General features: G+C 57.7%; 1 protein-coding gene across 11 annotated transcripts; it reads left to right on the forward strand.

Annotated features, from left to right (window-relative positions):
- The first annotated feature begins 12,521 nt into the window (after positions 1–12,521).
- TLE3 (TLE family member 3, transcriptional corepressor) lies at positions 12,522–58,188 on the forward strand. Of its 11 annotated transcripts, none has more exons than XM_066328166.1 (21): positions 12,524–12,778; positions 13,308–13,450; positions 13,566–13,666; positions 13,755–13,818; positions 14,689–14,733; positions 25,572–25,634; positions 26,377–26,481; positions 36,234–36,438; positions 42,360–42,376; positions 44,860–44,979; positions 45,321–45,371; positions 45,519–45,674; positions 45,765–45,897; positions 46,670–46,866; positions 47,770–47,846; positions 49,416–49,665; positions 51,637–51,884; positions 52,865–53,012; positions 54,591–54,741; positions 56,578–56,654; positions 57,943–58,188. In XM_066328166.1, the coding sequence occupies exons 2-21, from the start codon at positions 13,427–13,429 to the stop codon at positions 58,048–58,050; spliced, it is 2,340 nt and encodes a 779-aa protein (XP_066184263.1). In that variant the 5' UTR covers positions 12,524–12,778; positions 13,308–13,426; the 3' UTR covers positions 58,051–58,188. The 11 variants fall into 11 exon arrangements, with proteins under 11 accessions (XP_066184259.1, XP_066184261.1, XP_066184262.1 ...); XM_066328168.1 differs by having other exon boundaries at positions 46,670–46,851; XM_066328167.1 differs by having other exon boundaries at positions 36,237–36,438.
- The last annotated feature ends 10,656 nt before the right edge of the window (positions 58,189–68,844 follow it).

Raw genomic sequence — 68,844 nt, forward strand, 5'->3', positions numbered from 1 at the left:
CGGGATCAGCCCCGGGGCCTCGGGAGGAGCTGCCGGAGCCTCCCCGGGGCCGTTCCCGGTGGGATCAGCCTTTTCCAGGAGCGGCCTGAGCGTCTGCAGCCTCCTCATCTCCGTCAGGGCCTCTCACCCTTCCACGGGACCCCCGTGGGGTTGGAGTCACGGCCACCAGAGCTGTCCCCGCGTGGGATTTGTGCCACCCCAGAGCTGTCCCCGTGTGGGCTTTGAGCCACCCCAGAGCTGTCCCCGCGTGGGATTTGTGCCATCCCAAAGCTGTCCCCGCGTGGGGTTTGTGCCATCCCAGAGCTGTCCCCGAGGACCCTTCCCCACTTTTCCAGTCTCCCTTTTTTCCCCGCCCCGCATTCCCACATCCCTCCCCGCTCCTTTGCATCCTCCCCAGCCACAAACGCCACCCATCCTCATCCTCCTCCTCCTCCTCTCCTCCCGCTCCCGCCCAGCTCCGGCCGTGTTCCGGGGGACGCTCACCCCGAATTGCTGCGCTCCCACAATTAACTGCTCCTTCCAGCCTCATTTGCCTTTCATCTCCGTGTCGGGACAGGCTCCGGGGCCGCCCCGGGCTCTGCTGCTATCGCTCCTGTCCCGGCTTTGGGCTGTAAATCGCCCCCCGGGGCCGGTGGCGGTGCCGAGTCCCGGCTCCTCTGTCCCAATGATCCCGGAGCAGCGGAGGATTGAACCCGGCTCTGAACCCGCGGGACGATTTGTGCCGGGCCCAGGGCGGGAGCAGCCCCAGCCACATGAAAAATAAAATAAAATAAAATAAAATAAAATAAAATAAAATAAAATAAAATTGCATTTCTGGAGCTGTTAAAGAAGCGCCTTTTAATGATTTGATGAGGGCACGAGGCCGCTCTGATGTCCTGAGTGGATTCCTGCCCGGGCAGGATTTTCCAGGCCAGCCTGCGATGTCCGGGATGGAAAGGAGCCGGGGATGCTCCTCACGGCTCGGGAGGTCCCTCGGAGCCCCGGAGGTGAGGGAACACCCCGAGGTGGAGCAGCAGGGCCGTCACCCCGGTTATTGGGGGTTTTTTGGGGGCTGTCTGGTGTCCCCTTTGCTGACAGCACTGAAAAACGCGCGGGGAGTTTCACTGCTCTCTCTTACGGCAAGAAATAGGAGCATCCATGACCCCAGCAGGAATTTCCCGGGGGATCAGGGGGTGCCTTGTCCTTTCCCTTGGCTTTGGGGGCTGAAATCGGGGACACGGAGCTCTTGGAGGTGCCACACGGTGATGTGACCCACGCGTGACCTCGGCACCGGGGAGAAGCAGGAACCCAGAGCCCCAGGACGGTTTGGGTTGGAAGGGACCTCCAAAGCTCCTCCAGGCCCCCCAGGGACCCCTCCCACCGGCCAGGCTGTGACTGCCCACCCCTGGAAACCTCCCAGGCCGGGTTGGAGCACCCTGGGGTGCTGCTGGGAGGAGTCCCTGTTTCCTGACAGGAGTGGAACGGGATCAGCTTTAAGGTTTGTGGTGTTCCAAACCGCGCTGGGAGCCCACGGGACCGAGCTGGGTGCAGCCAGGGATCGGGATCCCGTGGGTGCATTCCCAGGGCCGGGATCGGGGAGCCCGTGGGTGCATTCCCGGGGCCGGGATCAGGAGCCCGTGGGTGCATTCCCGGGGCCGGGATCAGAGAGCCCGTGGGTGCATTCCCGGGGCAGGGATCGGGGATCCCGTGGGTGCATTCCCAGGGCAGGGATCGGGAGCCCGTGGGTGCATTCCCAGGGCCGGGATCGGGGAGCCCGTGGGTGCATTCCCAGGGCCGGGATCAAAGAGCCCGTGGGTGCATTCCCGGGGCCGGGATCGGGGAGCCCGTGGGTGCATTCCCGGGGCCGGGATCGGGATCCCGTGGGTGCATTCCCGGGGCCGGGATCGGGAGCCCGTGGGTGCATTCCCGGGGCCGGGATCGGGAGCCCGTGGGTGCATTCCCGGGGCCGGGATCAGGAGCCCGTGGGTGCATTCCCAGGGCCGGGATCAAAGAGCCCGTGGGTGCATTCCCGGGGCCGGGATCGGGAGCCCGTGGGTGCATCCAGGGATCGGGGAGCCCGTGGGTGCATTCCCGGGGCAGGGATCGGGGAGCCCGTGGGTGCATTCCCGGGGCAGGGATCGGGGAGCCCGTGGGTGCATTCCCGGGGCCGGGATCAAAGAGCCCGTGGGTGCATTCCCAGGGCAGGGATCGGGATCCCGTGGGTGCATTCCCGGGGCCGGGATCGGGGAGCCCGTGGGTGCATTCCCGGGGCCGGGATCGGGGAGCCCGTGGGTGCATTCCCGGGGCCGGGATCGGGAGCCCGTGGGTGCATTCCCGGGGCAGGGATCGGGGAGCCCGTGGGTGCATTCCCGGGGCCGGGATCGGGAGCCCGTGGGTGCATTCCCGGGGCCGGGATCGGGGGTGTCCCACGCCCAGGGCTCCCGTGGGCGCATTCCCGGCTCCCGGCGCAGCTCCCGGAGCTTGTCCCAGCCTGTGCCCGCCGTGGGCGAGCTGTGGCCGGGTCAGGAGGCTGCGCTCGGCTCCGGGCTCAGCCCCGGGCTCGTTACACAACCCGGCCACGGCCGGGGCCGTCCCCGCGGGGCAGCGCCGGGGAGGAGCCCGAAAACAGCCCCACGAGCGCCCGGAGCTGCTCGGCGCCTCGCTGAGCTCCCCCAGACCCGAGCCTCGGTGTGCCCACCGAGCCCAGCTCAGCAGCAGACCACCCCTGGGTGCCGGGCGGTGCCTCCCGAAGCCACATTCCAGAGCCGGAGCCCCGCGCTGAGGGGCGGGAGCTGTGGGGAGCACGGCCCGGGCACAGGAGGTGGGATATGGGATCTGGGATTTGGGATTTGGGATTTGGGATTTGGGATTTGGGATCTGGGATTTGGGATTTGGGATTTGGGATCTGGGATTTGGGGCAGGAATGGTTCCCGGGCAGGGTGGGCAGGCCCTGGCACGGCTGGATCCATGGCAGTGCCAAAGCCGGGCTGGACACTGGGCTTGGAGCAGCCTGGGACATGGGATGGGATGAGCTTTCCACCCGAACCATCCGGAATTCCATGATCCTGGGATTGTCCAGGCTGCAGAGCTGCTCCAGCCCCGGACACGCCGGGGACAGGCCGGGCTGTCACCGGGAGCCGCCTCGGTCCTGCAGCAGCGTCACCCGGAGCCCGGGGCAGCCCCACGGGCCGTGAGCAGGGCTCTCACTCCCTCCGCTTTCCCTGGGAACTCCCGCTCCCGGCCCCGCGCCGAGCACCCGAGCAGGGAATTGTCTGCGCCAGAGTCCCCGGGGAGAATTCCCGTGGGGCTGCCCAGGACCCGCAGGGGTGTCACGGTCATTCCTGTGTCCCTCAGGGGTGTCACGGCCAGTCCCGTGTCCCTCAGGGGTGTCACGGCCATTCCTGTGTCCCTCAGGGGTGTCACAGCCCTGTCCTGTGTCCCTCGGGGGTGTCACAGCCATTCCTGTGTCCCTCAGGGGTGTCACGGCCAGTCCTGTGCCCCTCAGGGATGTCACGGTCATTCCTGTGTCCCTCAGGGGTGTCACAGCCAGTCCTGTGCCCCTCAGGGATGTCACAGCCCTGTCCTGTGTCCCCCAGGGGTGTCACGGTCATTCCTGTGTCCCTCAGGGGTGTCACAGCCATTCCTGTGTCCCTCAGGGATGTCACAGCCATTCCTGTGTCCCTCAGGGATGTCACAGCCAGTCCCGGGTCCCTCAGGGGTGTCACAGCCATTCCTGTGTCCCTCAGGGGTGTCACAGCCATTCCTGTGTCCCTCAGGGGTGTCACAGCCCTGTCCCGCCTGTCTCTGCAGTGTGAAGCCCTTCCCAAATTTCCCGGCTGGCTGCCAGAGCTCCCCGGGATCTGCACCTCACGGCCCTCCAGGGAGAGGGGACAGCGGGGACACAGGGGACAGAGAGGACAGAGGGGACAGAGGGGACAGAGAGGAGGACAGGGGGGACAGAGGGGACAGAGGGGATGGAGGGGACACAGGGGAGGACAGGAAGACAGAGGGGACAGCGGGGACAGAGGGGACAGAGGGAAGGACAGAGGGGAGGACAGCGGGGATGGAGGGGACACAGGGGAGGACAGAGGGGAGGACAGGAGGACAGAGGGGACAGAGGGGACAGAGGGGAGGACAGAGGGGACAGAGGGGAGGACAGAGGGGAGGACAGCGGGGATGGAGGGGACACAGGGGAGGACAGAGGGGAGGACAGGAGGACAGAGGGGACAGAGGGGACAGAGGGGACAGAGGGCACAGCGGGGAGGACAGAGGGGACAGAGGGGAGGACAGAGGGGACAGAGGGGACAGAGGGGAGGACAGGGGGGACAGAGGGGAGGACAGCGGGGACAGAGGGAAGGACAGACGGGACAGAGGGGAGGACAGAGCGCACGGCGGGCTGCCCCCCCGCAGGATCCGGAGCTGCCGAGAGCCGGCCGTGCTGCCCGAGGCCCGGCGCTCCCCGCGGGGTCGGTCAAACACTGGGATCCATTCAAACCCTCCACACAAACCCCGCGGGCTGTCCCGGCCCCGCGCGGGGACAAAGGCGCTGCCTGTCAGCTCCCGGCGCCCAGCGGCCACTGTCCCCTCCCCACAGCGGCCACTGTCCCCTCCCAGCCCCACAGATGGCACTGGGGGCTGGCGGTGCCGCGGGGGCTCGGTGGGGAGACTGGAGCTGGAGATGTGGAAAAGCCGGGAACAAAGAGCTCGGGAGGGATTTGGGGTGGGGCGTGAGGCTGAGGTTTGGTCCCCTCCAGCCCCAAGTGCTGCAGAGCTGAGGACACGGCCTTGGGCCCAAAAGGGCTGGTTTAGGGTCAGGGGCAAGGATGGGGATGGAGGGATGGATGGATGGAGGGATGGATGGATGGATGGATGGAGGGATGGATGGATGGATGGATGGATGGATGGATGGAGGGATGGATGGATGGATGGGAGGGATGGATGGATGGATGGAGGGATGGATGGATGGATGGATGGATGATGGATGGATGGGAGGGATGGATGGAGGGATGCATAGAATGATGGAGGGATGGATGGATGGATGGATGGAGGGATGGATGGATGGATGGATGGATGGAGGGATGGAGGGATGGATGGATGGAGGGATGGATGGATGGATGGAGGGGTGGAGGGATGGATGGAGGGATGGATGGAGGGAGGGATGGATGATGGATGGATGGAGGGGTGGAGGGATGGATGGAGGGATGGAGGGATGGATGGAGGGATGGATGGAGGGAGGGATGGATGATGGATGGATGGATGATGGATGTGGGAGGGATGCATACACAGATATATGGATATATGGACAGAAATATTAACGGATATACAGATCGATATATTGATAGAAGAAGCCCCAGTCCCAGCAGCGCTGCCTTTGGCCCAGCCATGGGACCATCGCCAACATCCCCAGCGCCACAATCCCCCAAAAGAGAGACCCCAAAGGCCCCGGGGGCTCCGGGGAGCGGCGCTGAGCCGGGGCCGCTCACGCTGCCCGAGGCGCTGCCGCGTCCCGGCGGTGAACGGTGAACGTCTTCCTGGTTAAAAGCTCTCCACATCACAGGGGCAGCTTGTTTTGACATTTGATCAGCCGCAGAGAACAACTTGAGAGCGCTCGAGTGGCGGAGAGGGAGGAGGGAGCTCGGGGGCGGTGGGCGCCGCTCCAGGCTCGGGTAAGCGGCGCTGCCGCCAGAGGCCGAGGCCGGCAGCGGAGGAAGCGGTGAGCCAAGTCAGCTGAAAACTCTTTTCTTTTTGCTCGCTCTGACTCACAAATCTCCCGGCGGCAGCGTTCCCCCCGAGCGCAGCGCCCCGCAGGATGAAAGCCCCGCCGTGGGCCGGGTCACCGCCCGCGCTGTCCCCACCTCCTGGTGGCCTCGGCGTGTCCCCCGCGTGTCCCTGCGGCTGGGGGCGGCTCGGCATCGCTCCCGGGGTTGGTTTTTTCCCGTGGCCGGGCCGTGCGGGGCTGTTCGGCTCTCCCCGGCTATCAGCGCCGTGGAGCAGGAGTTACCGGCTCCTGTTGGTGCAATGCCGCTCTGCCGGGGGCTGCTTTAGCGCCTCCCGCTCCTTTTAAAGTGCAAATAGACTCTAATGTGTGTATTAGGGCTGCTCGAGCGGCCGCTCTGCCCCAGGAGTGCCTTTCCGAATCGCTTATCTGCAGTTTAACGCCGGGCCGGAGGAGAAGAGCAAACTCCTTCAGAATTCAGCCAGGAGAAAAAGAAAACAAACCCCTCGAATATCGCTCCCTCGGCCCTTTTCCCCGGGGCTGAGCCTTCGGAGCTCGCCGGGATTTCACCCGGGATCGCGGGGTGGCTTTTCACGGGTCATTTCGGAGCATCCCAAACCGGAGCCCGGCTGCCCGGGAGGGGACACGGAGCTGTGGCCGGTCCCAGCCCTGCCCGGGCCTCCCGTGGCCACCGGCCGGCCGGGAGCAGTAGCCACACACCGCTGGGGCAGCGTCCTGCTTGGGCAGGAGATGCCAAAAGACAGAAACCTCATCCCTGAGCGAAACTGCGGAGTTTCTGCTGAGTCACGGCCGCCGGGGGAACGGGCAGAGCAATTACAGCCCAAAACTGGGAAAGCGTCCCAAACAAATTGGTTATAATTAACGAGCGGCAGAACAACACCAGTAATGCCATTAGCGGGCCCAAAAAGCCATTGGCAATCTAATATCTATAATTAGACGGGGCTCGGCAAAAGCCGGGCCTGAGCCGGTGGCCCCGGCGGGGGAGGGGAGCCCCAGGGGTCCAGGGCCGGGGTCCGGGGGTGGGGGACACGGGACAGCACCCAGGGGGATCCAGGAACATCCCGGAACATCCAGGAGCACTCAGCAGCGTCCGGGAGGATACAGGAGCACCCAGGAGGATTCAGGAGCACCCAGGAGGATACAGGAGCACCCAGGAGGATTCAGGAGCTCCAGGAGTGTACAAGGAGCACTCAGGAGCACCCAGGAACCCCCAGAAGCACCCAAGAAAATCCTGGAGAACTCAGGAGCACCCAGGATCACCTGGGAACACCCAGAAACATCCAGGATCATCTGGAAACATCCAGGAGCACCCAGAGGCACTCAGGAGCATCCAGGAACCCCCAGAAGCACCCAAGAGAATCCTGGAACCCAGGAACACCTAGGAACACCCAGAAACATCCAGGATCACCTGGGAACATCCAGGAGCACCCAGGAGCATCCAGAAACACCCAGGGGCACCCAGGAGCATCCAGGAGCACCTGGGAGCTGCCCGAAATATCCAGGAACACCCAAGGAGCATCCAGGAGAACCAAAGAACATCCAGGAGTATCCAGGAGCATCCAGGATCACCACGATCACCCAGGATCACTTAGGATCACCCAGGATCACCCAGGAGAACCCAGGATCACTCAGGATCCCCCAGGAGAACCCAGGATCACCCAGGAGAATTCAGGATCACTCAGGATCCCCCAGGAGCACCCAGGATCATCCAGGATCCCCCAGGAGCTCCTCACCCACCAATCCCCAGGCCAGGGACACACGACAGCCCGGTGCCGGTTTTGATGCCGGGAGCCCGCGGGGGCTCGGGGGGTTTTGGGGGGTCCCGGGGCTCAGGCTCCTGCCCCCAGCCCAAAGGGGCTCAGGGTCGAAGCCTCTCTCACCGGGGGGGTGGAAAACCTGAGCCAGGAGCAGACAAAACCCAAAATTCCGCCTCTCCCCCCAAAAAAACCCCCAAATCCTTGTTTAGACCGAGGGGAAAGCTGCAGGGAACGGGGCAGGGCACAGAATGTCACCTGCCGTGTCAACACACCCCGCTGAGCGCGGCTGGCACCGCCTCGGCCGCGGTAAAGTCACCTCTGGGGCGGCTCCTGTCCCGCCGGGCCCGGGGGAGGTGACACAGGGGACACACGTGGGGCTGTGTGTGCGGCCAGGAATCACCCCTGGAGCCTCTGGCAGCAAATCCGCCTCTCCCCGAGGGAGCTGCGGCCACCCTGGAGGTGGCGGGGGGACATTTGGGGTGTCTGTCACCTTCCTGGAGTGTCCCATCACCTTCCTGGGGTGTCCCGTCATCCTCCTGGGGTGTCCCATCACCCTCCTGGGGTATCTGCCACCCTCCTGGAGTGTTCTGTCACTCTCCTGGGGTGTCCCGTCCCCCTCCTGAGGTGCCCTGTCACCCTCCTGGGGTGTCCCATCACCCTCCGGGGGTATCCCGTCAGCCTCCTGGGGTGTCCTGTCCCCCTCCCGGGGTGCCCTGTCACCCTCCTGGGGTATCTGTCCCCCTCCCGGGGTGTCCTGTCACCCTCCCGGGGTGTCCCCACCCTGTCCCGCAGGAGGCCGTGAGGATGCTCAGACCCTTCCAGAAGTCCCTGTCCTCATCCTCAGGGATTGTCCCTCCCTTGTGTCCCTCGGGGGGCTTTGGGGGGGCTCTGGACACCCCCGAGGTGTCACCGGGGTCGGGGGGTGGCAGTGACAGGGAGGGGCCGCGGAGGATGGGGACAGGGGGAAGAGGAAGGGCAGCGCCGGCGGTTTCCCCGAAAGGCCGCTGGGGACAGGACGGTGTCACCGAGTGTCACAACACCCAGCGGCTGAGCAATCCCGAGGGTTTTCCCGGATGTGGGGAGGGGACATCTCCAGCTTCACTTCCCGGCAGTGCCACCTCACAGGAACGGGGCAAAGCCACCCTCAGAGTTGTGACATTCCGGGGAGGTGTCACCACATCGTCCCCAAAACCCCCAATGCTCCCACGGGACACGGGAAGCTGTAACGGTGACACGGAGTGCCACTGAATGTCCTCAAAGCCACCATCTTCATCCTCATCCTCACCTGGAGGTGTCCCCAGCCTCGTGGAGAGGATGGACATGGTGTCCCCATAGATGTCCCTATGGATGTCCCCACTGATGTCCTCACTGATGTCCCCATTGATGTCCTCACTGATGTCCTCACGGATGTCCCCACGGATGTCCCCACTGATGTCCCCAATGATGTCCCCAATGATGTCCCCAATGATGTCCCCAATGATGTTCCCACTGGTGTCACCACTGATGTCCCCACTGTTGTCCCCAATGATGTCCTCATTGATGTCCCCAGTGATGTCCCCACTGATGTCCCCACTGATGTCTTCACTGATGTCCCCACTGATGCTCCCACTGATGTCCCCAATGATGTCCCCATGGATGTCCCCATGGATGTCCCCATGGATGTCCCCAATGATGTCCCCATTGATGTCCCCACGGATGTCCCCACTGGTGGCCAGCTGGCAGAGGAGACAGCAGCTTCTCCCACCGAGGTTTTCCCCAAGATCCTCCAGAAGAAGAAAACCCAACTCGGAAAAAAAGGGGAAAAAAAAAATTAAAAAAATCACTTCTGGGAAAAGATCACGAGTTTCTAATTGGGATGTGCAAATATCAATTTAAGCAGACCTTAAATCAATATGAACCAGAACGTTTCTTTTCACCCCTAATCGTTCTTTTGATTCCTTTTTTTTTTAAATTTTTTTTTTTTTCCCCAAACCAGGTGAGTTTTAATAAGCTAAAATAAAACATCTCCTCTCTCAGCGCAGTGAGGAATATCAATTAAGGAGAGGCACCTCGGCCGCTGGAGCTGCGCCTCGATGGCAATGGGAAGAAAATTACCCCCTTTTTCAGGGAAACCATTAAGTAAAAATCAGAATTTGTCCATAAGCACCGCGGGGGTGGGGGAGGGGCGCAGCCCGGCTAATGGCTTCTATTTTGAGCAATAAAGTGAATTTTCAGCGTAAAAATCGCCGCTTTCTGTTCCTCTCCCCTTTGGCCTCACGTCCCCGGAGCCGGGGCCTGGAAAGTCCCCGGGATGCAGAGTCTGGCTGCGCCCCACCGCGGGAATCAGCCCCTTTCCCACGTTTTCCAGCTCAGTGGGAGCGGGGCGAGGATTGGACAGGACCCCTGAAGCCTGGAGGTGGTGGGAAGGGACCTCAGAGCTCCTCCAGTGTCACCCCTTCCATGGCAGGGTCACCTCCCACTGCCCCAGGTTCCAGCCTGGCCTTGGACACTGCAGGGATCCAGGGGCAGCCACAGCTTCCCTGGAAAATCCCCCAGCACCCCACAGGGAGGAATTCCTTCCCAAATCCCACCGATTTCCGCTTTTCCAGCTGTTCCCTGTGTCCTGTTCCTTGTCCCCAGTCCCTCTCCTGGAGCCCCTGGAAGGAGCTCTGAGGATTCCCTGGATCCTCCTCCTCTCCAGGGGAACATTCCCAGCTCTCCCTGCCCAGCTCCAGAGGAATCCCAGCCCTGGGAGCAGCTCTGGGGCCTCCTCTGGAATTGCCCCAGCAGCTCCATGTCCCTCTGATGTTGGGATCCAGTGGGGGTCTCACCTTGGGGGGGGCAGAGGGGGACAATCCCCCGTTTCCTGCCGGGAATGCGGCCGGGATGAGCTGGGGAGGAGGGCAGAGTGCCCAGGAAGGGCGCCGTGTCCCCTTCCCTCCCCACGGGAGGAGGATTCCCGGATTGCCCCTGCTCTGGGATCTCCTGGTGGCACTTGGTGACACCCAGAGCTCTGCCCACGTTCCCTCACGGGAGAGGACAGCCCGCAGGAGGAACAAGGAGCAGCTCCACCAGGAATGGACACCCTGGGGGGACGCCAGTGGACAATCCAATGGGCACCCAGTGTCCATTGTAATGGACACCCCAATGGGCACCCAGTGTCCATCCTGATGGATGCTCCAAGGAATATCCCAAGGTATGGATGCCCCAGTGGACACCTCGATGGGCACCCAATGTCCATCCTGATGGACACCCCAGTGGACACCCAGTGTCCATCCTGATGGACACTCCAATGGGCACCCAATGTCTATCCCAATGAGGCACCCAGTGTCCATCCTGATGGACGCCCCAATGGGCACCCAATGTCCATTGTAATGGACACTCCAATGGGCACCCAATGTCCATCCTGATGGACGCCCCAAGGGACACTCCAATGGACACCCAATGCCCACCCTGAGGTGTACCCCTGTGGATGCCCCAAGGGATGGACACACCGATGGGCACCACCTGTGGGCTCCCAACGTCCATCAGGATCCCGATGGCTGCTCCGATGAATATCCCGAGGTATGGATGCCCCAGGGGACACCTCGATGGGCACCCAATGCCCATCCCGATGGGTGCTCCTGTGGATACCCCGACGGATCCGCCACCTTCACCCTGACGTACCCCGTGCAGTGCAGGGATTCACAAACAGCTGCTGCCTCGATAGAGGAAAAGCCAAAAAATAGCCCCGAAAAGCGGCAGGAGGAGGGAATTTCGCAGAGCCGGGAATGGCGGAAGAGGCGGGCAGGGCGCTGGGGCAGCGGCCCCGCGGTGACTCCGCTCCGCGCCAGATCCGCACCGCGTTTTGCGGCGCTCCGGCCGCGCCCCACGTGGGGCAGGGGCGTGGCGGGACGGCGGCAGCCAATCAGCAGCGCCGGGCGCTGACAGCGCTCGTCACGTCAACAACCGGAACGCGCCCAATTAGCGGCGGGCGGGGGGGGGGCGGGGGGGGACCGGGACACCCCCATCCCGCACCCCGGGGGGGTTCAGCGGGGCGCCCTCACCCCAACACCGGGGAACGGGAGAAGAGCGGGGCGGCGGTTCGGGGCGCTTTGCCCGACCGTTTATTATCGAAGCGGCGGCGCTCCATTCTTGCCGAGCGAGCGGCGAGGCGCGGCGTTGCCGCAGAGATCGCGGCGGTGCGGCGGCCCGCCCGGCTCGGCGGTGACAGATTGTTTGAGCTGGAGGAAGCGCCGGCCCGGGCTAATTACGCCGCCATGGCGGGCGGGGGCTGCGCGCCGCCGGCCCCGCGTGGTTTTGATTGACGGCGCCGCTCCTCCCCGCCAATAGCATCGGAGCGGCGGCCCGCTCCGCGCGTTGATTGGCGGAGAGGCGGTGAGCGGCGCGCGGCCCCACGTGGGGCGGAGGCTCCGTCTGACGCGCGGGCCGGCGGCCATTTTGTGCGGCGGGCCGGGCCCGGGCCGCCCGTGGGGCCGCGGCCGCTCCGGGCCCGTTCCCGCCGGGACCGCGGCCGTTCCCGCTCCGCTGCGGCGGGCGCGGGGTCCCCCCGCGGGAGGAGCGCGGCCCGGTGTCCCCCGGGCGCGGCGGGAGGGTCTGACGTTAACGCCATTACCCGTGTTCCTCGTTAAAGCCCCTCAGGCGCGAGGGGAGGCGGGGAGGGGGAGCGGCGCGGCCCTCAGCGCACATCAAAGGGGCCGCGCGGCCGCCGGGGGAGGCGAGGCGGCCTTGCCGCCGGTGCGGGCGGTCGGCACCGAGCTCTTTCCTGGGTCTCGGCGGCCGAGGCGTCACGGTGACAAAGCGGCCGCGTTTGTTTTACAGCCCGAAGCGGGCCGCGGGAGCGGGGTTACGGCAGCGCCGGGCCCGAGTCACGGCCGGGCCGGGGGCCGCGGGGCGGGGCCTCGGCGGGGCGGGGCCCCGGGGGTGGGCGTGGCCGGCGGCCGCCCCTCCATCACACACAAGCTGCCATTGTGACGTCCCCCCGGCGCGCACCAATCGGCTCCCAGCTGCGGCGGCCCCACGTGGGCGCGGCGCGCTGCCATTGGGCGGCGGCGGAGAGGCCGCCCGGGTTTTGTCCCCCGCCCGCCGCCCCGCTCCGCCCGGGCGCTGTGGCGGCACCGCGTGCTCGGGCGCCGCTGCCCCGCTCCGCGCCCGCTCCGCGATGGCTCCCGGAGTTACGGCCGCCATCCCGGCTGGACGCAGCTGAACGGCCGGCCCCGGGCGGGGGGACCCGCTCCGCACCTCGCATGTCCGCGGCGCCCGGGAAGTCGGATGTGTACGGCCTTCCTCCCCCTCCTCCTCTCCTCCATGGCCGTCGTGCTCCGGCGTTAGTTCCTGGCTTTGCTTCCCCTTCTCCCGGCCGCAGGAATACCGCGGGACCCTCCTCTCCCGCCGCCGCGTTGTTGTTGTTGTTGTCGTCGCCGTCGCTGTGGCTTTTTGATCTATTTTTTTTTTTTTTTTTTGCTTTTTAATTTTTTCGTGGTGGGGGGGGGGGGGTTGGTGGTGGTGGTTATTTTTTTTTTCTTTTTTTTTTTTTTTTTCTTTTCTTTTCCGCCAGCGAGTGCCGGAAGGAGGAGCAGGGGGGGTGCCGAGGAAGCGGAGGCCCGGCGGCCGGGGGGGTCGGCACCTGGCCCCGGCGCTGCGGGGCTGGGCTCGGCTCTGCGGGGCCGAGCTGGGGGGAGAACAAGAAGAAGAAGAACAAGAAGAAGAAGAGAAAAGGAGGGGGGAATGTGCCGGGTGGGGGGGGGGGGGAGAAAAAACAACCGGCCGGGCCCGCTCCCCCGCCAACCCCCCAACCCCCTCGGCCCTCCTTCCTCCGCCCCCCGCACGGACTTTCCTCTCGTCCCTTTGTTCAGTTCTCGGCCTCTCCGGGAGCGCTCCGAGGCCGGCGGGCAGCAGCGGCAGCTCCGCACGTCGCGATCGCCGTAGCGAAGCTCGGCGCGGCTGCTCCCAGTGACCGCGCCCCAGCCCGGCCATGTACCCCCAGGGCCGGCACCCGGTGAGTCCCGCTGCCCCCTTCCCCAGCCCCCCCAAAAAGCGCTCCGTTCCCTCGGTCGGCTGCCGGTGTCTCCCCTCCCGGTGTCCCCCCCCCGGTAACCCCCCGCTTCCCGCAGGCTCCGCACCAGCCGGGCCAACCGGGCTTCAAATTCACCGTGGCCGAGTCCTGCGACCGGATCAAGGACGAGTTCCAGTTCCTGCAGGCCCAGTACCACAGGTGAGCCCCGGAGGGACCCCCCCGGCCGCTCCGAGCCCCCCCCGGCCCCGGCGGGCTCTCACCGTGCGCTCTCCCCGCCTCTCCCCAGCCTCAAAGTGGAATATGACAAGCTGGCGAACGAGAAGACCGAAATGCAGCGCCATTACGTTATGGTGAGAGACTTTAATCAGATTTCGGATCAACCCCTGTGAATGTCATTAGCTGCCGGGCTGCGAACGGGGCGGGGAGAAGGGACGGGGAGAAGCGGGGACCCCCCCTCGGGTCCCGGGCAGTGCCAGGAGGGGACCCCCGCGCCGGGGGGCGGCTGCAAACCCATCCCAAGTTTCCTGTTCACCCCTTTGGAGCCCTCCCGTGGCCGCGGGGGGTCCTGGGGGGGCACAGAGCGGAGACCCCCAGCTCAGGGTGGGGGTCCCCGGTGTTGTTTGGGGGGTCTCCCCCTTGAGCTCATCCTTCCCCAGGGAAACGAACACTTTTGTTACCTCCAAAAGGCTGTTTTTAAAGCGGGTTTTGTGCGGCGGGCCCCCGGGTGGGCTCTTTGGGGGGTTCCCATGGGGTGGGCAGGACTCAGCACCCCCTTTTTTCTCTCCCGGGGGTCCCGGCAGCTCCCCCGGGCCCTCGGGGAGGGGAGAACAAATCCCCCCCCCGCGGTGGGAAGCTGGATTTTTGGCCAGACTCCGGGGCTGTACCTGTTCTGCCAGGGCTGAGCAGACGCCTGTCACCCAGAGCTCTGCGCCTCTTTGTTTTTCTAAGTAGCTTAGGAGGAGAAAACAGGAGTCAAAAGGAGTGTCCCCTCGTTAAGTGCCTGCCAGTTAAACCCATAAACATCTGCTTATTATAAGGTGTAATTTCCTTGGCTACCCGGTGCTTTGAGCCTAGTTTTGCCCAGGATGCTTTTTGGTAATGACCTTATGCAAATACCTCCTGCGAATTGAATTCAAATTCTCCTTGGCTCTGGCGTTTAATTGAATTTATTTCTATTTTCTTTTTCCCTCCCTCCCTCCTCCTTCCGCCGTCCTCCCCAGTACTACGAAATGTCGTACGGTTTGAATATCGAAATGCACAAACAGGTGAGTAATTCCGAAGGAAGGGGAGGGGAGGGGGGGGAAGAAATTGTGGTTGATTGATCTCCTCCCGTCGCCTATTTTTTTTTCCCCCTCCACCCGAGTTAAAACCGGTCCCGATTGCACTGGGTAGGGAACGAGCTCCGTGGGCAGGGTTGGAGCTCCAGGTGGGCTCCAGGTGAGCTCCGGGTGAGCTCCAGGTGAGCTCTGGGTGGGCTCCAGGTGGGCTCCAGGTGAGCTCCAGGTGGGTTCCCGTGCCCCGGCGGCAGCCGCAGGTTGATATCACCGCCCGGGGTTCTTTTATCGAAACCCACCAGCAATTCGGGAGGTTTAAAAGCAGAGCGTTTATCGCGAATCGGTGAGAAGAGGCTCACACCCTGGGAGCTCCATCCCTTGGAGCAGCGGCAGGGGCTGTGCTCGGGTGTGGGGTACGGCAGGGCTGCTGTAGGGTCACCCCCTGCCCGAGCGTGAGACCGAGCCGGGAATTATCTCCGCGCCTCACCGTGCGTTGCTCAATGTCAACCCGGTTGTCTTTGCATCTGGGAAGTGAAGCAATGTCTGGGGCTGCTTGGGGTTCGGGTTGGTCGTTGGTTTTGTGTTTTTTTGATTTGGTTTGTTGGGTTTGTTTTTTTTCCCTTTTTTCCCCTCCCTTCCAGTCTCCTCTAATGTGTAAACTTGCCTGGAGGGGGAAAAAAAAAACCCAACTAGAGAAGGCCCCAGCAGAATGTGGTGTGCTACCTTGATAAGATTATCGGTAAAGAGCCTAAAGGCTGCGCACATGATGGTAAAACTTAAAGGAATAAAGTTATTATTGAGATTAGACCCGATTATTTGTGCTGCTGCCGCTTACTGGTTTTAGAAGGAGTTCTAATTAAGAACTTAAGGCAGATAGAAGTTGACATGAACTTCGCCGGGCTCGCAGAAATCGGCCCCGTTCAGCCGCCGAGTGGTCGGGCTTTAACAGCAGCGGTTGGCTTTTAACAGCGGCACCTCCCCGCTCCTGCTCCCGGGGAGATGCAAAGCAGCGCCTCTGAACTCGCCCCTCTCCTCCTCCTCCTTCCCTTTCCGCGCCCGAGTCACGGGGCAGCGAAAATAATTCCTGCTTAGTCCTCACTTCTGTAGAAATCTCTCTGTCCTCGGTTGTGTGTAAATCTCCATCTCGGTTGTGCAGAAATCTCTCTGTCCCCGCTGATGATCCCGCTGTCCCCGGGGCTCCGGGGGGCACCCCGAGATCGGGGGCTCTGGGGGAGGCCCGGGGCAGCCCCCGGCCAGGAGGGGACAGGGTTGGTGTGGCCGGAGGGACACGGAGCCTGTGGTCACCTGAGCAGGGGCTGGGGGGCTCTGGGGTGACCTGGAGGGACTCTCTGGTGACCTGCAGAGGACTGGAGGGGACTGTGGGGTGTCCTGGAGGGACTGTGGGGTGTCCTGGAGGGACTGTGGGGTGACCCTGAGGGGACTGAGGTGACCCTGAGGGGACTGTGGTGTGTCCTGGAGGGCCCTGAGGTGTCCTGAAGGGACTCTGGGGTGACTTGGAGAGGACTGGAAGGGACTGTGGGGTGACCCAGAGGGCTCTGAGGTGTCCTGGAGGGACTCTGGGGTGACCCAGAGGGGACTGGGGTGACCTGGAGTGACCCAGAGGAGACTGTGGGGTGACCTGGAGGGATTCTGGGGTGACTCAGAGGGGACTGAGGTGACCTGGAGGGGCTCTGGGGTGACCCAGAGGGGACTGGAGTGACCCAGAGGGGACTGTGGCATGTCCTGGAGGGACTCTGGGGTGACCCCCGCCCAGGCTTTTGGGGCACCTGCCCACCCTCTTCCTACCTGGTTGCTGCCTGGGTGTTGGACGGCTCCGCTGGGTGCTGGGAGATGCTGGGATGACCCCTGGGAATTGGGGTTCATTCCCTTGCTGGGATGACACTCGGGATGTTGGGTTGATTTGGGAGTTGCTGGGATGACACCCGGGAATTGGGGTTCATTCCCATGTTGGGATGACACTCGGGATGTTGGGTTGATTTGGGAGATGCTGGGATGACACCCGGGAATTGGGGTTCATTCCCATGTTGGGATGACACCCTGGGAATTTGGGTTGATTCAGGAGATGCTGGGATGACACCCGGGAATTTGGGTTCATTCCCTTGCTGAAGCTGCCGGGAATCTGAGTTGATTCCCTCGCTGGGATGACAAATTGATTCCCCTGCTCGGGAATTCGGGTTGGTTTGGGAGATGCTGGGATGACACCCAGGAGTTTTTACTGGTTTGGGAGATGCTGAGATGACACCCAGGAATTTGAGTTCGTTCCCTCGCCGGGAGCTGCTGTTCCCAAGACAACTCCGAGTGTTTTCCCGAGGGTTTCCCGAGGTTTGTGAGCTGTGGCTGGAGCAGCCCCGTCCTCCCCGTGCCCTCAGGGCTCTCAGAATTCCCAGTTCTTTCATTCCCTGTCTCATCTGTGCCAGGAGCTCAGCGAGCCACTCCAGCAGCATCCCGGGTGTCCCCTTCCGTGGGGTGTCCCCTTTTTCCCCCAAAATGTCCCTTTTTCCCCAAAATGTCCCTTTTTTCCCGAGATGTCCCTTTTTTCCCCAGGGTGTCCCCTTTTTCCCCGGGATATCTCCTTTTTCCATGGGGTATCCCTTTTTCCCCGGAGTGTCCCTTTTTCCCCAGGCTGTCCCTTTTTCCCCAGGCTGTCCCTTTTTCCCCAAGCTGTCCCTTTTTTCCTGGGGTACCTTATCCCAGTGACATCTACCACGTGTCCCCACAACCAGAGGCGAAAACTCGGTGGACCAAAAAAAAAACCCCCCAAAAACCCACCAACCTTGAACCTCCTCCTCCTCTAACTACCAGCAGCAAACAAAACACCTTTTCCAGGCAAAAAAAAAAAAACGGGGGCGAGCCGAGGGTGCACACCAAACACCCGGGAAGGGGAAAAAAAAAATCGCTTCTTTTTCTATTATTATTTTTAATTTTTTTTTTTTATTTTTTTCCCTTTTTTTGGGGGGCCGAGGCGATGCCCCGTGGCTCAGCATCATTCCCCTCCCCGGCAGACATCCCGCTAATTGCAGCCGTGGTCCTGCCGGCATCTGGCCGAGGGGTGGCTGCTCCTGAACAAACAAGTTTTATCAGCTGACCTGTTTAGCGGTTGACTTGTGTTTATCTGCACACAATCAAGTCGACTGAAGTGCTTGAATTATTCATGCGGCGGTGTCCTGCCCTCCAGACTTGAACTGCTGGTGATTACATCTGCTCCAGACAAACATTGATGGATACTTCCATCTTTAAAGCAAAAAAAAAACACACAAAAAACCAAAAAAACAAAAAAAAAAAAAAGGGGATTGTCTGTCTGTGGGCTTTATAGAACAGATTATCTCTTCCACGCTGAATATTAAGTGTGTGCATATGTGGCTGCTGTGTGGGGTTGGGGGTTTTTGGGGTTTTTTTTTTTTTTTTAGTGCTTTTTCCCTTCCTTCTTTCCTTTCTTCTCGTTTTGTTTCTCGTTAGGGAAAGGAAAAAAAAAAAACCCAGAGTTTCATAAACAAGTCCATATGCAAGGAAATATTTAGGAAGTGATTCCGCACTCGGCTGCAGTGAGTCGTTCCTTACATCAGTCTTCCTGCTGAACTCTTTTCCCCGGGCTCGGCTTTCCTAAACCCGGCTCCAGTCGGGAGTTTTCTTTTGAAACTCCGACAAAACTTCTTTTTTTTTTTTTATTTTTTTTCCTCGGGTTAATTGATTTTTTATTTTCTTTTTTTTTTCCCCCAAAGAAACTTCTCTTCCTCCTCTCCCCCCCCGTGAGCCTCGCATTGTTTCTGTGCAGATCCCCGTGGGTAATCGCCCGGGGCAAGAACCATCCCCAAAGGAAAACTCTTCTTTTTTTTAGTTTTGTTCTTTTTTTAGGGTTTTTTAAGTGTTTTTGTTTGTTTGTTTGTTTGTTTTTTTTAATGTTTGGGTTTGGGGGGTGTTTTAGGGTTTTTTGGGGTTTTTTTAGGGTTTGTTTTTTGTTGTTTTTTTTTTTTTTTCTCCATAGGGGACACCTCAGGAGGACAAAACCTTTTGGGAGTTTTTCTTCTCCTGGCTAAAAAACCCTCCGCAAAAACTCTTCTTATTCTCCTCCCCAAAGCTCAGCACAAACCTAAACCCCCGATTCTTCCAAAAAAAAAAAGAGAATCACTTTTTTTCACATGTATATATGAGTTTCTAGAATATTCTCGGGCACACAACATCCTTTTCCCGAGGAGTGCCAGGTAACAACCCGCTAAATCCTGCGGAGCCGGGTCACTGTGAGCTGTGCTCTCAGCGCTCCCCAGGCAGACGGCAATTCTCTTTATTCCCCTGGCTGCATTTTATTCCCCTTTATTCCTGGGGAAAGAAATTCAGGAATTTTTATTTTTTTATTTTTAGGAGTAAATTTGAGAATTTTTTTTAATTTTAAGGGGGCTGTTGTTTTTATTTTTTATTTTTTTTTTTTTTGGGAGGGGGGTGGTTTCTCTGCCGGCTTCAACCCCCGAGCGGCGGTAATTCCCTAATGAGGGGTTGTGCCCTGGCGCGGCCCCGCCCTGAATTGAATCCTCATCAAGGCAGCCTCTCCACTTTGCTAACAGCGATAGCAGCCGCGAATAGCTTTCAGCACGCCGCTGGCAGGCGGCTCCGAGAGCCCTTCACACCGCGGCAGACAGCTCCGAGTGCCCCTCATTGTGCGCCCGGGTGACAACCGCGCCGCTCGAGGGGCTGCTGCTCTGTGCTTCAAGAGACAATATCCTGCCTTTCAGCAAATGATGGTGGTGCTTCGCGCCTCGGTGTGGTCTGCTCTGCCTCCTCTTCTGCCTCCCCTCTTCTTCTTCCTCCTCGCTCTTCTTCCTCCTCGCTCCTCTTCTTCCTCCCCTGTTCTTCTTCCTCCCGTCTTCTTCTTCCTCCCCTGTTCTTCTTCCTCCCCTGTTCTTCTTCCTCCCCTGTTCTTCTTCCTCCCCTGTTCTTCTTCCTCCCCTGTTCTTCTTCCTCCCCTGTTCTTCTTCCTCCCCTGTTCTTCTTCCTCCCCTGTTCTTCTTCCTCCCCTGTTCTTCTTCCTCCCCTGTTCTTCTTCCTCCCCTGTTCTTCTTCCTCCCCTGTTCTTCTTCCTCCCCTGTTCTTCTTCCTCCCCTGTTCTTCTTCGTCCCCTCTTCTTCTTCGTCCCCTCTTCTTCTTCGTCCCCTCTTCTTCTTCGTCCCCTCTTCTTCTTCGTCCCCTCTTCTTCTTCGTCCCCTCTTCTTCTTCCTCCCCCTCTTCTTCTTCCTCCCCTCCTCCTCCCCGGCTGGAGGAAGGAGGTTTAGGGGGGAATGGGAGTGTCTGGAGGGGATTCTGGGGTGCAGAGCTTTTGGGGTCAATCCTCACTGTGGGGTGCAGAGCCTTTGGGGTCAGTGCTCAATGTGGGGTCAGAGCCTTTTGGATCAATCCTGCTGTGGGGTGCAGAGCCTTTGGGGTCAATGTTCACTGTGGAGTCAGTCCCTGTTTGGGGTCAGTCCCTGTTTGGGGTGCAGAGCCTTTGGGGTCAGTGCTCACTGTGGGGTGCACAGCCTTTGGGATCAATCCCTGCTGTGGGGTCAGAGCCTTTGGGGTCAGTACCTATTTGGGGTGCAGATCCTTTGGGGTCACTCCCTGTTTGGGGTCAGAGCCTTTGGGGTCAGTCCCTGTTTGGGGTGTCCCTGGAGGGAGCAGTGCTCTGGAGAGGAGGGGTTTGGGGTTTGGGGTTTGGGGTGCTGTGGGGTGCTGCTGGTGTCCTGCAGCCCCGTGTGCAGGGCTTTGGGGCTGCCAGCTTTGCTCCTCCCCAGGGAACGGTCCCGTTCCCGCTGCTCCAGCAGCGTTTGGGGTGATGCCCTGAGGCACAGGCTGGGGTTTGGGCTCTGTGCAGGGCGCTGGGTAACCCTGGGGTTCCTCCTCCTGGGCAGGGTGCTTTGGGGTGTTCTCTGCCAGTTTGGGGTTTTTTGGGGTGTCCTGTGCAGGGGTTTTTTGGATGTTCTGTACAGGGTTTTTTAGGGTGTTCTCTGCCAGTTTGGGGTTGTTGTTTAGGGTTTTTTTGGTGTGTCCTGTTTGGGTTTTTTGGGGGGTTCTGTGCAGGGGTTTTCTCTGCTGGTTTGGGGTTTTTTGGTGTGTCCTGTTTGGGTTTTTTGGGGGTGCCCTGTGCAGGGTTTTTTTGGGGGTGTTCTCTGCCAGTTTGGGGTTGTTGTTTGGGTTTTTTTGGGGTGCCCTGTGCAGGGTTTTTTGGGGTGTTCTCTGCTGGTTTGATGTTGCTATTTGGGTTTTTTGGTGTGTTCTGTGCAGGGGTTTTGGGGGGGTTCTGTGCAGGGTTTTTTTGGGGTGTTCTCTGCTGGTTTGGGTTTTTTTGGGGTGTTCTGTGCAGAGTTTTTTGGGGTGTTCTCTGCTGGTTTGATGTTGCTGTTTGGGGTTTTTTGGTGTGTCCTGTTTGGGTTTTTTTGGGGTGTCCTGGGCAGGGGTTTTCTCTGCTGGTTTGGGGTTTTTGGGGGTGTCCTGTGCAGAGTTTTTTGGGGTATTCTCTGCTGGTTTGGGGTTGTTGTTTGGGGGGTTTTGGTGTATCCTGTGCAGGGTGTTTTGGGGTGTTCTCTGCCAGTTTGGGGTCATTGTTTGGGGTTTTTTTGGTGTATCCTGTGCAGGGTTTTTTGGGGTGTTCTCTGCCGGTTTGGGGTTGTTGTTTGGGGGTTTTTGGGGAGGAATGTCCCGTGCAGGGTGTTTTGGGATGCTGAGCAATGCCTGTGGGGCCGGTTCCTGCAGCTCTGTCCTCCCAGGAGGGATCTGTGACCTGTCCTGTGCCACGGGGGGACACTGGGACATCCCTGTGGCCTCACAGAAATCCAAACCCGGGACAGTTTGGGCCAAGGAGCCAAATTCACAAAACTGGCACAAAATCCAGAGCCCTCTTCACACATCCTGCATCCAGCCTGGAGCTCTGCACCCCCAAATTTTTGGGTCATTTTTGGGGCTGCTCTGCCTCTCCCATCCCAGGGGTTATTTTTCCATCCCCTCTGGCCTGGAGCTCTGCATTTCTGGATTTTTGGGTCACTTTTGGGGCTGCTCTGCCTCTCCCATCACTGACACATCCTGAGGTTGTTTTTAAATCCATTTTGCCCTGGAGCTCTGGATTTTTGGATTTTGGGTCACTTTTGGGGCTGCTCTGCCTCTCCCATCCCAGGGGTTATTTTTCCATCCCTTCTGGCCTGGAGCTCTGGATTTTGGGATTTTGGGTCACTTTTGGGGCTGCTCTGCCTCTCCCACCCCTGACACATCCCAGGGGTTGTTTTTCCATCCCCTCTGATGTGGAACTCCTCATTTCTGGATTTTGGGTCAGTTTTGGGGCTGCTCTGCCTCTCCCACCCCGAGGGCTGTGTTTCAGTCCCCTCTGGCCCACGCAGGGGAGCTCAGGGAGCTCAGGGAGCTCAGGGGCAGCCCCAGCTGATTAACACCGATCCCAATCCCAGCTCCCAGCCCGTGCCAGGAGCAGCTCCCCGTGTCCCCGAGTGCTTCAGATGCTGCCGGTGGCTGTGGCCATTTTAAGAGCAGGTGACAGGAGGCTCGGGAGGGGGCCAAGGGCCCTGCTGGTGATTTATCACCGCTGCAGATGTTTTCTCTGAAACCCCACGCCGGAGCTGCCTCTTGGCAGGGGCACGGAGCGAGGGGGGGATTAGTTGGGATTTCAGCTCCTCCTGACTCCTTGGCCCTTTTTATTTCTTTTTTAACGAGCAGGATTGGCTCCCGGAGGTGTTTGGGAGCCCGTCCCGGGCGTTTGATCCGCCCTGGGCCGGCGGGATGCGGGGCAGCAGGAAGGAGGGATGCAGAGCTGGGATTGCCATGGCAACCCACGGTGGGAACGGAGGTTTTTCCTTCGTGAGCAGCGAGGTGATGAATGAGCCCTGTGAAAAGGGGAAGGTGTCAGGCAGGGAGCCCTCCCTCCTTCCCCTGCTCCTGGCTTTCCAGAGAATCCCTTTTCCCCCGAGTTTTACACGGGGACAGCTGGAATTCGGCTGTGCCAAAAGGGAGTGGGAAAAGGGGAAGCGGGAGAACACTTAAAGCCTCGTGTTCACAGGAAACCTCATGGTCATAAACACAACGTTTGGGGACATCCAATATCCGCCTGTTGCCACGTGGGGACTCTCTGGTTATCCTGCGTGGAGTTTGGCTTCACGTCCTGCCGGGAAGTTGGGAATTTGGGGGTGGAATGGGTCACGTGTGGCCTTGGCCAGGGGAAAAGCCAGCTCCTTCCTGCCCCGTGCAGGCTGCAGGCTGAGTTCCCCCGAAATGCAGGGATTTCCCCCGAAATGCAGCCAGGAGAAGCTGCTGCTGGCAGCCCTCAGAGGTGGCTGGGCTTTGTTCTGGAGCCTGGGAGCTGCCAGGGCACAGCTCAGCCCCAAAGCCCACGGCTGGAGCTGCAGGGAGAAATCTTTAATGGAGCTGCGGCTAAATGGCATCTGATCAAAGCTCCAGTGCCAAAAAGCCTGGGAAAGGAGGAGCTTTTCCCCTGGCTGGTGGCACCGCGGGTGGCTGGTGGCACCACGGGTGGCTGGTGGCACGGCTGGTGCCAGCCTGGCTGCTCCAGGGCTGGGATTTGGCCCTTGGAGCCTCCAGCCCAAGTTCTGAGGGAGCTGTGGGCTGTTGGGGACAGGGGACACCGCAGCCAGGTGTCCCTGCAGTGACAGCACACGGAATGGATTCCCAGGACAGGGATAGGTGGGCAGGAATCCTCCCCTGGGACACTGGGGACTGTCACTGCCCCGTTCCTGGAAGTGTCCAGGGCCAGGGTGGAGCGAGCTGGGCTCCTGGAAGGTGCAGGGAGTGGAGCTGGATGAGCTCTGAAGTCCCTTCCAGAGGAACCATCCCAGGATTCCGTGATGCCGGGGCCGGCTGCCGCATCCCTGTGTCCTCACGCCCGGGGCCACCGTGATCCCGGCCCCTTGGTGGCTGTGCCCAGGGTCCCCGAGCCCAGGCCCTGGTCCCTTCCAGCCCTCCCTGCCTTGGCACCGTGTGCCAGCACGTTCCCTGCCTCTGGAATTGCTAAGAAAAGCAGCGGGTGTAACCCAATCAGCGGGAGGGCTGCTGGAGCAGAGGATGGCCAGGAATATTCCCGTGGCTTTGCAGCCCCTGGGGAGCTCTGGGGGGACCCTGGGAGCAGGACACGGAGCTGTGGGGTCGTTCCTCTGGAGCTGTGGGGTCATTCCTCTGGAGCTGTGGGGTCATTCCCCAGGGCTGTGGGGTCATTCCCCAGGGCTGTGGGCTCTGTGGGGTCATTCCCATGGAGCTCTGAGCTCTGTGGGGTCATTCTCCAGAGCTGTGGGGTCTGTGGGGTCGTTCCTCTGGAGCTGTGGAGTTGTTCCTCTGGAGCTGTGGAGTCTGTGGGGTTGTTCCTTTGGGCTCTGTGGGGTCATTCCCATGGAGCTCTGAGCTCTGTGGGGTCATTCCCCCGAATCTGTGGGCTCTGTGGGGTCATTCCTCTGGAGCTGTGGGGTCTGTGGGGTTGTTCCTCTAGGCTCTATGGGGTCGTTCCCCTGGTCGTCTGGGCTTTATGGGGTCATTCTCCAGAGCTCTGGGCTCTGTGGGGTCATTCCCATGGAGCTGTGGGGTCATTTTCCCTGGTGCTCTGGGCTCTGTGGGGTTGTTCCTCTGGAGCTGTGGGGTCATTCCCCAGAGCTGTGGGGTCATTCCCCAGAGCTGTGGGGTCATTCCCCAGGGCTGTGGGGTCATTCCCATGGAGCTCTGAGCTCTGTGGAGTCATTCCCCCGGAGCTGTGGGCTCTGTGGGGTTGTTCCCCTGGGCTCTGTGGGGTAGTTCCCCAGAGCTCAGGGCTTTATGGGGTCGTTCTCTGGAGCTCTGGGCTCTGTGGGGTCATTTTCCTGGAGCTGTGGGGTCGTTTTCCTGCTGCTCTGGGCTCTGTGGGGTCGTTCCCCCCATGGAGGTGACCCCAGGCTGGGGCAGATCAGGATTTCCCTGGTGTCACCTTGCTGGGGACGTTGGCTGTGCTCCCTGGCTTGTTCCTGTAGCAGGAGCAGCGTGTCCCTTGGGATTTCTCCTCCAGTTCAGGATCATTTCGGGATCTTCCTTCCCTGAGAGCAGGGCTGGGCTGGGGTCGGGATGGGGAAGCCTGGGGGTGGGTTTGGGGTGGTTTTGGGGACAGGAGGTGGCTGTGGCTGCCCCAGGAAGGAGGATCCCTGGCAGCAGGAGGCCGCAGCTCTCCTGGTTAATCACTTGTGTTAATGATAACGAGCTGCTGAGGCTGGCAGGAGGAATTTTGGGGTGTTTGATTCCCGGCCAGCCCCAGCCCTTGTGGTGGGGCTGCATCTGCTGTGTTTGACTTGGAGCTGTTTTCACAGCTGTCCTGGCCAGGAGCAGCAGGAATTAACCCTGGGAGCCTGGACACGGCCATCCCATGTCCCTGGGAATGTCCCTGCGGTGGGACACGGCCATCCCATATCCCTGGGAATGTCCCTGCGGTGGGACACGGCCATCCCATATCCCTGGGAATGTCCCTGCGGTGGGACACGGCCATCCCATCCCACTGGGAATGTCCCTGCAGTGGGACACGGCCATCCCATATCCCTGGGAATGTCCCTGGGGTGGAGAGAGGATTTTGGGAAGGAACAGGGGACAGGGAAGGGATTTTTGGGAGGGGACAGGGGACAAGGAGGGGATTTTGGGAAGGGGACAGGGAGGGGATTTTGGGGGGGGACAGGGGATGGGGAAGGGATTTTTTTGGGGGGGACAGGGAGGGGATTTTGGGAGGGCACAGGGGACAGGGAGGGGACAGGGCCCTGGTGGCAGCCGTGGGAGGTTGCTGGATGCTGACTGCTGCTTTTTTCCTTCTTCCCTTTTTGCAGACAGAAATTGCCAAAAGGCTGAACACCATCCTGGCCCAGATCATGCCTTTTCTGTCACAAGAGGTGAGACTCCACAGCCCAGCAGGGCTGGGGCTCTGGGGGTGAGGGATGGGCTTTGGAAAAATCCAGGGAAAAGGGAAAAAAATATAGGGGGAAAAGGGGCAAAATGGGGGCAGAAAATGGGGGGAAAGGGCAAAAAAAATAGGGGAAAAGAGGCAAAAAAATAGGTGGGGGGGGGGATGAGGAAAAAAAAATAGAGGAGAAGGGGTAAAATGGGGCAAAAAGACCAGGGGATGATGGGCAAAAATATCAGGGAAAAGAGGCAAAATGGGGGCAAGAAAATGGGGGAAAAGGGCAAGAAAATGGGGGAAAAGAGGCAAAAATACAGGGGAGAAGGGGGCAAAAATGAGGAGAAAAAAGAGGGGAAAAGGGGCAAAATGGGGCAAAAAAAACAGGGGAGAATGGGCAAAAATATTAGGGAAAAGGGGCAAAATGGGGCACAAAAATGGGAAAAAGGGGTAAAAAAATAGGGAAGAATGGGCAAAGTGGGGCAAAAAAATAGGGGGAAAGAGGCAAAAAAAAATAGGAGAAAAAAAGGCCAAAATGAGGCAAAAAAATAGGGAAAAAGAGACAAAAGGGGGTAAAAAATATGGGAGAATGGGGCAAAAAATAGGGGAAAAGGGGCAAAAAAATAGGGGAAAAGAGGCAAAATGGGCCCCAAAAGAAGGGGATAAATCCCTGGGGGGCTCCTGCAGCTGGGCTGTGGCTGACCCTGTCCTGTCCCCACTGTCCCCTGTGTCCCCAGCACCAACAGCAGGTGGCCCAGGCTGTTGAACGTGCCAAGCAAGTGACAATGACGGAGTTGAATGCTATCATCGGGGTACGTGGACTTCCCAATCTGCCTCTCACCGTGTGTATTCCCCTTTTATTGCTCTCATTTACCACAGCCAGAGGCAGCCCTGCTCTCAGGAGGGCACACAGGGCGGCTCCCGGGGCCCCAAAACCCCAGAGAACCCCAAAGAACCCCAAAACTGCCCCAGCCCACGGCTCCTGGGGCCTGAAACACCTGAACCCCAAAACTGCCCCAATCCCACAGCTCCTGGTGTCCTAAAACCCTAAAACTGCCCCAATCCTACAGCTCCTGGTGTCCTGAAACACCTGAACCCCAAAATTGCCCCAGCCCACGGCTCCTGGGGCCTGAAACTGCCCCAGTCCTACAGCTCCTGGTGTCCTAAAACCCTAAAACTGCCCCAGCCCACGGCTCCTGGGGCCTGAAACTGCCCCAGTCCTACAGCTCCTGGTGTCCTGAAACACCAAAACCCCAAAACTGCCCCAATCCCACAGCTCCTGGTGTCCTAAAACCCTAAAACTGCCCCAGTCCTACAGCTCCTGGCTGTCCCAACCCCCAAAACTGCCCTGATCCCACAGAAGGATCCCACAAAGCTCCTCAAACCCCAACCCCAGTCCCTGTCACAGGAGGGGCTGGGAGCTGCAGGATCCCAATTGGCATTCCAGGATCCCAATTGGCATTTCTGGAGCTGCAGGATCCCAACTGACATTCCAGGATCCCAACTGACACCCCAGGAGCTGCAGGATCCTAATTGACATTCCAGGATCCCAGTTGACACCCCAGGGGCTGCAGGGTCCCAGTTGTTATTCCTGGAGCTGCAGGATCCCAATTGGCCTTCCAGGATCCCAATTGTTATTCCAGAGGCTGCAGGATCCCAGTTGGCATTTCTGGAGCTGCAGGATCCCAATTGTTATTCCAGGATCCCAATTGACATTCCGGAATCCCAATTGACATTCCAGGATCCCAGTTGTTATCCCAGGGGCTGCAGGATCCCAATTGTTATTCCAGGATCCCAGTTGTTATTCTGGGAGCTCCAGGATCCCAATTGGCATTCCAGGATCCCAATTGGCATTCCAGGAGCTGCAGGATCCCAATTGGCATTCCAGGAGCTGCAGGATCCCAATTGTTATTCCAGGAGCTGCAGGATCCCAATTGACATTCCAGGATCCCAATTGACATTCCAGGATCCCAATTGGCATTCCAGGATCCCAATTGGCATTGTGGGATCCCAGTTGTTATTCCAGGGGCTGCAGGATCCCAGTTGTTATCCCAGGGGCTGCAGGATCCCAATTGGCATTCCAGGATCCCAATTGGCATTCCAGGATCCCAATTGGCATTGTGGGATCCCAGTTGTTATTCCAGGATCCCAATTGTTATTCCAGGAGCTGCAGGATCCCAATTGGCATTCCAGGATCCCAATTGGCATTCCAGGATCCCAATTGGCATTGTGGGATCCCAGTTGTTATCCCAGGGGCTGCAGGATCCCAGTTGTTATTCCAGGATCCCAATTGTTATTCCAGGATCCCAATTGTTATTCCAGAGGCTGCAGGATCCCAATTGGCATTCCAGGATCCCAGTTGTTATCCCAGGGGCTGCAGGATCCCAATTGGCATTCCAGGATCCCAGCTGGCATCCCGGGTTGGGTTTGGGTGGGTTGGGGTGGGAGCCCCCCGCCCTGAGGCCAGGCCTGTCTCTGCCGGGCTCTGGGTGTGCGCTGTGCTCTTGTCCCCTGCTCTGACCCTTTTCCTGCCCCCTGCACACCCGGGGCTGCCTGATTGCTAATTAACGAGGGGGTTTTAATCATTCCTTTAATTGTCTTGGTCCTGCAGGACGTCGGGATTGTCCAGGGCGCCTCTGGGCAGGGGGCTCCGTAATAATCACCTTTCTTTTTAAAAAAAACACTATTTAGGCTTCTCAACCTTGGAGGAAATCTGTGATTCCTTGTGTTTAACTCTCTCTTCCATCCCTTTTCCCTGAATTTTGTGGGTGTCACTGTATTTTCTGGGTGTCTCTGTATTTTCTGGGTGTCACCAGCTCTGGGATCCTGCTCTGGGGTTATTTTTTGGGAATGATGGAGCAGCTGGATCCTTTACACCTGCTGGATTTTATTGGCTGAATCCAGTGTAGTGGCCCAAGTGGGTTTTGGTTTGTTTTTTTTTTTTTATTATTTGTGCTGTGAGATAGAATGAGGAGGAAAAGGAAAAAAAAAATAGGTTTTACTCATTGATAATTATCTTTATTTAAAAAAAACCAAACCCACCACTATTTAGGCTTCTCAGCCTTGGAGGAAATCTGTAATTCCTTGTGTTTAACTCACTCCTCCATCCCTTTTCCCTGAATTTTGTGGGTGTCACTGTATTTTCTGGGTGTCACCAGCTCTGGGATCCTGCTCTGGGGTTATTTTTTGGGAATGATGGAGCAGCTGGATCCTTTACACTTGCTGGATTTTATTGGCTGAATCCAGTGTAGTGGCCCGAGTGGGTTTGGGTTTGTTTTTTTTTTTTTTTTTTTTTATTATTTGTGCTGTGAGATAGAATGAGGAGGAAAAGGAAAAAAAATAGGTTTTACTCATTGATAATTATCTTTATTAAAAAAAAAAAACAAACCCACCACTATTTAGGCTTCTCAGCCTTGGAGGAAATCTGTAATTCCCTGGGTTTAACTCTCTCCTCCATCCCTTTTCCCTGAATTTTGTGGGTGTCACTGTATTTTGTGGGTGTCACCAGCTCTGGGATCCTGCTCTGGAGTTATTTTTTTGGGAATGATGGAGCAGCTGGATCCTTTACACCTGCTGGATTTTAATTCCTGAATTCAGTGCAGTGGCCTGAGTGGGTTTGGTTTTTTTTTTATTTCTACCGTGAGATAGAATGAGGAGGAAAAGGAAAAAAAAATCAGTTTAAAAGGTAAACAGGTGATTTTCTTAACACAGACTAAGAAAAAAAATGAGGCAAGAGGGGAAAAAAAAAACCAAATGGAATTTTAAACCCACCTTTTCTTTACTACAAACTCTTCACTTTCTCCCACAGCACAGGGGGAAACGATGGTTTTTTTAGTCAGAGTGTTCAGGGCACCTTTTGAGAAGCTTTTTCTGGTATAAAACCAGAATTTTCTCCTCTCTGAAATCATCTCTGTCTCAGAAGGAGCAGAGACCTCTTCACCTCCAGGAGCTGTGAGAACCTTAAATTAATCCCTCTCTAAGATTCAGCCAGACCAAATTCAGGGAATACAAAACCTGAGGGTGGGAGCTGAGTTTTGGGGTGACTCTGCTCCCTCCTGCTGCTCCCATTGGAATTCAATGAAGGTGGAGGAGCTGAGGCCCCTGACCCCCGTTCCCTGGGTAATTGCTTCCCTCTCATTAACAGCCCTTTAATTGCTTCCCTGATGAGCTTCCAGGGGCTGGAATCTCCTCTGGGGGGTCAGCAGGGAGGGGCAGCAGCTGGGCACTGAGCCCGTGGTCTGTCCAGAGACCTGGAGCTGGTTGGGGTGCGGGATTTGTGTTCCTACATCTGCTCCAGAGCACAAAATCCCGAGGTTTTGGGGTTTTTTGGAGCGGTTTGTTGTTGTAGGGTCGCTGCTGGCCGCAGGGGATGGTGATCCCATGGCCTCCTGTGGTTTTTAGGGATGGTTCCAGGCTCATCCCAGAGCATGGAGCTGGTTTAGGTGGAGGATTTGTGCTCCTGCACCTGCTCCAGAGCACAAAATCCCGAGGATTTGGGGTTTTTGGGAGCGGTTTGTTGTTGTAGGGTCGCTGCTGGCCGCAGGGGACGGTGATCCCATGGCCTCCTGTGGTTTTTAGGGATGGCTCCAGGCTCATCCCAGAGTGAGGAGCTGGTTAGGGTGCGGGATTTGTGCTCCTGCACCTGCTCCAGAGCTTCCCAGAGCACAAAATCCTGAGGATTTTGGGTTTTTTTGGAGTGGTTTGTTATTGTAGGGTCGCTGCTGGCCGCAGGGAACGGTGATCCCATGGCTTCTCGTGGTTTTTAGGGATGGTTCCAGGCTCATCCCAGAGCATGGAGCTGGTTGGGGTCCAGGATTTGTGTTCCTACACCTGCTCCAGAGCACAAAATCCCGAGGATTTGGGGTTTTTGGGAGCGGTTTGTTGTTGTAGGGTCGCTGCTGGCCGCAGGGGATGGTGATCCCATGGCTTCTCGTGGTTTTTAGGGATGGCTCCAGGCTCATCCCAGAGCATGGAGCTGGTTGGGGTCCAGGATTTGTGCTCCTGCACCTGCTCTGGTGCCCCCAAAGCCACAAAATCCCGAGGATTTGGGGTTTTCTGGAGCAGTTTGTTATTGTAGGGTCGCTGCTGGCCGCAGGGGATGGTGATCCCATGGCCTCCTGTGGTTTTTAGGGATGGTTCCAGGCTCATCCCAGAGCGAAGAGCTGGTTGGGGTCCAGGATTTGTGCTCCTGCACCTGCTCCAGAGCTTCCCAGAGCACAAAATCCCGAGGATTTGGGGTTTTTGGGAGCGGTTTGTTATTGTAGGGTTGCTGCTGGCTGCAGGGGATGGTGATCCCATGGCTTCCAGAGTTGGTTCCAGGCTCATCCCAGAGCAAGGAGCTGGTTTAGGTGGAGGATTTGTGTTCCTACATCTGCTCCAGAGCACAAAATCCCGAGGATTTGGGGTTTTTGGGAGCGGTTTGTTGTTGTAGGGTCGCTGCTGGCAGCAGGGGATGGTGATCCCATGGCTTCTCGTGGTTTTTAGGGATGGTTCCAGGCTCATCCCAGAGCGAGGAGCTGGTTGGGGTGCAGGATTTGTGCTCCTGCACCTGCTCTGGTGCCCCCAAAGGCACAAAATCCCGAGGATTTGGGGTTTTTTTGGAGTGGTTTGTTGTTGTAGGGTCATTGCTGGCTGCAGGGGACGGTGATCCCATGGCTTCTCGTGGTTTTTAGGGATGGTTCCAGGCTCATCCCAGAGCGAGGAGCTGGTTTAGGTGGAGGATTTGTGCTCCTGCACCTGCTCCAGAGCACAAAATCCCGAGGATTTGGGGTTTTTTGGGAGCGGTTTGTTGTTGTAGGGTCGCTGCTGGCCGCAGGGGACGGTGATCCCATGGCCTCCTGTGGTTTTTAGGGATGGTTCCAGGCTCATCCCAGAGTGAGGAGCTGGTTGGGGTGCGGGATTTGTGCTCCTGCACCTGCTCCAGAGCTTCCCAGAGCACAAAATCCCGAGGATTTGGGGTTTTTGGGAGCGGTTTGTTATTGTAGGGTCGCTGCTGGCCGCAGGGGATGGTGATCCCATGGCTTCCCGTGGTTTTTAGGGATGGCTCCAGGCTCATCCCAGAGCGAGGAGCTGCTTTGGGGTGGCAGCTGCAGCCCCTGAGCCCCCAAACGCAGCGGATTTGGGGTTTGGCCCTGTCCCCAGCGGGTTGTTTTTGTAGGGTTGCCCACATGGACACAGCCCTGGGTCCCTTTGCTCTGCCCTGGCGTGTCCCTGTGCCAGCCCTGGGTGTCCCCACTGTCCCCAGCCTGCCCCAAACCCCCAAAACACTCCAAGACTTTTCTTTTTGCCCCTTTTGAGGTCAAGACCTGTTAATTTTATGCATCTTGATCATTTTCTGGCAGCTCCTGCTCTTGGGGCTGGGGCTGGAATGGAGCCTTGGTTTGGTTATGGCACTGGAATGATTTCCCTGGAAATTATTTCCCTGGAAATATAGCCCTGGTTTGGTTGTAGCCCTGGAAATTATTTTCCTGGAATTGATTTCCCTGGAAATAAAGCCTTGGTTTGGTTGTGGCCCTGGAAATTATTTTCCTGGGAATGATTTCCCTGGAATTGGAGCCTTGGTTTGGTTATGGCACTGGAAATTATTTTCCTGGAAATGATTTCCTTGGAAATGGAGCCCTGGTTTGGTTGTAGCCCTGGAATTGATTTCCCTGGGAATGGAGCCTTGGTTTGGTTATGGCACTGGAATGATTTCCTTGGAAATGATTTCCTTGGAAATGCAGCCCTGGTTTGGTTGTAGCCCTGGAAATTATTTCCCTGGAGTTGATTTCCCTGGAAATGGAGCCCTGGTTTGGTTATGGCACTGGGAATGATTTCCCTGGAATTGGAGCCTTGGTTTTGTTGTAGCCCTGGAAATGGTTTATCTGGAAATGATTTCCCTGGAAATGGAGCCTTGGTTTGGCTGTGGCCCTGGGAATGATTTCCTTGGAAATGGAGCCTTGGTTTGGTTGTAGGCCTGGGAATGATTTTCCTGGAAATGGAGCCCTTGGAATGATTTCCCTGGGAATGATTTCCCTGGGAATGATTTCCCTGGGAAGAGACCCCAGCAGTGAGTGTAGGGCCATTGCTGGACCCGGGTGCTGAACCATTAAATCGGGGACAAAGGCTCGGAGTGTGAGGGCCATAATCCAATTAAAGGCGCTCCCTCCAGCCTCCCTCCCACATTTGGGACCTGTTCCCGTGTCCCCATCCCGGTGTGACACCCCTGGAGCTCCGTGGGGGTTGGATTGGCAGGATGGGGGTCCCCAGGCTCCTGTTTTCCTGGGATTTTGGGGCACGAGGAGCCCAGTTGTGTGTTGGGGTTCAGCTGGATGCGCAGTGCTCAGTCACTCCAGGATCCTGGAATGCTGCCCCAAATCCTTGTCCTCTGCGTGTTTCTGTCACTCATCCACCTGTGCAGGGGGATTTTTTTTTGGGAATTTTATTTTTGCTGCAGCAAACCCTCCTCACCCGGTGGTTTGACCAAATCCTTTTCCAGGGGTTGGGATGAAGGGATGGGAGGGAAAGGAGGAATTTCCAGCAGGAAAAAACTCGGAGCAAGCAGGAAAAAAAAAACCACCACAGGAGCTCTGCTGGGCTTTGTCCTCCTCCTCCACGGAGTCTCCAGGATGTGTCCCTGTGGGATGGAGCACTGGGAATTCTCCAGCAGCAGCCCAGGACGTGCCCTGGCCTCCTCCTCTCCTCACCACGGGAATGGGACACGGCTGGAGCTCGGCACCTTTGGCATCTTTGGGATCTCTGGGATCTTGGCTACCCCGAGGACACGGCTTTGGGATGTCCCACCTGGATTCTGCTCTGCATTTCCCGCTGCCAGAGGGGAGAACACCGAAACAAGAATCCCCTGGAGGATGCTGTGTCCTGACCTCGGTGCCCACACCCTGCAGCTCACCTGGATGGATTTATCTCTTGGCAGCCTAAAAAAAAAAAAACCAGGAATAAATCCCAGGGTTTTTTTGGTTTTTATTCTTCTGTGCTGGAGCAACTCCAGGAGCCGATTCCTGGGGCTGTGCTGTCGCCAGGGTTGGAATTCCCATGGACATCCTGGGAATGGGAATGCTGCTGTTCCTTCAGGCCACGTCCCCTTCCCTCGGGCTGGAAAGCTGCTGGGATGAGTTCCAGCCCGCTGATGTTCCTGGAAGGTTGCTGAGGATCAAACGTTGGATCTTGCTGAATTCCAGGGCCGGGCACCAGTGGAGAGCTCCCAGGAGAGAGGAGTTTGGGAATGGTGTTGGAGGTGCTGGAAAAGCCCCCAGGGCTGTTCTCTGGGATGATGCTCTGCTGCAATGCCCTGCCTCTGCTTCCAGTGGCTGGAAATCCTGGGAAATTGGGATTGGGAAGAGCCCAAGGATGTGTTTCCGTTGGTTTTGGGGATGCTGAGGAGCTGCTGAGCCTTGTGCCCTGCTCTGGGGCCACTCTGGAATGTCCATCCCGAGGATACTCCCCGTCCTGCTGGCACAACCAGCTCCTGCTTTTCCAGGGCTGGGGGATTTATGGATTTATGGATCTCCTGCTCCTGCTGGGATTTCAGAGCTGATCTCCTGGATCTGCTGTGCCTGGGACTGCGCCTCTGCCTTCAGCTCCCAGCTGGAATCTCCTCCTGGATGGGGATTTCCCTGTCCATCCCACAGGATGACCCTGCTGTGCCCATGGAGTGGGACAGGACGTCACCTGCTGCTGCCCAAAACAGGAATTCCCTTTCCCTCGGGAATGGGCCACAGCTCTTCCCCCAAAACGTGGATTTTCCTGTGGGGAGCCCTCACCATGGAGCCCTGGAATGGTTTGGGTGGGAAGGGACCTTCAGTCCCATCCGGAGCCACCCCCTGCCATGGCAGGGACACTGTCCCAGGCTGCTCCAAGCCTTGGCCAGCCTGGCCTTGGACATTCCAGGGATCCTGGAGCTCCTGGATGCACCTTCTGCAGCTCTGGGCAGGACGAGCTGGAAATGTCCTCGATGGAGCCGTGTCCCTGGGGGTGGCCTTGGTGCCACCACGTCCTGCTGTGGCCGTCCCTCTTTGTCCCTCAGAGTGTCCTGGGACACGGATCCTGATCCAGGCTGCCAGGGGGACCTGGAGAGCTCTGCTGCAGCCGGGGTGACCCCTCCTTGGGGGTGTCCCCTCCTTGAGGGTGTCCCCTCCATTGGGGATGTCCCCTCGGTCCAGGTGTCCCCTTGTTGGGGTGTCTGCTTGTTCCAGGTGTCACTGTCACCCTCATCGGGGGTGTCCCCTCATTCCAGGTGTCACCCTCATTGGGAGTGTCCCCCTCGTTGTGGTGTCCCCTAGTTCCAGGTTGTCCCCTCTTTGGGGATGTCCCCTCGTTCCAGGTGTCCCCTCCTTGGGGGTGTCCCCTCCTTGGGGGTGTCCCCTCCTTGGGGGTGTCCCCTCCTTGGGGGTGTCCCTCCATTGGGGATGTCCCCTCGGTCCAGGTGTCACTGTCCCCCTCGTTGGGGGTGTCCCCCTCGTTGGGGGTGTCCCCCTCTTTGGGGGTGTCCCCTCTTTGGGGGTATCCCCCTCATTCCAGGTGTCCCCCTTGTTGTGGTGTCTCCCTCTTTGGGGATGTCCCCTCGTTGGGGTGTCCCCTAGTTCCAGGTGTCCCCCTTGTTGGGGATGTCCCCTCATTGGGATGTCCCCTCATTCCAGGTGTCCCCTCGTTCCAGGTGTCCCCCCTGTTGTGGTGTCTCCCTCCCTGGGGATGTCCCCTCGTTCCAGGTGTCCCCAGATGTGGTCCCAGGTGTGCTCAGCTGCCCAGGTGTGCTCTCCTGGCGGCTGCTGGAGGGGCTGTGGCTGCAGGCAGGAGGGTCCCAGGCAGCAGCTCCAAGACCCTCGTGGCTGCACCAGGGCTGCCTCTGGGAACGTGGCTCCTTGGATTTCAGCTGCTTTTTTCTTCCAGGGTTGTGTTTGAAGTAGGGAACGTGTCTGGTTTTTGCCTTCCTCTTCCCCAGAGCTGCTTTTTCCAGCTGAATGGAGCGGGCAGTGACTCCCCACGGCTGGAGGAGTGTGGGGTTCACTCCCAACAACCCCTGGGGGCAGCTGGGGGGGGATGTGTGGGGTTCCATGGTGGGAATGGGGGATCCCTGCAGGATTTATCCTCTGCCAGGAGCCCTGCTGGTGTCAGGAGGGGATGGGAGCAGCAGGATCCTGGGATAACACCAGGAATTCCATGGTGTGGAATTTTTCCTCTCCCCACGAAGCACCTTGGAAGCTGCTCTGAGCAGAAGGAGCTGTCTGGGGAGGCTCCTGGCTGCTGGGATTTTCTCTTTTTCTGACCAGTTTTAGCTGCTGCCCTCCAGCCATGGAGTCTCTGTGCCTCCTGGGCGCCCCAAACCCCGTCCTGGGTGGGATTCCTGGTGGGGTTTTTTTTTGATTTTTTTTTCCCTTTTGCTGCTAGAAAATCCACACTAAGCCCCATCCACAGGGGACGAGCCTTCTGGGATTTCAGGACTCACCCACTGTGCTGCAGCCCTGGACAATCCTCCCTCACCCACCCCTACCAGGGTCAGGGGGGGCTTCTCCTTGCAGGCACCCACCCGGTGGAGCCGGGCTCGTCCCTTCCCGGGGGGAAACGTTCCCCTGGGCCTCACCCGGTGCTTTCCTTGCAGCAGCAGCAGCTCCAGGCCCAGCACCTGTCCCACGCTGCCCACGGGCCGCCCGTGCAGCTGCCCCCTCACCCCTCGGGGCTGCAGCCCCCCGGGATCCCGCCCGTCAGCGGCGCCACCTCGGGGCTGCTGGCGCTGGGGGCCCTGGGCAGCCAGGCACACCTGGCCGTCAAGGACGAGAAGAACCACCACGATTTGGACCACAGAGGTGAGGGAGATGGAGCTCTGGGTGCCGCAGGGGTGGGGTGGGTTGGGTTGGAAGGGGAGGGAAAGGGTGGAAATGTTCAAAGAAAGGATGCGGCGTGTTGCTGTTCTGGGCTGCTCTGAGGTGTCCCCAGGGGTTCAGGGATAGCCACAGCTGCTCTGGGTACCCTGTGTTGGGACCTTGCCACCTTTCCAGCCAGGAATTCCTTCCAGTATCCCACCCAAAGGATTCCAGGCCCCGTGGGCAGGGCTGGGATTTATTGTTCATCATGGAATCCTGGGATGGTTTGGGTTGGGAGGAACCTTTGAAGTTCATCCCAATCCACTCCTGTCCACCTCCCACTGTCCCAGGTGTCCCAGCCCGGCCCTTCTGGGTGCTGCAGTCTTGGGTTGGTTGGAAGGGCAGGAAAAGGTTGGAAGTGGTGGAAGTGTTAAAGGATGCGGCGTGTTGCTGTCCTGGGGTGCTCTGAGATGTTCCCAGGGGTTGAACTTTAAGGGATGAACCTTAACGCTCATCCCAATCCACTCCTGTCCACCTCCCACTGTCCCAGGTGTCCCAGCCCGGCCCTTCTGGGTGCTGCAGGGTTGGGTTGGGTGGAAGGGGAGGGAAAGGGTGGAAGTGGTGGAAGTGTTAAAGGACGCGGCGTTTTGCTGTCCTGGGGTGTTCTGAGGTGTCCCCAGGGGTTCAGGGCTGCTCTGGGCACCCTGTGTTTGGTCCTTGACACCTTTCCAGCCAGGAATTCCTTCCAATATCCTACCTAGAGGATTCCAGGCCCCATGGGCAGGGCTGGTATTTATTGTTCATCACAGAATCCTGGGATGGTTTGGGTTGGGAGGAACTTTAAAGCTCATCCAGCCCTGTCCCTGTCCACCTCCCACTGTCCCAGGGTGTCCCAGCCCAGCCCTTCTGGGTGCTGCAGGGTTGGGTTGGTTGGGTGGAAGGGGAGGGAAAGGGTGGAAGTGTTAAAGGATGCGGCGTGTTGCTGTCCTGGGGTGCTCTGAGGTGTCCCCAGGGGTTCAGGGCTGCTCTGGGTACCCTATGCCAGGTCCTTGCCACCTTTCCAGCCAGGAATTCCTTCCAGTATCCCACCCAGAGGATTCCCAGGGGGCAGGGCTGGGATTTATTGTTCATCGTGGAATCCTGGGATGGTTTGGGTTGGGAGGAACCATAAAGCTCATCCAGCCCTGTCCCTGTCCACCTCCCACTGTCCCGGGTGTCCCAGCCCGGCCCTTCTGGGTGCTGCAGTCTTGGGTTGGTTGGAAGGGCAGGAAAAGGTTGGAAGTGGTGGAAGTGTTAAAGGATGCGGCGTGTTGCTGTTCTGGGGTGCTCTGAGGTGTCCCCAGGGGTTCAGGGCTGCTCTGGGCACCCTGTGTTAGGTCCTTGCCACCTTTCCAGCCAGGAATTCCTTCCAGTATCCCACCCAGGGGATTCCAGGCTCCCTGGGCAGGGCTGGGGTTTATTGTTCATCACGGAATCCCGGGATGGTTTGGGTTAGGAGGGACCTTAAAGCTCATCCCAATCCACCCCTGTCCATCTCCCACTGTCCCAGGGTGTCCCAGCCCTTGGACCTTCCAGGGGCTTCTCTGGGCACCTTGTGCCAGGCCCTCACCTCTCTCCCAGGCAGGAATTCCTTCCCAATATCCCACCCCAAAATCCCCTTTCCCACTCTGAAGCCATTCCCTGTGTCCTGTCCCTTGTCCCCAGTCCCTCTCCTGGGGCCCCTCCATACCCTGGGAATGGCTCTGAGCTCTCCCTGGAGCCTTCCCTGCTCCAGGTGACCATTCCCAGTGCTCCCAGTCCAGCTCTGGGACCTCCCCTGGCGTTGCTCCAGCAGCTCCAGGTCCCTCTGGATGCTGGGGGAACACTCCTGGTAATTTCCCACCCCTCATCCCTGGGGTCAGCTGCAGTCAGATCATGGGATCGAGCTTTTAGGGATGCAGAATTCCCTATAAATGATGCCCAGCCTTTGGTGGAGCCTGGCTGCAGTTCCTGTGCTGTGCCTTCATGGGAAAACAGCCTTCATCATCCTCCTCCTCCTCTCCATCCCCGTCAGACCCTTCCCTGGGCAGGGATCCAGCTCTGGGCACCAGGAATTTGGGGTTTTTCCCCGTTTTTAGGGATCCAGCCATTTGTAGGATGGAAGGATCTGTGGTTCCAGGTGCAGGGGTGTCCCAGCAGATCCCCCAGAGAGGAGGATTTGGGATATTTCCCTTGGCAGGGCAGGTTCCCACAGCCTCCCTGAGCCTGGTGGGCTCTGAGGAGGGATTTGGGGTGGGGATAAAGAAAAAAAACCAAACAGTGAGACAAACCCATTGCTAGCAGTGATCCAGTTCCATTGCTTTCCCTGCCTGGATTCAGATTGCCAGGGATCCCAGGGGGAAGTGTGTGGGATCCCGGGGGGAAGTGTGTGGGATCCCATGGGAAAATGTGTGGGATCCCAGGGGGAAATGTGTGGGATCCCAGGGGGAAATGTGTGGGATCCCGGGGGGAAATGTGTGGGATCCCGGGGGGAAATGTGTGGGATCCCAGGGGAGAATGTGTGGGATCCCATGGGAGAATGTGTGGGATCCCAGGGGAAATGTGTGGGATCCCAGGGGGAAATGTGTGGGATCCCATGGGAGAATGTGTGGGATCCCATGAGAGAATGTGTGGGATCCCGGGGGAAAATGTGTGGGATCCCGGGGGGGAAATGTGTGGGATCCCATGGGAAAATGTGTGGGATCCCGGGGGGAAATGTGTGGGATCCCATGGGAAAATGTGTGGGATCCCGGGGGGAAATGTGTGGGATCCCGGGGGGGAAATGTGTGGGATCCCAGGGGGAAATGTGTGGGATCCCATGGGAAATGTGTGGGATCCCGGGGGGGAAATGTGTGGGATCCCATGGGAAATGTGTGGGATCCCAGGGGGGAAATGTGTGGGATCCCGGGGGGGAAATGTGTGGGATCCCGGGGGGAAAATTTGTGGGATCCCAGGGGGAAAATGTGTGGGATCCCAGGGGGGAAATGTGTGGGATCCCATGGGAAGTGTGTGGGATCCCAGGGGGAAATGTGTGGGATCCCAGGGGGGAAATGTGTGGGATCCCAGGGGGAAATGTGTGGGATCCCAGGGGGAAATGTGTGGGATCCCAGGGGGAAATGTGTGGGATCCCGTGGGGAAATGTGTGGGATCCCGGGGGGGAAATGTGTGGGATCCCATGGGAAATGTGTGGGATCCCAGGGGGGAAATGTGTGGGATCCCGGGGGGGAAATGTGTGGGATCCCGGGGGGAAAATTTGTGGGATCCCAGGGGGGAAAATGTGTGGGATCCCAGGGGGGAAATGTGTGGGATCCCATGGGAAGTGTGTGGGATCCCAGGGGGAAATGTGTGGGATCCCAGGGGGGAAATGTGTGGGATCCCGGGGGGGAAATGTGTGGGATCCCATGGGAAAATGTGTGGGATCCCATGGGAAAATGTGTGGGATCCCGGGGGGGAAATGTGTGGGATCCCGGGGGGAAATGTGTGGGATCCCGGGGGGAAATGTGTGGGATCCCAGGGGAAAATGTGTGGGATCCCAGGGGGAAATGTGTGGGATCCCAGGGGAAAATGTGTGGGATCCCATGGGAAAATGTGTGGGATCCCAGGGGAAATGTGTGGGATCCCGGGGGGGAAATGTGTGGGATCCCGGGGGGGAAATGTGTGGGATCCCGGGGGGGAAATGTGTGGGATCCCTAGGGGGAAATGTGTGGGATCCCAGGGGGAAAATGTGTGGGATCCCAGGGGGAAATGTGTGGGATCCCATGGGAAAATGTGTGGGATCCCGGGGGGAAATGTGTGGGATCCCGGGGGGGAAATGTGTGGGATCCCAGGGGGAAATGTGTGGGATCCCAGGGGGAAATGTGTGGGATCCCATGGGAAAATGTGTGGGATCCCAGGGGGGAAATGTGTGGGATCCCAGGGGGAAAATGTGTGGGATCCCATGGGAAAATGTGTGGGATCCCAGGGGGGAAATGTGTGGGATCCCGGGGGGAAATGTGTGGGATCCCAGGGGAAATGTGTGGGATCCCGGGGGGAAAATTTGTGGGATCCCAGGGGGAAAATGTGTGGGATCCCAGGGGGGAAATGTGTGGGATCCCAGGGGAAGTGTGTGGGATCCCAGGGGGAAATGTGTGGGATCCCAGGGGGAAATGTGTGGGATCCCGGGGGGAAATGTGTGGGATCCCATGGGAGAATGTGTGGGATCCCGGGGGGAAATGTGTGGGATCCCAGGGGGGAAATGTGTGGGATCCCGGGGGGGAAATGTGTGGGATCCCATGGGAAAATGTGTGGGATCCCATGGGAGAATGTGTGGGATCCCGGGGGGAAATGTGTGGGATCCCAGGGGGGAAATGTGTGGGATCCCAGGGGGGAAATGTGTGGGATCCCAGGGGGAATGTGTGGGATCCCATGGGGAAATGTGTGGGATCCCAGGGGGGAAATGTGTGGGATCCCAGGGGGAAATGTGTGGGATCCCAGGGGGGAAATGTGTGGGATCCCAGGGGGAAATGTGTGGGATCCCAGGGGGAAATGTGTGGGATCCCATGGGAAATGTGTGGGATCCCAGGGGGAAATGTGTGGGATCCCAGGGGGAAATGTGTGGGATCCCATGGGACATGTGTGGGATCCCGGGGGGAAATGTGTGGGATCCCGGGGGGAAATGTGTGGGATCCCGGGGGGAAATGTGTGGGATCCCGGGGGGGAAATGTGTGGGATCCCAGGGGAGAATGTGTGGGATCCCATGGGAAGTGTGTGGGATCCCTAGGGGGAAATGTGTGGGATCCCAGGGGGAAAATGTGTGGGATCCCGTGGGAAAATGTGTGGGATCCCAGGGGAAATGTGTGGGATCCCATGGGGAAATGTGTGGGATCCCAGGGGGAAATGTGTGGGATCCCATGGGAAAATGTGTGGGATCCCAGGGGGGAAATGTGTGGGATCCCATGGGGAAATGTGTGGGATCCCAGGGGGGAAATGTGTGGGATCCCGGGGGGAAATGTGTGGGATCCCATGGGAGAATGTGTGGGATCCCATGGGAAATGTGTGGGATCCCATGGGGAAATGTGTGGGATCCCATGGGGAAATGTGTGGGATCCCATGGGAAAATGTGTGGGATCCCAGGGGGGAAATGTGTGGGATCCCATGGGGAAATGTGTGGGATCCCAGGGGGGAAATGTGTGGGATCCCGGGGGAAAATGTGTGGGATCCCGGGGGAAAATGTGTGGGATCCCAGGGGGAGATGTGTGGGATCCCATGGGAGAATGTGTGGGATCCCAGGGGGAAATGTGTGGGATCCCGGGGGAAAATGTGTGGGATCCGGGGGGGAAATGTGTGGGATCCCGGGGGGGAAATGTGTGGGATCCCGGGGGGGAAATGTGTGGGATCCCGGGGGGAAATGTGTGGGATCCCGGGGGGAAATGTGTGGGATCCCGGGGGGAAATGTGTGGGATCCCAGGGGGAAAATTTGTGGGATCCCAGGGGGAAAATTTGTGGGATCCCAGGGGGGAAATGTGTGGGATCCCAGGGGGAAAATGTGTGGGATCCCAGGGGGAAATGTGTGGGATTCCATGGGAAAATGTGCACATCTGGGTACAAACGAGAGGCTGAACCACGTCCTGGGTGTGGGGCTGTCACCCAGGGGTGACCTCAGGGACACACACCTGGGGCTGCTGCCATTCCCTTGGGATCCTGGGCGTTCCCAGCCGGGTTTGGGCGGATAAATCCCGTTGGATTGGGTGGGAGAGATGGATGGGGCAGATTTTAAAGAGCCCAGACAGGGCTTGAGTTTAAGGGTTGGAGTTGAGAGCCTGAGAGGAGGTTCTGGGATTTTTTTTTCCTGGTTTAAGCCTTGTCCTAACCTGCTTTATTTCCCTGTCTCTGTTCTGGCTGTGCCCTCCCCTCTGCATCTCCTGAAGAGCGAGACTCAAGTGCAGTAAGTCCCATTCCTTCCTTTTTTTTTCCTCCCGCTTTTCGGCGGCCGAGTTTTATTTATCCCTTTCAAAAACCACCCCCGCCTGGGTGGCTGAAGGGCTGCCTTTGGCACAGGCCTGATTAAACCATAAAAACCAGGCCATAAAACCCCTCATCCTGCCTGGGAGAGCTGCGCCGGGCTGAGAGGAGTCACCTTCTCCGTGGCGGCGCTTTGGAAATTTGATTTAAATCCCTTTGCTGGTGGCAGAGCGTCAGGAAATTCCGTCCTTTTGGCTGGTCAGGGGAGCTGCCTCATTCCTGATTGAATGATGAGCTGTCACCTGATGGCCCCTGTCACCTGGGGTCACCTAATCCAGGGTGGGGTTGGTCATTCCTCATTATTCAGCGGGACCTGGAAGCTCGAGCAGTTCCTAACGGCGGGAAATCCCTGGATTTTGGAGGGCTGCGACACCTCAGAGGTGGCTTTTGGGATGGAATCCCTGGGATCAGAGGGCGTTGAGGCTGGGGGCTGCCATTCCCTTGGGATGGATTCCCTTGGGAAGGATTCCCTGGGATCAGGGGTGGAGAGGACACTGAGGACAGGCAGGAGCCAGGCTGGGGCTGCCATTCCCTTGGGAAGGATTCCCTGGGATCAGGGATGGAGAGGACACTGAGGACAGGCAGGAGGCAGATTGGGGCTGCCATTCCTTTGGGATGGATTCCTTTGGGATAGATTCCCTGGGATCAGGGCTGGAGAGGACACGGAGGACAGGCAGGAGCCAGGCTGGGGCTGCCATTCCCTTGGGATGGATCTCCTGGGATCAGGGATGGAGAGGACACTGAGGACAGGCAGGAGCCAGGTTGGAGCTGCCATTCCTTTGGGATGGATTCCTTTGGGATGGATTCCCTGGGATCAGGGATGGAGAGGACACTGAGGACAGGCAGGAGCCAGGCTGGGGCTGCCATTCCCTCGGGCTGGGGCTGAGCCAGCACCTCCCACCCCGGTGTCAGGAAAAACGGGACACCAGGAGGAATTTCCCCTCGGAAAAGGCTGTCCAACCCCGGGATGGGCAGTGGAGGTGCCCGGGACGTGTCCCTGAGCTCTCTGTGCCGCTGACAGAGGTGGGGCAGGCTCCCAGCTCCCGGAGCTCTTTTCCCCAGCCCGCCTGCTTGGGTTTTATTTTTTTTTTTTCCCTGTGAAAATCTGCCAGGAACAAAGCCCGGCCGAGCTGCGGCTTGGCAGCGATTTCCTGCCAGCCCCGAGCCCACAAACGGCCCTTTGGAGAGCGGGGAAGGGAAATGCTCGGCGAGGAGAGGGGGGAGAGAGAGGCAGAGGGGAATTGGGCATCATTAACCCGCTCCTGCGGCGGGCAGGGGGCCGTCGGGGCCGGGCAGCTTCCCAATCCATAACCTGCCAGCCGGGGTATTCCCCGTGGAGCTTTAATGCCTGCCATAATCAGCCTTAGTCATTCATATTTTTTTTTCCTCTCCTCCCCCCCTTCCAGCCCTTTTTTTTTGGTTTTTTTTTTTTTTTTTTTGCCTGTGCAATAAAAAATATTTAGTTCCTTGGCGGCGGGCCAAGGAGCGGGGCTGAATGGATCGATGCCTCTAAATGCCTGACATGATTCTCCGGGAGCTGCGAGGGGGTTTTTCAGCATGACTGCCCGGGAAGAAAGAGCTCCGTGTTATCCAAAGCTGCTTAGTGGGGGCCGAGGAGAAACACCAACTGCTTTGGTTCTGCCTTTCAGCCGGGGCGGGCGCCGGAGGAGCCGGGATGGATCCCGGGGATGGAGGGCTGGGATGGGGGATTGGGGCCAGGAATTCCTCCTCCTGGTTGTGCTGCTGGGTTTGCTTCCAGAGTTTCTTGGGAACGCCGGCATCTCCTGGGCTTTGGAGTTTTCCTGGGAATACTGGCATCTTCTGGGCTTTGGAGCTTTCTTGGGAATACTGGCATTTCTTCAAGGGAATGCTGGCATCTCCAGGGCTTTGGAGCTTTCCTGGGAATGCCGGTATCTCCTGGGCTGTGGAGCTTTCCTGGGAATACTGGCATCTTTTCCTGGGAATGCCGGTATCTCCTGGGCTCTGGAGCTTTCCTGGGAATGCCAGCATCTCTTCCTGGGAATGTCAGCACCTCCTGGCCTCTGGAGCTTAAAGCAAGGAGCAGAATTCCCAAGGAGCAGAATTCCCAAGGAGCAGAATTCCCAAGGAGCAGAATTCCCAGGGGGCAGAGCTGTGCCGTGGGCGCTGGGCTCTGTCATTCCTGCCCCATGTGGGATTTCCCAGGTGTTTTTACAAACAACAACCTCCTCCTGCACTTTGCCGCAGCAGAGGAGCTCAGGATGTCCAGGGACATCGTCCCAGCGTTCCCAGCCAGGCTCATGTTGGATCCTGTGGCATGGGATGGGACCATGAGGATCTCATCCTTTTGGGATGTTCCTGTCCCCTCGTGGAATGTGGAATGCCTTTCCTTGTGTCCCCCCCTCCAAGGCTGTCTGGTCTCCACAGAACAATTCCGTGTCCCCCTCGGAGAGCCTGCGGGCCAGCGAGAAGCACCGCAGCTCCACGGACTACGGCATCGACTCCAAGAAGAGGAAAGCGGAGGAGAAGGACAGCATGAGCCGATATGTGAGGGACAGGGACACCCCGGGGCAGCACTTTGGGGGCAGAAACCGGGATTTGGGTGATGTTTTCCATGTGTGATGTGGGGCAGAGAACCATGGAGTCGTTCAGGATGGAAAAGGCTTCAGTCCATGGGGTCCAAGCATCACTAAGGCCACCATAATACGTGTCCCCAAGTGCCACATCCTCTCCCCTGACCGCCTCCACCCCTGCCCTGGGCAGCCCTTTCCAACACCTGACCAACATTCCCGTGAAAATTCCCCCTGATCTCCAGCCTGAGTGTGTCCTGCTGCTGTTGGGGGTGGCCTGGGGGCTCTCTGCGGGGTGTGACACGGTCTGTGTTGCAGGACAGCGATGGTGACAAGAGCGATGACCTGGTGGTCGATGTCTCCAACGAGGTGAGGCCCCGGGTGGCTTTGGGGCGTGGTGGGGGACACACAGTGTGGGTTTTTAGGGTGTGGGAAGTGATTCCTTAGGGTCTCCCTCCCCATCCCGGCCTGAAGGAGGGCGGGAATGGGAATTCCAAAGCCTCTCCCACCCGCCAGGACCCCGCCACGCCCCGGGTGAGCCCGGCCCATTCCCCCCCGGAGAACGGCCTGGACAAAGCGCGTGGGCTGAAGAAGGGGGACGCTCCCAACAGCCCAGCCTCGGTGGCCTCCTCCAGCAGCACTCCCTCCTCCAAGACCAAGGACCTGGGCCACGTACGTCCCCTTCTCGTGGCGTCACCGGGGGCTCTGTGTCCCTCCAGCTGGAGCTCATCCCGTGCTCTCCGTCCTTTCTTCTCCCCCCAGAATGACAAATCCTCCACGCCCGGCCTCAAGTCCAACACTCCGACGCCCAGGAACGACGCTCCCACCCCGGGCACCAGCAGCACCCCGGGGCTGAGGCCCATGCCCGGCAAACCCAGCAGCATGGACCCCCTGGGTGGGTACCGGTGTCACCACGGGGTCACCGCTGTCCCCGCAGCACAGCCCCGGCCCGTCCCTGTCACAGTGTCACCGCTGTCCCCACAGCACAGCCCCGGCCCGTCCCTGTCACAGTGTCACCGCTGTCCCCACAGCACAGCCCCGGCCCGTCCCTGTCACAGTGTCACCGCTGTCCCCATAGCACAGCCCTGGCCCGTCCCTGTCACAGTGTCACCGCTGTCCCCACAGCACAGCCCCAGCCCGTCCCTGTCACAGTGTCACCGCTGTCCCCACAGCACAGCCCCGGCCCACCCCTGTCATGATGTCACCACTGTCCCCCCAGAATAGCCTCAGCCCGTCCCTGTCATGGTGTCACAACAGGGTCACCACTGTCCCCACAGCACAGCCCCAGCCCGTCCCTGTCACAGTGTCACCGCTGTCCCCCCAGCACAGCCTCAGCCCGTCCCTGTCACGGTGTCACCACTGTCCCCCCAGCCCGTCCCTGTGACGGTATCACTGCTGTCCCCATGGCACAGCCCTGCCACGTCCCCTGCTCTGTCCCTGCCATGATGTTGTCCCCAGCCCTGCCCTGTCCCCAGCCATGTCCCCTGCTGTGTCCCCAGCCCTGCCCTGTCCCCAGCCCTGCCCTGTCCCCAGCCATGTCCCCTGCCCTGCCATGTCCCCTGCTGTGTCCCCAGCCCTGCCATGTCCCCAGCCCTGCTGTGTCCTCTGCTGTATCCCCTGCCCTGTCCCCAGCCGTGTCCCCACCGTGACGCTGTCCCCTCCCGCAGCCTCGGCGCTGCGCACGCCCATCTCCATCGCAGGCTCCTACGCGGCGCCCTTCGCCATGATGGGGCACCACGAGATGAACGGGTCCCTGACCAGCCCCGGGGCCTACGCGGGGCTGCACAACCTGCCCCCGCAGATGAGCGCGGCCGCCGCCGCCGCCGCCGCCTACGGCCGGTCGCCAATGGTGAGCTTTGGAGCTGTACGTAGCACTTTTAGCTCCTTTCTCCCCGGGGGCTGCTGGGAGGTGGGTCTGGGAGGGGTGTGGGGCGTGGCAAGGGTGGGGCTCTCCGTCTCCCTAAAGCCAGCGGTGGTTTGGGGTTGATGGGGGTGGGGATGGAGGCGCTTTCTTGTGGGGTGATGTGCGTGTGCTGCTGGGTTGGGGTTTGTCCTTCCTGTTCCTCGGCCCCTTTATCCCATTCCTTTGCCTCGTATCCTGTTCTTCGGCTCCTTATCCCATTCTTTGGCCCCTTTATCCCATTCCTCAGCTCCTTATCCTCTTCCTCAACCCCTTTATCCCGTTCCTCGGCCCCACATCCTGTTCCTCAACCTCTTTATCCCATTCCTGGGCCGCATGTCCCGTTCCTCAGGCCCTTATCCCATTCCTCAACCCTTTATCCCAATCCTCAACCCCCTTCCCATTCCTTAGTCCTGTATCCTATTTCTTGCTCCCTTATCCCATTCCTCAGCCCCTTATCCCATTCCTTAGTCCTGTATCCTATTTCTTGCCCCGTTATCCCACTCCTCAACCCCCTTCCCGTTCCTCTCCCCAAACTCCTGTTTTAAGGCAGAACAAGGAGAGTCAAGCTCTGCCATTAAAGCCGGGATTGGGGTTTCTGCCCTCGGGGTGCTGGGCACAGCGTGGCCGATCCCATCCCTGGGGGTTTGGGATCGACACGGGGTGAGGGGAGCGTGTCCCACCTTTGGGTTCTTGCAGACCCAAAACCTTTGGCTGGTTCCCCTTTCCTGCCGGGGGGAAATGCCAATTACTGAGGGGCAGGGGAAAGGCAGGAGCTGCCCAGTGTCCCCAGGGGTCACGGGTGGGAGGCTGTGTGACATTCCTGGCCCGTCCCTGGCCTCACCCTGTCCGTGCTTCCCTCGGCAGGTCGGGTTTGACCCACACCCCCCCATGCGAGCCCCGGGCCTGCCCTCCAGCCTGGCCTCCATCCCCGGAGGGAAACCGTAAGCACCACTTGGAATTCTGTGGGATTGGAGGGGAGGAGTGGCCGGGAGGGAGTGATGAAACAGAGAAACAGAGACTGGACAGAGCTAGAGAGTGAAGTAGGTATTTATTGAAAGGCCTCCAGGACACACCTTGGGCAGGACAGAGACTGACCAGGGCTACACCCAAGGTGGTCACAAAATGGTCACAAAATATTCACAAAATGGTCACAAAATGGACCCAAAATGGTCACCAAATGGCCCACCAGTCACGAGGTCTCACATTTTTATAAGTTTTGGTCCATTTGCATGTTGGGGTTTGATTGTCCAATTTGTGCTTCAGGTTGTGAGGTCCCATCCTTCTTGTTCCTCCCTCCAGCCCACCCTTGTTAGTGCTTTGGGGCTGAAAGTTGTGCTTGGTGTGCAGCAGGAAAAGGATTTGTTTTGTGACTGTCCCTGCTCTGTGAAGAGAGCTGAGTGACAACGTGAGGCTCAGAACTGCACCCCTGGGCAGAGTTTTGCAGTTAAAGGCTTTAAAGGCAAAGTTTGGGGAATAGGAATAACAGTTCTTTACTAGGAGCATAAAGAATACAAATGTAGTAGTACAAAAAACCCCAAACAAAAATCCTAGAAACCCTGACAGAGTCAGAAGTATAACCCCTGTTGGTCAGGGCTTGGAAGCAGTCCACAGTAAGCCCTCCTGGAGTGGCAGACGTGGTTCTGTTGGAGTAGAGATGGTCCTGTAAAAAGAAGTAATGGTGAGAAGGGCCCAGTCTTCCTCCAGGAATCCAGGGGAAAAGCAATACCTGGTGTTCCTGACTCTCAGGTTTTATCCGGGTAGGAATGGTTGGCTCCTCCCACTGGGTGGAGCATCTCCCAGGGGATGAGGTAATGTGTGATGTGATTGGTGAGCCTTGATGGCCCATTAAGAGGAGATAAGGAACACTGGGGTGATGTAATATGTGATGTCATTGGTGAGCCTTGATGGCCCATTACCAGGAGATATCCTCTTGGAAGAGATAAGGAACACTGAGTGGTGTAATGTGTGATGTGATTGGTTAGCCTGGATGGCCCATGAGCAGGAGATAAGGAACAGTGGGGTGATGTAATGTGTGATGTGATTGGTTAGCCTGGATGGCCCATTCATTACCAGGAGATAAGGAACTCTGAGATGATGTAATGTGTGATGTCACTGGTGAGCTTTAATGGCCCATAAACAGGAGATAAGGAACACTGGGTGATGTAATGTGTGATGTGATTGGTGAGCTTTAATGGCCCATAAACAGGAGATAAGGAACTCGATGATGTAATGTGTGATGTCACTGGTTGGATTGGATGGCCCATTACCAGGAGATATCCCTGTGGAGCGTGGACTTGTTGGGAGGGACAAGGAACATTGCTCCACGTGGTTTCGACACCTGGCCCATGATCAGAACACACCCAGCCCCTCACCGTGGCGTCACAAGAGATAAAGCAAAACAAAAACCCCGCCTCCCCAGCTGCTTCCAACATACAAACCACCACGCCCATTTTTTACTTCCATCACCCACGACACCCCACAAATCTGCACCCTTTTCCCCTCCCCATCAGGGCGTACTCGTTCCACGTGAGCGCGGACGGGCAGATGCAGCCGGTGCCGTTCCCGCACGACGCGCTGGCGGGCCCCGGCATCCCGCGGCACGCGCGGCAGATCAACACGCTGAGCCACGGCGAGGTGGTGTGCGCCGTCACCATCAGCAACCCCACCCGGCACGTCTACACCGGCGGCAAGGGCTGCGTCAAGATCTGGGACATCAGCCAGCCCGGCAGCAAGAGCCCCATCTCACAGCTGGACTGCCTGGTGAGGGACGGGTGCCCTGCCCGGATTCGCTGGGTGCCCTGCCCGGATTCGCTGTGTCCCCTGCCCGGATTCGCTGTGTCCCCTGCCCGGATTCCCTGTGTCCCCTGCCCGGATTCCCTGTGTCCCCTGCCCGGATTCCCTGTGTCCCCTGCCCGGATTCGCTGTGTCCCCTGCCCGGATTCGCTGTGTCCCCTGCCCAAATTCACCCACTCCGTGTCCCCTGCCCAAATTCATCCACTCCGTGTCCCCTGCCCGGATTCACTGTGTCCCCTGCCCGGATTCCCTGTATCCCCTGCCTGGGTTCACCCACCCTGTGTCCCCTGCCCGGATTCCCTGTGTCCCCTGCCCGGATTCACCCACCCTGTGTCCCCTGCCCGGATTCGCCCACTCTGTGTCCCCTGCCCAAATTCACTGTGTCCCCTGCCCAAATTCACCCACCCTGTGTCCCCTGCCCAAATTCACTGTGTCCCCTGCCCGGATTCATCCACTCTGTGTCCCCTGCCCGGATTCCCTGTGTCCCCTGCCCGGATTCCCTGTGTCCCCTGCCCAAATTCACCCACTCCGTGTCCCCTGCCCAAATTCACCCACTCCGTGTCCCCTGCCCGGATTCCCTGTGTCCCCTGCCCGGATTCCCTGTGTCCCCTGCCCGGATTCCCTGTGTCCCCTGCCCGGATTCCCTGTGTCCCCTGCCTGGATTCACTGTGTTCCCTGCCTGGATTCACTGTGTTCCCTGCCTGGATTCACCCACCTCTGGTGTTGTTAATTGTCTTTTCCCTCGTTAACATCGACATCTCTTCCCCACGTTGCTGTCTGTGTTTCCTCTTTGCCCCACTGCCCTCCCTTCCCTCTTTGTCTGTAACGTCCTGTTGCTCTTCTCCATTTCCAACTCTTTGTCTTCCATTGCTGTCTTTTACTCTGCCTGTTATCCCTCTTAAATTTTCCTCTTCCCCTCTTAAATTTCCCTTTTCCTCTTCCCCTCTTAAATTTCCCTTTTCCTCTTCCCCTCTTAAATTTCCCTTTTTCTCTTCTCCCCACTGATGTCCCTTTTCTTCTTTTCTCACCCTGTTGCCCACTTCTCCCCATCAACATCCCTTTTCCTGTTCCCCTGTCAACATCCCTTTTCCTTTTCCTCTTTTGCCATCAACACCCCTTTTTCTCTTCTCCCCTATCAATGTTCCTTTTCCTCTGCTCCCCATCAACATCCCTTTTCCTCTTTCCTCATCAACATCCTTTTTCCTCTTCTCCCACCCCCTTGCACTCCCTTTCCCTTTTCCCTCTCCACATCCCTTTTCCTCTTCTCTCATCAACGTTCCTTTTCCTGTTTTCCCCATCAACATCCCTTTCCCTCTTCCCTCTCCACATCACTTTTCCTCTTCTCCCATCAATATCCCTTTCCCTCTTCCCTCTCCACATCACTTTTCCTCTTCTCCCCATGAATGTCCCTTTTCCCCTTTTCCCCATGAATGTCCCTTTTTCTCTTCTCCCCATCAACATCCCTTTCCCTCTTCCCTCTCCACATCACTTTTCCTCTTCTCCCATCAATATCCCTTTCCCTCTTCCCTCTCCACATCACTTTTCCTCTTCTCCCCATGAATGTCCCTTTTCCCCTTTTCCCCATGAATGTCCCTTTTTCTCTTCTCCCCATCAACATCCCTTTCCCTCTTCCCTCTCCACATCACTTTTCCTCTTCTCCCATCAATATCCCTTTCCCTCTTCCCTCTCCACATCTTTTTTCCTGTTCTCCCCATCAATGTCCCTTTCACTCTTCCCTCTCCATATCCCTTTTACTCTTCTCCCCATGAATGTCCGTTTTCCTCTTCTCCCCATCAACATCCCTTTCCCTCTTCTCTCTCCACATCCCTTTTCCTCTTCTCCCATGAACATCCCTTTTCCCCTTCTCCCCATGACCACCCCTCTCCCTCTCCCTCCCTCTCCTCGTCCCCTCCCTGACGTCCCCCTTTCCATCCCCAGAACAGGGACAACTACATCCGCTCCTGCAAGCTGCTGCCGGACGGGCGCACGCTGATCGTGGGCGGCGAGGCCAGCACGCTGACCATCTGGGACCTGGCGTCGCCCACGCCGCGCATCAAGGCCGAGCTGACGTCCTCTGCGCCCGCCTGCTACGCGCTGGCCATCAGCCCCGACGCCAAGGTGTGCTTCTCGTGCTGCAGCGACGGCAACATCGCCGTCTGGGACCTGCACAACCAGACCCTGGTCAGGTGAGAGCCCCCCGGCTGGGTGGGTGTGGGGTGGGGAGGGCCCAGAAGGTGGTTTTTGCCTGGTCGTGGTGGTTGTTGTCTTCTCCTGTCAGTGTTCCTCTGGCTCCACAGCATCTCTTTTCCTTCTGTCAGTGTCCCTTTTCCTCTTTTTTCAATGTCCTTTTTGCTTCCATCAGTGTCCCTCTTCCTGTTGTCAATGTCCCTTTTCCTCTGCCCTTTGCCATTGTCCCTTTTCCTCTTCTTTCATCAACATCTCTTTTCCTCTTTTTTTCAATGCCTCTCTTCCTCTTCCCTTTGTCAATGTCCCTTTTCCTCTTCTTTTGTCAGTCTCCCTTTTCCTCTTTTGTCAATGTCCTCTTTGCTTCCGTCAGTGTCCCTCTTCCTATTGTCAATGTCCCTTTTCCTCTCTGCCTTTTGCCATTGTCCCTTTTCCTCTGCCCTTTCTCGGCATCCCTTTTCCTCTTTTTTTGTCAATGTCCCTTTTCCTCTCTGCCTTTTGTCAACGTCCCTTTTCCTCTTTCTTTCAATGCCTCTCTTCCTCTTCCCTTTGTCAATGTCCCTTTTCCTCTCTGCCTTTTGTCAACGTTCCTTTTCCTCTTCCTTTTGTCAACGTTCCTTTTCCTCTTCCTTCTATCAGTGTCCTTTTAGCTGTTTTCCCACCCCACTGCCATCTCTTTCCTCTTCCCCCCATCCTGGTCCCTTCCCTCTTTTCCTTCGGCAAAACCACCTCCCACTATCCCAGGTTGCTCTGAGCCCTGTCCAACCTGCCCTGAAACATTCCAGGGATGGAGAATCCACCATCCTCCTTGGGCTGGTGCCACCCTCTGGTGCTGACCCGCCCCATCTCCTGGTGCTCATCCCTAAACCCACTCCGATCCTGGGTGGATTTCCAGGAGCGTTGGCTGCGCTCAAACGTCCCCCGAGCGCGGCTCCGCGCTTCTCCCCGGCAGGATTCCAGCCTGTTTCTCCCTGCTCCCAAGGCAATTCCAAGGGCACACGGACGGGGCCAGCTGCATAGACATCTCCCACGACGGTACAAAGCTGTGGACGGGCGGCCTGGACAACACGGTGCGTTCCTGGGACCTGCGGGAAGGGCGGCAGCTGCAGCAGCATGACTTCACCTCCCAGGTACTGCCCCGGGATCCCTCCATCCCTCCATCCCTCCCTCCATCCATCCATCCATCCATCCCCATGGGAAATGGAGTTCTGCTGCAGGAGGGGGATTTTCCTGCTGGGAAAATGCCCCTGGGAGCTCTGAGTGTGTTTGTTCCTGCTGGGTTTGGTGTGGTCCTGGGGGTCCCTGGGTGTTGTGCCGGCTCCTCGGTGCCGTCCTTGCAGGATTTTGGGGAAGCAGCTCTTCTCGTGGGGTGTCTGTGGCTGTGATGGAGTTCTCTGGGTGCCCTGTGGGTGGGATGGGATCAGGGATCAGCATCCTGCCTCCTCCAGCAGAGCCTCCCGAAATTCCAGCCTGCCTGATCCCAAGGGGCAGAGCTGGGATCCTGGCTGTGGTGGGGCTTATCCCTATAAAACCATCCTGGTTTGGGCAGGGTTTATTCCCATAAACCCATCCTGGCTGTGGTGAGGTTATTCCCTGGCTGTGGTGAGGTTATTCCCATAAACCCCTCCTGGCTGTGGCCATGGTTATCCCCATAAACCCATCCTGGCTGTGGTTTATCCCCATAAACCCATCCTGACTGTGGTGAGATTATTCCCATAAACCCATCCTGGCTGTGGTGAGGTTATTCCCATAAACCCCTCCTGGCTGTGGTGAGGTTATTCCCATAAACCCCTCCTGGCTGTGGTGAGGTTATTCCCATAAACCCATCCTGGCTGTGATGAGGTTATCCCCATAAACCCCTCCTGGCTGTGGTTTATCCCCATAAACCCCTCCTGGCTGTGGTTTATCCCCATAAACCCATCCTGGCTGTGGTTTATCCCCATAAACCCATCCTGGCTGTGGTTTATCCCCATAAACCCATCCTGGCTGTGGTTTATCCCCATAAACCCATCCTGGCTGTGGTGAGGTTATTCCCATAAACCCATCCTGGCTGTGGTTTATCCCCATAAACCCATCCTGGCTGTGGTTTATCCCCATAAACCCATCCTGGCTGTGGTTTATCCCCATAAACCCATCCTGGTTTTGGCAGGGTTCATCCCCATAAACCCATCCTGGCTGTGGTTTATCCCCATAAACCCCTCCTGGCTGTGGTGAGGTTATTCCCATAAACCCATCCTGGCTGTGGTTTATCCCCATAAACCCATCCTGGCTGTGGTTTATCCCCATAAACCCATCCTGGCTGTGGTTTATCCCCATAAACCCATCCTGGCTGTGGTTTATTCCTGTAAACCCATCCTGGCTGTGGTTTATTCCTGTAAACCCATCCTGGCTGTGGTTTATCCCCATAAACCCATCCTGGCTGTGGTTTATTCCCATAAACCCATCCTGGCTGTGGTTTATCCCCATAAACCCTGTGGTGAGGTTATCCCCATAAACCCTTGTGTCCTATAGGCAAGAGCAGCAATACCCATGGGGATGGAGCCATCCAAACCCACACATCTCCCTCTCCAAACCTGCTCCACCCATTTGGGGCCGGCCAGCAGCTCCAGCAGTGCCACAAATCCCAGAACAGCCGGGTTGGGAGTCACCTGGAGGATCTCTGGCTGGGAATTCCCGCTGATCCCCTGTATCCCACCCTGTTCCCGCAGATCTTCTCCCTGGGGTACTGCCCGACGGGCGAGTGGCTGGCCGTGGGCATGGAGAGCAGCAACGTGGAGGTGCTGCACCACACCAAGCCCGACAAGTACCAGCTGCACCTGCACGAGAGCTGCGTCCTCTCCCTCAAATTCGCCTACTGCGGTGAGGGGCACGGCTGGGGCCCTGGGTGCTGGGGTGGTGGGGTGGGGTGGGCTGGGGGACACCTTAAACTCATCTCTGGGGTACCTTCTTCCTCACCCTGGGATCCCCTCATGAGTGGGGATTCTGGGATTATGGGGTGGGCTGGGCATCTCTGGGGTGCCTTCTTGCCCGCCCTGGGATCCCTCATGGATGGGGATTGTGGAATTATGGGGTGGGGCGGGTGGGGGGACACCTTAAACTCATCTCTGGGGTGACTTCCACCTGACATCCCACCCTGGGATCCCTCATGGATGGGGATTGTGGAGTCATGGGGTGGGCTGGGCATCTCTGAGGTGCCTTCTTCCCCACCCTGGGACCCCTCATGAGTGGGGATTGTGGAATTATGGGGTGGTTTGGGTGGGGGGACACCTTAAAAATCATCTCTGGGGTGACTTCCACCTGACATCCCACCCTGGGATCCCCTCATGGATGGGGATTGTGGAATTATGGGGTGGTTTTGGTTGGGAGACACCTTAAACTCATCTTTGGGGTGCCTTCTTCCTCACCTTGGGATCCCTCATGGATGGGGATTGTGGAATTACGGGGTGGGGCGGGTGGGGGGACACCTTAAACTCATCTCTGGGGTGACTTCCACCTGACATCCCACCCTGGGACCCCTCATGGATGGGGATTGTGGGATAATGGGGTGGGCTGGGCATCTCTGAGGTGCCTTCTTCCCCACCCTGGGACCCCTCATGAGTGGGGATTCTGGGATTATGGGGTGGGGTGGGTGGGGAGACACCTTAAACTCATCTCTGGGGTGCCTTCTGCCTGACAGCCCGCCCTGGGATCCCTCATGGATGGGGTTATGGAATTAGGGGGTGGTTTGGGTTGGAAGACACCTTAAACTCATCTCTGGGGTGCCTTCTTCCATGGGACACCCACCCCAGGACCCCTCATGGATGGGGATCATTAAATCATGGAATGGTTTGGGTTGGAAGTCACCTTAAACTCATCTCTGGGGTGCCTTCTTCCACCTGACCCCCCCCCCTAGACACCTCATGGATGGGGATTCTGGAGTAATGGAATATTTGGGGTTGGAGGGAGCCTTAAATTGGGATGTCTCCCAGTATCCCAGGGTGCTCCAAGCCCTGTCCAGCCTGGCCATGGACACCTCCAGGGATGGGGACAGGGATGTCCATGAGCTGCAGGAGGGGTAGCACTTGGAGGGTCCCAGCAGGATCCATCCCATGGATGCTGCACTTGGGGTTATCCCCATAACCCCATCCTGGCTGTGGTGGGGTTATCCCATAAAACCACCCTGGTTTCGGCAGGATTTATCCCCATAATCCCATCCTGGCTCTGGTGGGGGTTATTCCCAGAAAACCATCCCATTTTGTGGCTATTCCCATAAACCCATTGTGATTATGGTGGAGATTATCCCCATAATCCCGTCCCAGCTGTGGTTATTCCCATAAAACCACCCTGGTTTTGGCTGTGGTTATTCCCATAATCCCATCCCAGATGTTGTTATTCCCATAAAACCTCCTGGTTTTGGCTGTGGCTATTCCCATAATCCCATCCCAGATGTTGTTATTCCCATAAAACCACCTTGATTTTGGCTGTGGTTATTTCCGTAACCCCATCCCAGCTGTGGTTATTCCCATAAAACCACCCCGGTTTATCCCCATAACCCCATCCCAGGGGAGCAGCCCCTGGATTGGCTGGGCAGGACTCCCCAGGAGGAAAACTTCCAGGTTTTCCCATTTCTCCCAAACCTCTGGGCTCGGCCACTCCATGGGGACAGGGAGGTGACACGGGCAGCCTTCAGCTGCTGATCCCGAATTCCCGGTGCAGGGAAGTGGTTTGTGAGCACTGGGAAGGACAACCTGCTCAACGCCTGGAGGACGCCCTACGGAGCCAGCATCTTCCAGGTAGGGGGATTTTGGGATGGGCACAGGGTGGGAGCTCCTCCCGAAATCCCGGGCTGGATTATCCTGGAGAGAGGGGACATCCTTTGGGTTGGTGTCGGGGTGTGATGGATGCTGCTGGGAGAGCCTGGAACGCCAACCTGACGGGTTTCCTCCCCAAAACATGAAATTTCTCCCCAGTCCTGGTGGGTTCTCTCCCAAACCTGATGGAATTCCTCCCAGACCTGACGGATTTTCTCCCCAAACCTGCTGGAATTTCCTCCCAAACCCGATGGGTTTTCTCCCCAAACCCGACGGAATTTTCTCCCCAGACCTGCTGGAATATTTCCCCAAACCTGCTGGAATTTTTCCACAAACCTGACGGAATTTTCCCCCCAAACCTGATAGAATTTCTCCTCAGACCTGATGGAATCTCCCAACCTAAAGGGTTCTCTCCCAACCTGATGGATTTTTCCCCCCAAACCTGACAGGATTTCTCCCCAAACCTGATGGAATTTCCCCCCAAAGCTGATGGAATTTCCCCCCAAAGCTGATGGAATTTTTCTCCCCAAACCTGACAGAATTTCTCCCCAAACCTGATGGATTTTTCCCCCCAGACCTGACGCATTTTTCTCCCCAAACCTGATAGAATTTCTCCTCAGACCTGATGGAATGTCCCAACCTAAAGGGTTCTCTCCCAATGTGACAGATTTTTTTCCCCAAACCTGACAGGATTTCCCCCCAAACCTGCTGGAATTTCTCCCCAAAGCTGACGGAATTTTTCTCCCCAAACCTGACAGAATTTTCTCCCCAAACCTGACGGATTTTTCCCCCCAAACCTGATGGAATTTCTCCTCAGACCTGATGGAATCTCCCAACCTAAAGGGTTCTCTCCCAACCTGACAGAATTTTCCCCCCAAACCCGATGGGTTTTCTCCCAACCTGAAGGGTTCTTTCCCAACCTGACGCATTTTTCCCCAAACCTGATGGATTTTTTCCCCCCAAACATGACAGGATTTCCCCCCAAACCTGCTGGAATTTCCCCCCAAACCTGACGGATTTTTCTCCCCAAACCTGATGGAATCTCCCAACCTAAAGGGTCCTTTCCCAACCTGACGGTTTTTTCCCCTCAGACCTGACACATTTTTCTCCCCAAACCTGATAGAATTTCTCCTCAGACCTGATGGAATGTCCCAACCTAAAGCGTTCTCTCCCAATGTGACAGATATTTTTTTTCCCCAAACCTGACAGAATTTCCCCCCAAACGTGACGCATTTTTCCCCAAACCCTGACGTGTTCTGTCCCTCCCCAGTCCAAGGAATCCTCGTCGGTGCTGAGCTGTGACATCTCGGCCGATGACAAATACATCGTCACGGGCTCTGGGGACAAGAAGGCCACAGTCTACGAGGTCATCTACTGAGCCTGGCACTTGGAGCACTCGGGAATTCCGCGGGAACGCCGAGGGGACGCCCCGGGCCCCGCCCGGCTCCGCCACACTCGGATTTATTTGGAGATCTGCAACTCCGGCACACGTGGAAGCCCGAAACGGATTTTTATTTTTAAATTTTTGGTTTTAAGGGGTTTTTTTGGGGGGTTTCTTTTGAGGAATTTTTTTTTTTTTTTTCCATTTTCCGGTTCTTTCCGTCTGGCTTTTGGTGGCACTATAAAAGGACTCCTCTGTTTTTTTTTTTTTTATTGGGACTTGTTTTATTCTTTGGGGGTTTTTTTTTGTTGTTGTTGTTGGTTTATTTTTTTTTTTTGGTGCATCCCGCATAAGACTTGTGAAAAATGTAAATACTGGACTAGGAAATAGCGTGGGAAGGGGGGAACCCTCCCAGTACACTTAGTTGTGTATTTTTGTCTGCTGTAATTGTATTCCACTGACGGTTTTTTTGGTGGTGGCAATTTTATTCTTGGGGAGGGAGGGTTCGTTTTTTGATTTTTTTTTTAATTAGGTTTTTTTTTTTTTTTTTCCTCGAATTTTTTGGGGGTTTTTTTTTTTTTTCCTTCCTCCTCGTCCTCCTCATCTCCGGAATTATCCGTGGGGACATTGGTTTTTTTTGCCATCCAGGCTGAGCAGAGAGATGTCCACTGGTGAAAAGTTGTTCCTCCTGTCGTGCGTGGTGTTGTTAGTGATGGTGGGGAATCGCTGGGATCCTCAGCTACTGACGGGACATCAACACAATCACCTTGGGGTTTGGTCGGATCTTTTTTTTTGGATTTTTATAGATGGATTTATGGATTTTAATTTTCGATTTTTTTTGGTTTTTTGGGGTTTTTTTTTTGGTTTTTTTTTTTTTTTTCCCCCGTGCTTGGATGTTTGAAGAAAAGGGGAAGCCCACGCAAAAGAGCCCTTCTTGGTCTTCGGACGGAAGCAAATGAGGAGTGATTTCAAAAGAAAGCTTAGAAAAGAAAAAAGTTTAAAAAAAAAAAAAAAAAAAAAAAAAATTCAGCTCAGGGAGCCACGAAAGATAATAGCAAACTTATGTGTTTTGTATTCAAATGAAAAAAAAAAAAAAAGTAAAAGAATTAGAATTGAATAACCTTGGAAGAAAAAAAAAAAAAAAAAAGACAAAAAAAAAAAGACAAGTTTTTTTTTTTTTTTTAAAAACGGAAAAAATAATTTACTAACGAGTTAGGGTTTGTGTGTGGTGGGGGGGCTGCTTGTGGTCCTTGTGGGCTTTATTATGGTCTTGTGTCTTCTGGTTTTATGGAGCAACTCTCTCCCCCCTCCACAGGCCTTTTGTACTAAAGGGTTCCAAAAAGTAAAAAAAAAAAAAAAAAAAAGACCCAAAAAAAAAGACAAAAAAAAAGAAAAAAACAACCCCGAAGACCTAACGGGAAAAAATAAAAGTATTTGTGTAGCAGAAAGTGCTCGCCCTGTGTCGTGGCACACGGCAGAGGGGGTTTTTAAGGATTGGTTTTGGCGAGTTTGGAGCTGGTCCAAAAGGGAAAAAAAGGAAAAAACAAACAAAAAAACGGTTTAGGGTTGAGGGGAGAGGTTCGGAGAGGTGGGAGCTGGGATTGGAGCTCTCCCAGGAGCCTCCATCCCAAACCGGGGATCCATCCCAGGGATCCATCCCAGGGATCCGCCTCATGCCTCTGAGGGATTCATCCTGTCCCAGGGATCACTCTGAGGGATCCAGCCCATCCCTCCAAGGGATCCATCCCATCCTTCTGAGGGATTCATCCCAGGAATCAATCCCAGGGCTCCATCCCATCCCTCCAAGGGATCCATCCCAGCGATCCCTCCAAGGCATCCATCCTGTCCCAGGGATCACTCTGAAGGATTCATCCCAGGAACCAATCCTAGGAATCCATCCCAGGGATCCACCTGATCCCTCTGAGGGATCCATCCCAGAAATCACTCTTGAGGGGTCCATCATATCCCTCTGAGGGCTCCATCCCATCCCTGGGATCACTCTGAGGGCTCCATCCCATCCCAGGGATCCATCCCAGGGCTCCATCCCGAGGAGCTGGCAGAGGAGGGAATTCTCTCCCGGGAATTCCCGGTGTTGGATCCTGCCCTTCCCATCGCGGTGAGGAGCGGCTCTGAGCCGCCCTCGGGGGCAGTCCCAGGATCCCTGGGATCCATTCCAGGGCACTGACCATCCGAGGAATGACCAAAAAAACCCCAAAAAACATTCTCCAAAAAGCTGCTTTTAGGGAAAGGCGTTTTTGGGGTGGTTCAGCTCGGACTGACGACTCCTGAGAGGGACCCGGGGCCGTTTTGGGGTCGGATTTGGGATTTTGGGGGGCGGCTCTGCAGGGCTGGGGTTGTGCTGGGCAGAATTGGGGACTCTGCCGTGTCCCCAGGGTCCCCCCGGCTCTGGGGTCGTCCCCAGGGCAGCAGCTCCGTTGTTTCCCCTCCCTCCCCACCAAAAAAAAATCGCCAGGACTGTAGAAAAGCAGGAATAATTGTAATTAATTAATTGCGTGTTCCGGAGCCCCCCCAGGAGCCGGGCTCTCGAACTTCACACCAAAGTTATGTAGCAGAATCTGTACAGCTGTTAATAACCACCACTGGGGGTTTTTGGGGGGTTTTGGGGGGTTTTTTGGTTTTTTTGGTTGGTTTGGTGGGTTTTTTGGTTTTTTGGGTGGTTTTTTTTTTTGTTGTTTTGGGTTTTTTTGTAAAAAAGGGCCAAAAAAGAGGAAAAAAAAAGAATAAAAAGTCAATGTACTGAAGCTCAACCTCAAGGCAAGTGTCTCTAACCCCTCTGATCCCTGGAATTCCATGGAAGTTGGGGGGAAAGGCAGGAGCGGGGAGGGCCGGGGAGCGATGCTGGGGCCGGGATGGATTCCCGCAGGAATTCCCGGCCCTCGGCAGGAATTCCCGGCCCTCGGCAGCATCTCCCCTGTCCTGGGATGTGCTCCTCCCGGCCAATCCCAACCCCATTCCTGCCTTTCCCAGCAATTCCGGGACTGGGGCATGCAGGGAAAGGCTTTTGGGGCATCCTGGCCCGGGATGCAGCTCCCGCATTCCCAGCGGGATTCCCGATCCCCGGGATGCAGCTCCCGCATTCCCAGCGGGATTCCCGATCCTCGGGATGCAGCTCCCGCATTCCCAGCGGGATTCCCGATCCCCGGGATGCAGCTCCCGCATTCCCAGCGGGATTCCCGATCCTCGGGATGCAGCTCCCGCATTCCCAGCGGGATTCCCGATCCCCGGGATGCAGCTCCCGCATTCCCAGCGGGATTCCCGATCCCCGGGATGCAGCTCCCGCATTCCCAGCGGGATTCCCGATCCCCGGGATGGAGCTCCCGCATTCCCAGCGGGATTCCCGATCCCCGGGATGCAGCTCCCGCATTCCCAGCGGGATTCCCGATCCCCGGGATGCAGCTCCCGCATTCCCAGCGGGATTCCCGATCCCTGGGATGGAGCTCCCGCATTCCCAGCGGGATTCCCGATCCCCGGGATGGAGCTCCCGCATTCCCAGCGGGATTCCCGATCCCCGGGATGGAGCTCCCGCATTCCCAGCGGGATTCCCGATCCCCGGGATGGAGCTCCCGCATTCCCAGCGGGATTCCCGATCCTCGGGATGCAGCTCCCGCATTCCCAGCGGGATTCCCGATCCCCGGGATGGAGCTCCCGCATTCCCAGCGGGATTCCCGATCCTCGGGATGCAGCTCCCGCATTCCCAATGGGATTCCCGATCCCCGGGATGCGGCTCCTGCATTCCCAGCGGGATTCCCGATCCCCGGGACGCGGCCGGGGGCCGGCACAGGGGAGCGTTAATAGGTTGGAATTGTCGGGAATCCTTTGTTGGGATCCAATCACCTCCCAATCCTTTCCAGCTCCTTCCAGTCCTTCCCTGGTTCTTCCCATCCCTTCCCAATCCTTTCTCGACCCTTTCCATCCTTTCCCGTTTCTTCCCATCCCTTCCACTCCCTTCCCAATCCCTTCTCTTCCTTTTCCATTCCCTTTTCCATTCCCTTTTCCATTCCCTTTTCCATTCCCTTTTCCATTCCCTTTTCCATTCCCTTTTCCATTCCCTTTTCCATTCCCTTTTCCATTCCCTTTTCCATTCCCTTTTCCATTCCCTTTTCCATTCCCTTTTCCATTCCCTTTTCCATTCCCTTTTCCATTCCCTCTCTTCTCTTCCTTTTCCATGCCTTTTCCCGTCCCTTTCCCGTCCCTTTCCCGTCCCGTTCCCGTCCCGTTCCCGTCCCTTTCCCGGTCCCAGGTGCCACCCCGGCTCGGGGACACACGGCGGTGACCCCGGGGACACCCGCAGCTTTCCCCCGGCGCCTCCGGCCCCGCCCGCCGCGGCGTTAATTACACTAATTGCGCTCTAATGAACGATCGTGCGCTGTGCCGGGGGCTCCTTCCTCATCCTCGGCCTCATCCTCTCCCCGTTCCCGGCCCTGCCCTTCCCTGGAGCCGCTGGAAAGCGGCGGGATGGGGAAAAAAAACCCTCCTTTTGGCTTAAACTCCTCTGGAGAAAAAAAAATTAAAATAGAAAATAAAATTTAAAAATGATTAAAAAAAAATATCAACAGCCGGAGCCCAGGCGGAAAGAGAAAACAGCCCAGCAGCAAAAAAAAAAAAAAAAAAACAAAAACCATTCCCAACCCTGAGGAGCTCCGGGCTGGAAAAATCCGCACCCGGATTGGCCCAGGGCGGCGGGAGGGGTGGGGACACTGGGGACACTGAGGGACACTGAGGGGACACTGGGGACACGGGACAGGACACGGGGAATGGCTCCCCACTGGCAGAGGGATGGGATATTGGGAAGGGGCTGGAATTCCCGGAGTTATCCCGGAATTCCCGGAGTTATCCCGGATCCCGGCAGTGGCCGAGGCCGGGCTGGAACGGGACGTGTCCCTGTCCCTGGATGTCCCCCAATGTCCCCTCCAGCCCAGACCATCGCGGGGCTCCGTCACACACAGATCCCCTTTTCCCGGGCTCCTGTCCCCGCCCTTGTCACTCCTGTCCCCAGGGCTGTCCCCTGCCCTGTCACTCCTGTCCCCAGGGCTGTCCCCCCACCCCGGGCTCTGTCCCCAGAGCTGTCACTCCTGTCCCCAGGGCTGTCCCCTGCCCTGTCACTCCTGTCCCCAGAGCTGTCCCCTGCCCTGTCACTCCTGTCCCCAGAGCTGGCCCCACACCCCGGGCTCTGTCCCCTGCCCTGTCACTCCTGTCCCCTGCCCTGTCACTCCTGTCCCCAGGGCTGTCCCCACACCCCAGGCTCTGTCCCCTGCCCTGTCACTCCTGTCCCCTGCCCTGTCACTCCTGTCCCCTGCCCTGTCACTCCTGTCCCCAGAGCTGTCCCCTGCCCTGTCACTCCTGTCCCCAGGGCTGTCCCCACACCCCGGGCTCTGTCCCCAGAGCTGTCACTCCTGTCCCCAGAGCTGTCCCCTGCCCTGTCACTCCTGTCCCCAGAGCTGTCCCCACACCCCGTGCTCCTGTCCCCTGCCCTGTCACTCCTGTCCCCTGCCCTGTCACTCCTGTCCCCAGGGCTGTCCCCACACCCCAGGCTCTGTCCCCTGCCCCTGTCACTCCTGTCCCCAGAGCTGTCCCCTGCCCTGTCACTCCTGTCCCCAGGGCTGTCCCCACACCCCAGGCTCTGTCCCCTGCCCCTGTCACTCCTGTCCCCAGGGCTGTCCCCTGCCCTGTCACTCCTGTCCCTGCCCTGTCACTCCTGTCCCCAGAGCTGTCCCCACACCCCGGGCTCTGTCCCCAGAGCTGTCACTCCTGTCCCCAGAGCTGTCCCCTGCCCTGTCACTCCTGTCCCCAGAGCTGTCCCCACACCCCGTGCTCCTGTCCCCTGCCCTGTCACTCCTGTCCCCAGGGCTGTCCCCACACCCCGGGCTCTGTCCCCAGAGCTGTCACTCCTGTCCCCAGAGCTGTCCCCTGCCCTGTCACTCCTGTCCCCAGGGCTGTCCCCACACCCCGGGCTCTGTCCCCTGCCCCTGTCACTCCTGTCCCCAGGGCTGTCCCCACACCCCGGGCTCTGTCCCCTGCCCTGTCACTCCTGTCCCCAGGGCTGTCCCCTGCCCTGTCACTCCTGTCCCCAGAGCTGTCCCCTGCCCTGCCACTCCTGTCCCCAGAGCTGTCCCCACACCCCGGGCTCTGTCCCCAGAGCTGTCACTCCTGTCCCCAGAGCTGTCCCCTGCCCTGTCACTCCTGTCCCCAGGGCTGTCCCCACACCCCGGGCTCTGTCCCCTGCCCTGTCACTCCTGTCCCCAGAGCTGTCCCCTGCCCTGTCACTCCTGTCCCCAGAGCTGTCCCCACACCCCGGGCTCTGTCCCCTGCCCGGGATCCGCCTTCAGTCCCCTCCTGTGTCCCCGTCACCCCTCTGATCCCAAATCAGCCTGATCCCAGCCGGGGAAATCCGGGATTTGGGAATGTTGGGGTGATGGGATGGGTTTGGGGACCCCGTTCTCAGCCCCCTGCGGGACTTCGGGGATTTTTATTTTGTTTTTGGCTTTTCTGGGCAACGATAAAAAACTTTCATTGGAGCAGAACCTCGGCTGGCCAAAAGGGAGCCTCGTTAATTCCAGGGATTTGTTTCATCTCAGCTCAACGGGGAATAATGGACCTTTTATTATTATTATTATTTCTTTTTTTTTTTTTTCTTATTTTTTTTACAAGACGAGTTGGTGAACGGCCAATTTCCTCCGGGGGAATTCCTGGGGAGTGTTGATCCCAGCTGGAATTTACCTCAAGGGGGCGGGGGGGGAAGAAGAAAAATATATTAAAATAAAAATGCAAAGAGAAAAAAAAAAAGGGAAAAAAAAAAAGAGGGGAAATAAATAAAACGAGAGAGGGGAAAAAAATCAAAAGCGAAGGTTTTAAAGGCTCCGACTGTTCATAACAAGGTGTGACTGAGCTCAGCCTTTTCCTGACAGCTCCCAGATGGAGCCGGGGTTTTTCCACAGCACCCTCCCACAGCCCTTCCCTGCGGAGCCGGCTCCAGCCCCGGATAAAACCGGAGCCTCGGGGATCCCTGGAAAAGCCGAGCCGGGGGCTGGCGGTGCCGCTGTCCCCTCCGGGGCTGTCCCCAGCGCTGTCCCGGGCTCCTGGGAATCACAAAAGATTAAAATAATGGCGTTAAAAGGTTGATTTATGAGGATTAAAGCTGCTCCTCAGGGAGAGTGGGGAGATTCGGGTGATTTTAATGAAAAGTGTGGGGTGTGACTCCAGGGGGCTCCCGGCTGGAGGTGACACAGGTTGGTGGCACCGTGTCACCTCTGGGGCGGCCGCGGGATGCTGCAGAGGGGACAGCACTGCCTCGGGCCGGGATCCAGCTTTGGGATCCAGCTTTGGGATCCAGCTTTGGGATCCAGCTTTGGGATCTCCTGGAGCCCCCAGGGCCCGGCAGGGACACGGAGGGTTCCCTGGAGCCTTTCCTTCCCGAGGGGAACATTCCCTGCTCCAGGAGATCATTCCCTGCTCCAGAACATTCCCTTCTCCAGGGGAACATTCCCTGCTCCAGGGGAACATTCCCTGCTCCAGAGGAACACTCCCTTCTCCAGGAGATCATTCCCTTCTCCAGGGGAACATTCCCTGCTCCAGAGGAACATTCCCTGCTCCAGGGGAACATTCCCTGCTCCAGGAGAACATCCCCAGAGGAACATTCCCTGCTCCAGAGGAACACTCCCTTCTCCAGGAGATCATTCCCTGCTCCAGAGGAACATTCCCTTCTCCAGAGGAACATTCCCTTCTCCAGAGGAACATTCCCTGCTCCAGAGGAACACTCCCTTCTCCAGGAGATCATTCCCTGCTCTAGAGGAACATTCCCAGAGGAACATTCCCTTCTCCAGAACATTCCCTTCTCCAGGAGATCATTCCCAGAATTCTTCAGGAATGGTTTGGATTGGGAGGGACCTTAAAGCTCATCCAAGTGCCACCTCCTGCCATGGCAGGGACACTGCCGCTGTCCCAGGCTGCTCCAGCCTGGCCTGGGACATTCCAGGAGCTGCTCTGGGAATTCCATCCCAGTCCCTCCCCACCCTCCCAGGCAGGAATTCCTTCCCAAAATCCCATCTGAATCTCCCCTTTCCCACTCTGAAGCCATTCCGTGTCCTGTCCCTTGTCCCCAGTCCCTCTCCTGGAGCCCCTGGAAGGAGCAGTGAGGATTCCCTGGATCCTCCTCCTCTCCAGATGAACATTCCCGGCTCTCCAGCCCAGCTCCAGAGGAATCCCAGCCCTGGGAGCAGCTCCGTGTTTCCAGAACATCCCAAACCCAGCCCAAACCCAGGTTATCCCGAGCGGGTTTGGATCGGGAATTTCTGCCCCTCGGGGGCTGAATTCCCAAATCCCGGCGGATCCTCAGGAGCTGCGGGACGACAGGTGACACTTGGGGACATCAAATGGCTGGGGACGGCCAAGGACTCTCCAGAGAGGCTGCGAATGGCGTGGCCGAGCAGGAAACACGGCACAGGGCAAATGAACGGAGCGGGAGGGAAAATAAACCGGAAATGGAACAAACCCCAAAAACCAACCCAAATCTTAGTTCTGACTCGGGGAAAGGAAAGGGAGAGCTCGGGGCTGTGGCCGGGGGAGCCTGGGGACAGGCCAGGGCTGCCAGGGACAGGCCAGGATTGCCAGGGAGAGGCCAGGGCTGCCAGGGACAGGCCAGGGCTGCCAGGGAATGTGCCAGGGCTGCCAGGGAAGGTGCCAGGGTTCCCAGGGCTGATGCCAGGATTGCCAGGGAAAGGCCAGGGTTGCCAGGGAATGTGCCAGGGCTGCCAAGGGACATGCCAGGGCTGCCAGAGAGGATACCAGGATTGCCAGGGAGAGGCCAGGATTCCCAAAGGGGATGCCAGGGTTGCCAGGGATGATGTCAGGATTGCCAGGGATGATGTCAGGATTGCCAGGGAATGTGCCAGGGTTGCCAGGGATGATGTCAGGATTGCCAGGGAATGTGCCAGGGTTGCCAGGGATGATGCCAGGGCTGCCAGGGAGACGCTAGGATTGCCAAGGGACATGCCAGGGTTTCCAAGGGACATGTGAGGATTGCCAAGAGACATGCCAGGATTGCCAGGGAATGTGCCAGGGCTGCCAGGGAGAGGCCAGGATTGCCAGGGATGATATCAGGATTGCCAGGGAAGGTGTCAGGGCTGCCAGAGATGATTCCAGGATTGCCAAGGATGATGCCAGGGTTGCCAGGGAGATGGCAGGGCTGCAGGGATGATGCCAGGATTGCCAAGGGAATGTGGGGAAGATTTGGGGCTGTTAGGGAAGGTTTTGGGGTGCCCGGGGAAGGTTTGGGGCTGTGGGGTGGATGTTGGGGTACCCAGGACACATCTGGGGCCGGTTCTGGGTTTTTTTGGGGAGGACTCCGGGGTCATTCCGGGTGTTTTGGGGAGGATTCCAGAACCAGTGTCAGGAGATTTTGGAGAGGACTCCGGGGCTTGTTCTTGGTTATTTGGGGACGACTCCGGGGTCGGTGTCAGGAGTTTTTTGGGAGGATTCTGGGGTCATTCCAGTTTATTTTGGGAGGATTCCAGGGCTGGTTCTGGGGTGTTTTTCTGGGGGAGGATTCCGGGATCATTCCGAGTTTTTTGGGGAGGATTCCGGGGCTGGTTCTGGGGTTTTTTTGAGGATTCCGGGGCCTGTTCTGGGTTTTTTGGGAGGATTCCGGGACCGGTTCTGGGTGTTTTTTTGGGAGGTTCCCGGGGTCATTCCGGTTTTTTGGGAAGGACTCCGGGGCTGGTCTGGGGTTTTTTTGAGGATTCCGGGGCCAGTGTCAGGAGTTTTTGGGGGAGGATTCCAGGGTCATTCTGGTTTTTTGGGGGAGGACTCCGAGGCTGGTTCTGGGTTATTTGGGGAGGACTCTGGGGTCATTCCGAGTTTTTTGGGGAGGATTCTCGGGCCTGTTCTGGATGTTTTTTTGGGAGGTTCCCGGGGCCATTCTGGTTTTTTTTTTGAGGATTCCGGGGCCATTCTGGTTTTTTTTTGGAGGATTCCAGGGCTGGTTCTGGGTTTTTTGGGGGAGGATTCCGGGGCCGGTTCTGGGTTTTTTTTGGAGGATTCTGGGGCCTGTTCTGGATGTTTTTTTGGGAGGTTCCTGGGGTCATTCTGGGGTTTTTTTGGAGGATTCCGGGGCCGGTTCTGGTTTTTTTGGGAGGACTCGGAGGCTGCCGGGGCTGGTTGCGGGTTTTTTGGAGGATTCCGGGGCCTGTTCTGGATGTTTTTTTGGGAGGATTCCGGGGTCATTCTGGTTTTTTTTGGAGGATTCCGGGGCCGGTTCTGGTTTTTTTGGGAGGACTCGGAGGCTGCCGGGGCTCCAGCAGCGCTGCCAGCACTGGCACGGAGGACGCCGTGGCTGCGGCTCGGAGCCATCCATTGTGACTGCCGAAAAATGTTTCCGAATCAACCGTTTAAACGCGAACAAAAGAAATTAATTGGTGGTTTAGGCCTAATGAGACCGCTGCGCAAATTAACAACCCTCATCAGCAGAAACAAACAGACTCCTTAAAACGAATCGCTGCCCGTGAAAAGGGGACTGAAAAAAAAAATAAAATAAAATAAAATAAAAGAGGTGGCGAGGGGGGGGAAAGAGATTTCACCATCTGCGCAGGGAAAAAACCCAAGAGCGATCCCACCAAAGCGTAAATTCTCCGTTTATTCAGGCGGGCGCAGCTTGACACCGGCATCTCGGCGAGGGGATAAAGGCGAATTTCCCGCATCCCCCAAGCGATTTGCATGTGAAAAGGCGCCGAGACGAGGCCCCCGGGCTCTCGGGGGGCGTTTCGAGCCCCATTGAGG

Source organism: Sylvia atricapilla, chromosome 13 (assembly GCF_009819655.1).
Source record: "Sylvia atricapilla isolate bSylAtr1 chromosome 13, bSylAtr1.pri, whole genome shotgun sequence".
Classification (NCBI taxonomy): domain Eukaryota; kingdom Metazoa; phylum Chordata; class Aves; order Passeriformes; family Sylviidae; genus Sylvia; species Sylvia atricapilla.

Excerpts from the sequence above, each read along its gene's own strand:
- TLE3 (XM_066328162.1), top strand. The coding sequence starts at position 13,427 with ATGTACCCCCAGGGCCGGCACCCG. Across the intron at positions 45,898-46,669 it reads CAGCAGCATGGACCCCCTGG|CCTCGGCGCTGCGCACGCCC; the intron begins GTGGGTACCGGT and ends CCCCTCCCGCAG. Across the intron at positions 46,852-47,769 it reads CCTACGGCCGGTCGCCAATG|GTCGGGTTTGACCCACACCC; the intron begins GTGAGCTTTGGA and ends TTCCCTCGGCAG.